The sequence below is a fragment of the Hibiscus syriacus genome, unplaced genomic scaffold (genome assembly GCF_006381635.1).
Source record: "Hibiscus syriacus cultivar Baekdansim isolate YM2019G1 unplaced genomic scaffold, ASM638163v2 tig00110865_pilon, whole genome shotgun sequence".
Taxonomy (NCBI): domain Eukaryota; kingdom Viridiplantae; phylum Streptophyta; class Magnoliopsida; order Malvales; family Malvaceae; genus Hibiscus; species Hibiscus syriacus.
In genome coordinates, this window is record NW_024062894.1 from 2,080,520 (window position 1) to 2,149,570 (window position 69,051).

Genomic DNA, 69,051 nt, shown 5'->3' on the forward strand with positions numbered 1-69,051 from the left:
ACCTTACAAACCCTCAAGAATTATACCCCAAATTCTTGAGAACACTCTCTCCCAAAGAGAACAATACAAATTTGCAAACTTACAAGGAAATCCTCACAAGGTAGATTGTTTGCACAATTCTAGAACAAAGAAAAGAACACTCAAGAATGAATACAATTGAGCACAATAAGTGTTCTTGAAAGCAAAATGAATATTGAATGAAAAATAGGCTTGAAATGCTCAAACTTGAGGTTTGATGCTTTCTCTTTGATTCTCTCTTGATTCTAGTTGCTTGATGTTTCTTATTCTTGATCAATGGCTTCTAAGCTTGCTTAAATACACCTTGAAGCACTTTTGAACTTTGGGGATCATTAATGAAGATAATATAGCCGTTTTAGTGTGAAATCAATTAATAAAACAGCTTGGAATATGGGGGAAATCGGTTCCCTCCGAGCATACTAGAATTCTCGGAGCCAAACCATTCAGGGGGGAATCTGTTCCCTTTGAGCAATCTGGAATTTTTGGCTTTGAAATGGTTCAAAATATTTTGTAAAATCGTTTTGAAATTATTTTAAGATTAAAACTTAATTTTACACTTAAGTAAGGATTAAAAATGACATTTGAAAGATTTGGAGTAATATTTTGATATTTGAATAATTATATCGAATATACTTAGAAAATCTTTTTGGAAAATCTTAAAATTCATTTAACTTAATTTGTTATATCGAAATATCAAAATGTTTTCAACACTATCTGAGATATTAGTGTGACCTCAACTCAACATAAAAGTTTGTAGATGACTGAATCAATAATGAAAAATATGCTTATATGTTATCTGCATGTTCTTCAACATCAACTGGTAGTTTTGTATTAATGAGCTTCCCAAAGCTCACTCTGTTACTCACTATTTCAGGTTAAAAGGATTGAACCAGTACAACTATCGATATCAGTAAAGGAGTTCCACCGGTGTTGCTTGCAGAGTACGGTGCATACGTTTAGGGGCATATAGGTGGTATTATGTTTTTACATCCGAGTCTGAAATGTGTATGATTTTAACTATGTCTTTAATATATGAATGGTTTTCTGAACTTGTATTTTAATTATAAATTGTTTTATGATTTTACATGTTTTAAAAGAAATTTTAAATTTTTCTGGGATTTTTATGGTGGGTCGCTCTGGTGGCCCTAATGTGACACCCCAGATTGGATCAGGCCACCCACATCAGTCTATGAGGGTTAAACATATAGCATCATTACAATGTTCAACTAGCGTTTTAAGTGCCCTTGCACTGTTTTGTATATATTCAGATATTCTAACAAACAAGACGATCGTCAAATTCACACAAACATACAAGAGTGCTCATAGGCCACCACCTCAATCAATGTCACACAACGGTATTTAAGGTAGCTTGATTACTCACTAACATAGTTCATCACAATCGGGTGAGGTCATCCCTTCACTAGCCACTATCTCACTCGCTATCTCATCTAGAATGTTATGTAATAGTTTTTTTTAGTATTTTAGTGTCTTTTAGTGTTCTACGCTTAAGGAAAATACTACTCATCGCTACACACTTGGTATATTATTGCTAATCCAACACCCGACTCGAGTTGGTTAATGGATATCGACTATCTAATCACACTCATCATATATTTCCTTAATTCATCTTCGAATTAAAGGGATGATTTGTACATTATCGTAATATACAAGTAACTCGGGTGTCCTTGTTGTTTCTCAAGTATCAAACAAAGGTATAAGTTTTATTGAATCTAAATTCATAAGGTTCTTATGACTATCACATAATTTATTCAATATTATCACTTGAAAACTTTATTGAAAGATTTTAGAGATCTAATACCTTTAGTATCGATAACTTAATAATGCTATCGATACCAACCCACCAATACTAAAACCAAGCATCTAATATCGATACTGAGCTTTTGATATCAATACTACAACCCTCGGTATCGGTACCAAGGGACCGGTGTCGAGACCAGTTCATCTAGTATCAATATCGAGTCCCAAACAACCCATTTTCACTCAGGATATGAATAATATTGATATTATTCATATAATATCTATACTACATTCTAGAAATACACTATTTAACTCGGGAAACACCCCTAAACTCATCGTAAACACTAGTTTTAAGGTCTAAGTTGATTATTAAAGCTTATGAAAGTTATTAGGGGCCATCATGCATCATTTTTACATCAATTTAACTCTAAAAACGTCCATAACAACAAATCAAAACCCCAATCCCACACAAGCTCTTCCACCCAATTCAAGCAAGCACACTCATGTAGATGACAAACAAGTTGTAAGGAAGAGTTATAGTATGTTACTAAGCTCTTATCCACCCAAAAAATCTATAGCTTACCCAAGGATAAGTCTTTTCTTAACCTAGCTCAATGTGGGCCCTTTACAACACTCTTTTATCAATCAAAAGCGAACCAATGATTCCAACATTAAAAAGAAGAAAAATAGTTGTTAAGCAACAACTAAATCACATGAAAAATGAATAAAAATCAAGTGAGGAAGCCTTTAGGGATTAAACCCTCTCAAAACTTAATGAGAGCTCAAGAACACCATTTATAAAGGCAATGAACTTTTCATGAAGCTCAAGAACTCTAGATCATGAATCTCACCTCTAGATTTCGAATAGGTGTTGATAAGAAGAAAGATAAAGCCTTTCATCCAAGATCTCTAAATTGGGAGAAGAAATAAGAATGGAATATGAAGAGAAGAAGAGAAAGTTTTAGGAATACGAGAGAAGAAAAGGTGGTCTTCCACCTTACCCTAAAAGGCCACACCAAGAAGCATAAAATTCTCTCTAAATCAGTCATATTTTTCCTAATGGGAAAATTACCCAATTAAACTAAATTTTGAACTAGTGGACCTTCATGCTATAATAAAACTATTAGATAAATTCTTGGGTCAACACGAAACAACTAGACTTGTACTTGGGGCGTTATACATAATCAATGGATCCAAACAACCTGATAATTAGATCTATAAATTCATCAATTGAACTTAATCCAAAATATATGATCATCAACATCAAATCTTTGTTTTTGCTCAATAACAAACAATTTTCTGATTCTAGATCCCTATGAATCACTGTTAACATTTGTAGCCTGCACAATCAATTGCACCACTGTGCCTGCCTCTGAGTACCTTATTTACGTGACAACTCGATCGAACAACTCACTATCGGCATAGTGCTCTAGTAATGAGTGAACGTTGGTTTGATCTTCGTAAAGATCATGGAGGTCGATCACGTTCGGATGCAACGAACGTTCTCAACGATCTTTGCATCACAGGGATTTCGTTGGTCAACAACGCATTGGAGATAGAAACCTGGTACTATGTCGTCAATAACATCACCATTGAAGAAGTTCTAGTTTTCTTGACTCGAGGCAGTGGTGTTACCGTGGTGGTGAATCTTTTTAGAGTTTTAATGTCAAATTCTGTGCATTTTTCACGATCTTCGTTACATCTTTTTATACCTTTTATTACAACTAAGAACCCAACTAATTTGACTTCAAATAATTACAACTAATAATTAGAAACAATAAGGATATTGTAATGGAACAGAGATGTTTGAAGAACAATCGGAGAGAATATGAGCAACATTGGGGGTTGGGGAGAAAAATATTAAAAAAATAGGTAAATTGAAATGTTGTCTTTAAACTAATTTTAATTTACAAAAGGACCCATAATCAGTATTTTATCTTAAGTTCAGGGGTTAAAATAAAAATGAATCATCTTACTAACGGGTCACATCATCAAACCAATGACATTCAATGTGCTAAGTGATCAAAACTTAATAAAACGATAATGTAAGTTACCAAAACTTAATAAAACAATAACGTAAGTGACCAAAACTTGTGTTTTTTGAATTTAGTGAGTAAAAGTGTACAAATATGAAAGGAAAATGACCAAAACTTAATTCACGTATTATTTACATGGAAATGATGTAATTTTAATTTTATATATTTATCGTGCCATGTCATCAAACCGTTAAAAGTTTAACAACAATTAACCTTTAGTGATCACATCTTAATTAAAACAAAACGAAAGTGACTAAATCTTAATTAAAACGAAGCGAAAAAGACTGAATCTTATATTTTTTGAATTTAGTGAGAAAAAATTTATAAAACTCAAACAAAAGTAATCATTTGTGTGGTTTACCCTTACAAAATAGCATTGCCAATATATTATATTAATTGTATATGGTATTTGAATTATTAAACATCATTACATATCTTACTTGCACATAGGAAAAAGAATATCAAGAATGATATATGATATATGATTAAATAGAATCATTTAAATTATAACAAAAAAATATCATAACATTATAAATAAGTTCTTTTAAAATGAATAGAAACTCAATCAAATATATTTGACTCAACTTCAAATTTCATATATTTGAATGAAATAATTTCAAGTAAAGTTTGAGCAATAAATTAATACTCGTAAATTCAATTAACTCAATTTTGATATTGGATGGACTTGGCTTGATATCTTTCTCTCATGTCAATATCATTTGGACTAGGGGTATTCATAATTCAGTTAAAACAAAATTAACCGATTGAACCAAAATTTTGGTTGGTTAATTTTGAGTTCGGTCGGTTAACGGTTAATGGTTTTTTTTCACATTTTGGTTTCAGTTTAATACAGTACGAAATCAGTTAATTAACCGAATTAACCAAAATTATTAAATATTTAATATATTAAACATATTATTTGTAATACCCAAAATTTTGGTTAGTGATCAAAATGTAAAATTTGAAAGTTTAGTGGCCAAAGTATAAAGTTTGAAAATTTTAAGGACCAAAATGGAAATTTTTAAAAGTTCATGGACCAAAAGTGTACTTTTCAAAAGTTATGTATTTTGGCCCCGTAAATAAATAGTTTAGCCCCAAGAAGTACATTTTAGTGGGAATCTGATTTTTTTATCCGAAACTTGTATTAAAAGCTATAAAATGTTAAAGTATGATAAAAATTTGGTAAATCGGATCGAATATAAATTTTGAAAAATTTTGAAGGATGATAAATTAAGCTTATAAATATTATTTCCACATTTTAAAATGATGGAAAATGATATGGAGCATTGGATTTGAGAATTAATTTTCATGTTCATTTTAGACCATTGGATGAAAATTGTAAGATTGAAATTTTATGAAAGTTTCTAGCTGGCATATATACGAATAAGAAATGTCTGCAAACTATTAATATAGTTAGTATCAAATATAATTTAGTATGTGCAAATATTATGATACTAAACTATGTTTTAATATTACTTTAAATGAGATTTTAAACTAGACAATTGTATTTATTATATGAAACATAGTAGAACCCCTATTTACTACATGAAACTAGATTTGAAACAGAAGCCGAAATATTATATTTTGAATTTTTCTCAGATTAATTATTTATAATAAATGTTATAAATTGAAAACTTGTGAATGAAACAAATTTTACCCATTTGGGTTAAGAAACGTTTTGAATATTTGATGTGACATCTTTGGCTCGTAATAATACACGTATACGGGTTAAGAGTGTTATATTATTTAGCTTTAGGGGTGTTTAAACATCGGTTTTAACCAAATTAACTGAATAAATAAAATATTAAATATTAAATCTATAATATAAATTATTTATAAATTTCAGTTAGTTCAGTTAATTAACTGATTTCGAAACAAATTTCAAACAATTTAAAATTTATGGAATAAATTAAATATTAAGGCCAAATTTAAATATCCAATTGGATAAGAAAATTTAATTACTTAATTTTACATTAAAGTCAGGTTTAAATACTATAAAAAAGTTATTTTTATTACCAAGTTTAAATGTAAATTAATTAAATTAAGGGTGAGTAAAACTTGATTCGACAAAAAAATCAATCTTTTTCCTAATTTTTAGTTATTTGAGTCAACTTGAATTATCAATTTTGATTTTCGAGTCCAAATCGAGCTGAATTTTGAAAATTTTGATTTACTTGAAAATTTGAAATTTGAGTAAGTGTTTTGACAGTTTTACGATTTAGTCTCTGATTTCATTATTTCCTCCTTCATTTTATAGTATATTTTTATCAAATTTGAACCACATGCTCCTAAACGATCATAGAATAAATATATACTTTCATATCCTCTTTTTGATAACAAGTTTTCAATTTTTTAATTTAATCCCTCAATTTTTTTATAATTTCATTATTTCTTCTTTTCATTATGTATTTTAACTTTATTTTTACCAAATTTGAACCACATTCTCATATTCCACTAAAATTCACCTATGTAACTTCAACTCTTAATTTTTTTAAATATACTCTATTTTTTATTTAGTCCCTTAATTTTACATTTTAATCAATTTGATATTTTAACTGTAATTGTTTTCAAAATCTTTCTTCTCATCAATTCCTTAACTCCTTTATACTCTCATCAATATTTTATCCTCAAAATACTTTCTTTAAAATATAATATTGTGAATATATTTCAAAATTTTAGATTGTATTTGATATATTAAATAATATGTTAAACATATATTTTGATATAACAAATAAGGGCAAAATGTTTTCGACTTAATTAAATTTTCTCAAATGATTCAAAAATAATTCAAAGTCCAAATTAATTTGAAAAATATGTTTTAAATGTTTTCTAATTTTTTCAAACTTTTAAATATTGATTTAAAGCTCAAAAAACTTGAAATTAGCCAAAATATTATTTCCAGTATCGAGACCGAAATTCCAAAAGGATTTTCTGGTATCGATACCATGGTGTGGTATCGATACTAGAAGGTAAATATCGATACTCATTCAAATAGTATCGATACTAAGGCATCAACGACTATTATGTTAAATGTTTTTCATGCTCGGTCTGGATACCAACTTCCTAGTATTGATACCAAAGTTGCAGGTAAGCATTTAATGCTCAAAATTAAGACTTCCAACGAATCCAAAACATCCCCAACAGCTAGTAACTCATTCCAACACATAAAATCAAGTTGGGGACACTTGAAGAATGTTACAACACATATCCAAGACATCTATATCAAGACAAATGTTCTTTCATTCTTATTTTTCCTTTTCTCTTGTACATATAGTGTTTTTGTGAGCTTAATTCAGTAAACACCTACTTTTGGATATTTTCTTATTTATATTTCTTTACTCTTTTGTAAAACGGGTTTTGGTTTTAACTTAGCTATTGTAAAAGATAGAGAATTTGTAAATGTTACTCTTGAGCCTAGAAAAAAGAAAAATAAATTGTAAATTTATTAGAAATCCTTAGTGGGGAGCTAAGATAGTTGATGTAAACTTCATTGAGGAAGTTGAACTACTATAAATCATTTTGCAATTTTTCTTATCCTTTCTCCTTAATTCCTAAATTTTTTAAAAAGTCAATTCACCCCCTATTGGCAACAATTTCGGTTGATTTCTTTGAGCCTCAAATCTCAACAATTGGTATCAAAGCTTGACTCATTAGAAGGTCTAACAATGTCTTGAGATGGTCCTTGAAGAAGCTATATCCATTTCTGACTCAAAGGAGAAGATGACTTCCACATCCAACTCATTCTTCATGGAGGACTCCCGGCTGATCGAAAAGCATCCATACTTCAATAGAGCTAACTATGGTCATTGGAAGAAATTAATGAAACTATTTATTCAACCCATTGATCTTGGAGCATGGGAGATGATCATGAATGGATATTCTTCTCCAACAAAGAAGAAAGAGTGGAGTGAGCAAGAACGGAAGAAATCTCAACAAAATGTCATGTCCATGCACATTTTATTTTACGCATTTGGTCTCGATGTATATGAAGGAGTTTCTTCATGTTCAAATGCCAAGGAGCTACATGATAAACTCAAAGAACTTCATTATGACAAGAAATAAGAACTATCAAGTTCTATTCTTCCAAATTCAAAGTTGGTGTGCTTAATGGGTTTCCTCGCCCAAATAGGACGTTGGAAAAAATTCCTGGTATAAAGCTCTCACCAAATTATTTCCTAAACTAGGGTTTTTTCTTCAGTCTAAAGGCAAAGACGCATGGTAATCCATGTGATTTCATTTTTTTTTTTCATGGTCCATGCATCTTCAACTTTGTAGAGCAAAAAAAAAAAAAGGAATTGGGTGAATACACGGGGTAGTCTTGGGGTTTTCTCCAAGTTACTATTGAAAACAACCTAGTCTAGGAAATAATTACTTAGGTGGACTATTTGAGGAATTTTTTTTTCAACACATTATCTCAGCCATTTGCTCGTGCTTAATGGCTCTTGAAAAGCCCAAGGTATCTTCTAACTCTTGTGATTTAAATTCTTATTCTTTTAAAAAGTTACAAGAAGCCTATGATGAATTGTATTTGGAATTTGAGACCATGAATTCCAAATATAAGAAATTAATTTCAAAATTTAAAGTTGAAAATGATTTTCTTTTGAAAGTAAAAATAGATTTTGAAAAACAAAATGAAATTTTGAAAAATGATTTTTAGGTTTCAAAATTAAAAATCAATGATTTAGAAAAAGAAAATCTTGATTTAAAAGTTAAACTCAAATGTTTAAAAATGAAATAATTTCTCAAAACAATTCATCATGTTTAAAAATGGCAAAATGCTCACATTGTCGTTTCCATGGTCACATGGAACATACTTGTCCTTTAAAACTTAGAAAACATTTTAAAATTAGACAAGTATGTGTTCCCAAGGAAACAAGAGACTTTTACACTAACATTCAAGGATCCAAAGCAATTTGGATACCAAAAGCTATATAAATGTCTTTTGTAGTTGTGTGAGAGCACTGATGACAAAAGTGAAGAAATTCAAATGTTTTAGTCACACAAAATGAGGAATGAGTGACCTCTTAACTTTATTCTTTTTATTTTGCATAATTGGTTGTCTATTTTGTTTTATAAATGCATGAATTTTGAGCATAAATGATTATATTTTGTTTTTCATCTCGTGTATGTTAAAATGTGTTAAGGTGAACATTTTAAAGTTTTAATGATTTTTATCAAATTTTAGTTCATTATAATGTTTTTGTCAAATTTGCTTTTAATGTTTTGTTTTTACAAAAAAAAAAAATTGACCTTAAAATTTAAATGTTTATGCATGTGGTTTTATTGCAAATGATGTCTCTCTAACAATTGATATCAATTTTCAAGTACATAACATTTTTATAGCTTTACGCATATGAACTTTAATGTCTAATGTTAATATTGCATAAAGTAGTATAGACTTAGATTCATTGAATTTCATGTGTTACTAACATGTTTGCTCATCTTTGTTGAAATTCAATAGTTTTTAAGTGTCAAGCTTTTAAATTTAATTTTTTTGCAATACATTTGTTGACGGGGAGCTTTTGATTTTTCAAATGGTTTTTATGTTAAAATTTCTACTTGCTCTTCATTGTTATTTTTGAACCTAAATGTTTGAATTATTTTTGATATAACAAACAAGGGGAGATGTATTGGTTTGAAAAATTCAATTTCAAAAATGAAATAGGAGGAACTTAAATATTTTTCATATTAATTCTCTTATTCAACCCTTGTCTTAATAATAGGGAGCTTTTGCCAAAAACTACTTTTCAAATGTTTTGTTATATCAAAAAAGGGAGGTTGTTGAACCTATATTTTGACATAACAAATAAGGTTAAAATGTTTTTGGACTTAATTGAATTTGCTCAAATGATTAAAAAATAATTCACACTCCAAATTAATTTGAAAAATATGTTTTAAATGTTTTCAAATTTTTTCAAACTTTTAAATATTGTTTTAAAGCTCAAAACACTTGAAATTAGCCAAAAACTGTTTCCATACTCGAGATCAAAATTCCATAAGTCTTTTTTGGTATTGATACCATGGTGTGGTATTGATACTAGAAGGTGAGTATCGATACTCCTTTAAATAGTATTGATATCGAGGCATCAACGGCTATACTTTTAAATTTCTTCATGCTTGGTCTTGATATCAACTTTATGTTATTGATACCAAAGTTGCAGATGAGCATTTAATGCTCAAAATTAAGACTTCCAACGTCTCTAAAACATCCCAATGGCTAGAAATGACTAACTCATTCCAACATATAAAATCAAGTTGAGGACACTTGAAGAACGTTACAACACATATCCAATCAATTTACATTAAGAGAAAAGCTCTTTCAATCTTATTTTTCCTTTTCTTTTGTACATAGAGTGTTTTTGTGAGCCTAATTTGTAAATACCTATCTTTTGGAGATTTTCTTGTTTACATTTTTTTACCTTTTTGTAAAAGGAGGTTTTGGTTCTATCTTAGCCATTGTAAGGAATAGAGAATTTGTAATGGTTACTCTCGAGAGAGAAAAATAAAGAACAAATTGTAAATTTGTTAGAAATCCTTAGTGAGAAGCTAAGATAGTATATGTAAATTTCATTGAGGAATTTGAACTACTATAAATCATTGTGCAATCTTTTTTATTCTTTCTCCTTAATTCCAAAATTTAAAAAAAAAAACCAATTCACCCCCTCTTGGCAACAATTTCGATTGATTTCTTTGAGCCTCAAATCTCAACATAATATTATAATGTAAAAATATGAAATATATATCTTATATGGTTAGAGAAAGTCAACTCAAATACCATAAATAATTATAATAAATTAGTATAGAAACTTGAATAACTCGATTCAAATTTCTTAAACTCGACTCAACTCAAAAAAATTTCAAGTTAAATTTAAGTTGTGAAATACAAATTGTCAACTTGAATTACCCAAAAAAAAATTAACAACTCAACTCGGCTCTATCGAATGCTCACCCTTAAATCAATATTAAAACGACATTAGTAGATATCTTTGACTAAAAAGTGATCTAAAAAAACTCTAATTGGCGCACTTTCCCAACCGAGTAACCAGATCAAAATATCTGATATACCCTTAACCTCCATTATAATTACTTGATAACCAGTCTGCTCCTCTGCCTATAAAATCAGACCTCCGTCCTGCTCCTCTGTCATTCATCATTTCATCTCTAGCGTTTTCTTGTGCTCTCCGTTATTTTGTTCGTCAAGTAGTCAAATATTTTTTTTTCTTTTTCGAATCTATTATGAAACGTTTCAAATGATTTTAGCTCATCAAAAAATTGTGTTATTTCTGTACATTGAGTCTATATCCTTCATTCTATTTTATATTATTCATTAATATCTTCGTCAATTTAATCTTTAATTGATAATTTTACTGAAATTAATTAGAATTAATTTACATAAGGAATTGATGAATAATGTAAAATCAATAAAATAAGATGATAAGAAGAATTCAGGATGTGGATTCAGTGCATAGGGTAACATAGCTTAGTGATAATTAAGATCATTAGAATAGTTCAAAAACAAAATTAAAAGAAAAATTAAGAATGCTTAGTTGCTTAAAGAAGAAGAAACGGAGAGCACAATAGAACAAGAACCATGTTGGTTCGTTCCACCTTCGATATCAAAATCTATTCCAGTGGAGGGGCAGATTGTCTGGCCAATAAATTGTTCCAAAAGTAGTTGTCCACCTGTCTAGCATCATCGGATGAGGAATGTAATAACTCACTGCTCCTCAAATTGAAAGCATTACTTTAATCCCTTTTACTTGACATGATTTGATGTCTTTGCTGATCTGCAAGTGTTTTTGAATTGTTTTTTACGCTTCAATTGTTCCTGGAAACATCCAAGGCTAATCAGAAACTAAATAAAATTTTTAACTTACATGAACGAGTACTCAAATATCCATGCAAGTAACTTTTTTTCCAAGGCATTGTTTGCTATTTTGGTAGCTTATGAATTTTTCCCCTTTTTTCCTTGAGATGCTCGTATATATCAGATATGTTTACCTCTAGCTTTTGCTGTTGGTTGGTATTGTAAGGTTTTTTTCCTTATATAGTGGCATTGGCATAGATATAAACTTAATGTTATGCTTTTTGTTTTGACTGATTTATGGTTAATTACAATCAATGAGCGCAATACATGTAAAATGCATATTGATTGTAAACTACGTTGCTATAAGTAACTCTTAATTGCTCTGTATCTGCAATATATGATGAGTCTTTTTTAACTCAGGGAGGAGACTATAGGAATTCGTTCCACCAGTCATCCAAATGCCAGCTTGCAGTCAAAATAGGGAGAAGATTTATGCTAAGAATTATTCATTCATCAGACAAGTATCATAGCATTCATTGAGACACGGACATACGACAGACGGACACGAAAACACACAAACTACAGCAAAAGACTCAAATTATTCAACCCAAATACATTATTTTTAGGTCCCAATTTTTCCATTGACTGAACATCGTTATTGTATATGTTCTCTTAATGACTACCACATATGCAGTTTGTGCAGCTGCAGCTAGTTCCGCACTTACTGTAACCCCCTAGGTCCGGCATATTTGTTATAACCAGATCTAGCGGATTACGATAAAAAAATTTCAAAACATTTTTTGATAACTTAAAACCATATTACGAATAAACATCTTCAAAAATATAGTTGATAGCATTAAAATTCAATTCCAGATAATTACAGTCGGAAAAACTGAATAAAAAAAATATTCCAACATTTTCAAAATAAATACACATGTCACCCAAAATAAAGACAAACCGAAAGATAAAAACATTACAACAAAAGTGTTGAGTTAATCGATTGATGGAATAGGCCAAGAGGGGGTGAATTGGCAATTAAAATTTTGGTGGAAGCTTTTGCAGAAAATTGAAAAGATTTGCACAGCGATTTAAAGTGGTTCGACTTTCTCAACCAAAGTCTACATCCACTACCTTAGTTATCCACACTAAGGATTTTCCAACAAATTCACTAATTTATTCTTTCTTTTGAGGCCAAAGAGATAACCTTACAACTCCCTCAAGAATATACCCCAATTCTTGAAAACACTCTTTCTCAAAGAGAATATTACAAATTTGCAAACTTACAAGGAAAACCTCACAAGGCAATATGTTTGCACAATTCTAGAACAAGATAAGAACACTCAAAGATAGTTACAATTGAGCACAAATTGTGTTCTTGAAATCAAAAAATGAATATTGAAAGGAAATTTGACTTGAATTGTAAAAACTTGATGTTTGATGCTTTCTCTCTTGTTTCTCAATGATTTCTTCTTTCTTATTGTTGATCAATGGCTTCTAAACTTGGTTAAATACTCCTTCAAATGATTCTGAACATTGGGGATGGTTAGTGGAGTCAATAGAGCCATTTAAGTGTGAAAATAATTAAATAAAGCAATTGGGAGCGTCAGTGCATCGATGCATACCCATGGTGCATCGGTGCATCAGTGTAAATTCAAATATTTTGACCGTTGGACCCTTAGTGCATCGGTACACTAAGAGTGCATCGATGTATCAAGTGCATTCGATGTTTCAAAATAGCCAGAGTGCATCGATGCATGGCTGGTGCATCGATGCATCAAATGCATTCGATGTTTTCATTAAAACCCTCAGTGCATCGATGCATGGTATGTGCATCGATGCATGAAATGCATTCGAAGTTCAATTTATTTCATGGTGCATCGGTGCATCACTTTGAGAAATTGATTTTAGGCTTGATTTTGGTTCAAAATACTTTGTGAAAATTGTTTTAAAAATAGTTTAAGTATAAAACACAATTTTACACATTTAGTAAGGTTTGAAATTGATCTTGAAAGACTTGGACTAATAATTTGATATTCGATTAATTAAATCGAATACACTTAGAAAATCATTTGTAAAATCTTAAAATTCATTTAAACTTAATTTGTTATATCAAAACATCAAAATGTTTTCAACAATCTCCCCCTTTTTGATATAACAAAACATATGTGTTATTTTACGATTTTCTAAAAATTTGAAATCAATTTTGAAAAATTACTCTCCCTTACTATAACACTTATCCCCTTACTATAACACTTCTCCCACTTCTCCCTTTTAACACTTAATATTTCTCCCCCTTTTTGTTAAATCAAAAAGACTCTAAAACGTTTTTTTAAAACAAAGTTTTGAAAAGCATAGTCAATTGATTATAAGTAAATATAGCGTAAGCTGCTAAGATCACAATCAAAAGAGAGATTAGCCATTAGTTTCATAAACAATATTCATAATAAAATGTGAAATGGCATAATTGGTCATATATGTCTAATGATACAAAAATAATAAAATTCAACCAAACTAAATATATATATATTAAGTTCAAAATCCAATCATCCAAACCATAACAAATTCAAACATTTAACAATCCAAAACAAACAATCCAGAAACATCAAAATCAAACCAAGTTTGAAAAACCAAGAAAGCATAATAAAGGAAAAAAATCTACTACATAGGAGGATCGGGAGGAAGAGGATAATGAGCTCGAACTTCAAGAGTGAGAGCGTCCATTCGTTCACGCATCTCCCATTGAAACTCAGTAATCTGAGACTACATGGAGGCAAACCTCAGATCAAACGACTCTAAGAAAGATCGAAAATATGGTGGCGTTTGATCTTCTTACCGTGCTGGTTCCGGTGCAGGCTCATCGTCTGGTACATGATCGTCGATATCTTGCATAAGTTGTTGAAGCTCAGGATCATCGTCAGCAGCCGGTGCCGGAGGAGAAGGAGGAGCACGAGAAGAGCTAGGAGCAGCCGTGAAGAGCTAGCTCCCTGAGTTTGCTTACCGGGTCGAAATACCCAAAGACCGGTTTCCTCGTCTTGTTTCCAATCCACTTTCTTCAAGGAGGTGAGATTGATTTGATTTTGGAGAGGGATAGGATTGTCGAGAGAGACGTTTAGACCGAGTTTGATAAAAAGATTACTAAGAAGACATCCATAAATCAATGTTTCGACATGCTTTGAAGGAACAATGTTTATGATGTCCACTAGTTGACTAAATATAATGTGGGGCAGATTTATTTTGATCTTATTTTTAATACAGTGCATCCACCATAAATCCCTAACACGAAGAGTGGAGTACCTACCTCCGGATGGTCTAAACCACCAAGAGATCATCAAATGAAGAAAATGATCGTGATGAGATCGTAGAGTACTAACACTAGAGTTTGGAACATAGGGATATTCCACATTTTCATTCTCATTATATAACCCATCATCATCTAACCCAAAATGGAAAGCTATAGTTTCGGGGTCAATATTAATATATTGGCCTAAAAGATAGGATCTAATGGATATAGTTCCACATTGAGTTTCGTTTTGAATACATACTGCATTGGAATAGAAAATGCGATCTAACTGGTGATAGACGATAGGTTTAAGATGAAATAATTTATCAAACTTCCAAGTTTTAAGAATCAGAAGGTATTCGAAGTAAATATCTATCATGGCTTGAAGAGAAGGAATACGCTCTTCCTGGATTCTATAGGATTGGAAAGAATTTATGTACCTAGAGTACAATTTGTCTCTACGATGCTCAGGCATATTAAAACAAGATCCTAATAGGCTATTAGGTGGAGGAGGAACGAGATTTGGAGGTCGGGATGAACGACTCGACGAAGTCCTTGGGCGTTTAGGATTTGACATGTTTTAAAGGTTCGGAATAAGGAATGAAACCTACAATTTGAAACACATGTATGCACAATAATCAATCCCAAAACTCAATTGAGTCCGCAATAATTCAAGGTTCTCTAAACCGAATCCTAATGGGCAAGGTTTTGAAAACTATTTGAAAATAATTTTTGTAAAATCATAATATGTATAGTTTTCATGAAAACAACATAATTAAATCAAAAACATCAAATTTAAAAAATTAAATTTTTGATTTTTTTTAATTTCAAAAATTCAAGAATTTCTTTGAAAATTTGTGAGTTTTTGATGAAATTGGTTATAAAATCTAGTTTGTAATCATCAAACAATCAATGCCTGATATAATGTTCATCCTAGAACTAATTAAAACTAGTCCTAAGATCAAAAATCAATAAAATAGAGGTTTTTAGAAAAATACCTTGAAAATTTTGGATTTGAGAGGAATGTGATGTTGTTCTGCACGATTTGATATAAAGGCTGGATATAGAGATGGAAAACTCGAAGATTTCGATAAATTTTCGTTGATTTTTGAGCAAATGGAGATTTAGAGAAGAAGAGAGGCGTACGGCAAGAGAGGGTGTAGTTTTAGGGTTTGAAATAAATGAGAAAATAAGCCTTTTAAACCCCAAAACCCGACTGATGCATCGATGCATGACCTTGTGCATCGATGCACATTCAAGGCGTGCATCGATGCACATTCAAGGCGTGCATCGGTGCACCTTCATGGTGTATCGATGCACATTCAAGGATGCATCGATGCACGGTTAGGTGTATCGATGCATTAAGCACAAAAATATCAAAAATCCATTTAAACACTCAAAATGCTAAATTAATTAGCTCTAATGGTATTGACAACTCATATATTGAAAATTAATCATGTTCAATCAATCAAATTAATCTTTAAGCTACATTTGAACATAAATTTAATTTTCACCAAAGAACATAAACTCCCCCTAACTAATAGCAAAGAATGCAATCAAAAATTATTATTATAAGCATTTTTCATTTATTCTTAAAAGTGCTAAAAATATTTTAAACACTAAGTGAAGATAAGTTAGTTAAACCTAATTCTCTTCTAAGTGTCCAAAATCTTTCCTTGTCTATAGGCTTTGTAAAGATATCTGCTAATTGGTGCAAAGTATCAACGAATTCTAGAACTACATCTTCCTTAGCAACATGGTCTCTAATTAAGTGATGTCTAATTTCAATATGCTTAGTTCTATAGTGTTGGATGGGATTTTTAGTGAGACAAATAGCACTAGTATTGTCACACTTGATAGGAATGGTACCTACTTCAATTCTATAGTCAAAAAGTTGTTGTTTCATCCATAAAACTTGTGCACAACAACTACCAGCTGAAATGTATTCCGCTTCAGAGGTAGATAATGTTACATAGTTTTGTTTCTTTGAAAACCAAGAAATCAGCATATTTCCAAGGAATTGGCAAGTACCGGAGGTGCTTTTCCTATCTAATTTGCATCCTCCATAATCTGCATCAGAGAAGGCATGAAAGCTAAAGCTAGAGTCTCTAGGATACCAAAGTCCTAAACTAGGAGTGTCCTTAAGGTATCTAAAGATCCTCTTAACATCTAGTAAATGTGATTCCTTAGGACATGATTGAAATCTAGCACATAATCAAACACTAAACATAATGTCCGGTCTACTTGCAGTTAGGTAAAGCAAAGAGCCAATCATTGACCTATATAATTTAACATCCACATATTTACCTCCTTCATCTATGTCAAGCTTTGTTGATGAGTGTCACGAGGTTTCCCATTATCCAGTCCAAACTTCTTGAGCATATCTTTGATGTACATATCTTGATTGATGAAGATGACATCTTTTCTTTGCTTGATTTGGAGTCCCAAGAAAAATGAGAGCTCCCCCATTATGCTCATCTCAAATTCACTTTGCATTAGCTTAGAAAATTCTTGGCAAAGAACATCATTAGTAGAACCAAATATTATATCATCAACATAAATTTGAACTACTAATAAATCTTTACCTTTATGCTTTAAAAACAATGTAGTGTCAACCTTCCCTTTGGAAAAACCTTTTTCAATTAAAAAATTTGACAATCTTTCATACCAAGCTCTAGGAGCTTATTTTAAACCATAAAGCGCTTTTGTCAATTTAAGAACATGATTTTGAAATTTTAAATCCTCAAAACCTGGAGGTTGTTCCACATACACTTCTTCCTTTATAAAACAATTTAAAAATGCACTTTTAACATCCATTTGGTATAATTTAAATTCATGAAAACATGCAAATGCTTATAACATTCTAATTGCTTTCATCTTAGCTACGGGAGCGTATGTTTCATCATAGTCTATGCCCTCTTCTTGTGTATACCCTTGAACAACAAGTCTAGCCTTGTTTCTCACTATATTACCACTTTCAACAAGCTTATTCCTAAATACCCATCTAGTACCTACAGTAGATTTATTACTAGGCCTTTCAACTAATGTTCATACTTTACTTCTCTCAAATTTATTTAACTCTTCTTGCATAGCCATAATCCAATGTTCATCTTTTAATGCTTCTTTAATATTCTTAGGCTCTATGCATGAGATAAATGAAACATAATTACAAATATTTCTAAGAGAAGATCGAGTTATTACCCCTTTGGATGGATCACCTATAATTTCACCATCCTTGACAGAGTTGTACTCTCTTGGGTAAGATACTTCCCTTTTTTCAATGGTTGGATTCTCAAGAGGATCATGAGTTTCCTCATCTTTCATTTCTTCCTTTGATGATGGTTCTCTAATGTCATGTCTAACTTCATTCATAATGCCTATATCATCATTCACACAAGAATCCTTCCTCGGAAGGAGATTATCATCGAAAACAACATGTATAGACTCTTCTACAACTAAAGTTCTTTTTATTAAATACTCGATAAGCTTTAGAATTTAAGGAATAACCCAGAAAAAAATCCTTCATCACTTTTAGCATCAAATTTTCCAAGATTGTCTTTACCGTTGTCTAAAACAAAACATTTACATCCAAAAGGATGAAAATAACTAATGTTAGGCTTTTTATTTTTAAAAAGTTCATATGGAGTTTTCTTCAAAATAGGCCGCCTAATCATTACTCGATTTATAACATAACAAGCGGTATTTGTGGCTTCTGCCCAAAAATATTTTGGCAAATTATTTTCACAAAGCATGGTTCTAGCCATTTCTTCTAAAGTTTGATTTTTCCTCTCAACAACTCCATTTTGTTGAGGGGTTTTAGGTGCTGAAAAATTATGGCTAATACTATTAGAATTACAAAAATCAGTAAATCCAAGATTTTCAAATTCAGTTCCATGATCACTCCTAACACTAGTTATAAAGTAACCTTTTTCATTTTGGATTACTTTTGAAAATGTGATGAATTTTTCTAATGCTTCATCTTTAGTACTTAAGAATAGAACCCAAGTATATCTAGAATAGTCATCTACCAAAACAAATGCATATTGTTTTCCACCCAAACTAGTAGTTCTAGATGGCCCAAAAAGATCTAAATGGATCAATTATAATACTCTACTAGTGGACACGTCATTAATGGATTTAAAAGAAATTCGCTTTTGTTTTCCTTTAGCACAAGCATCACAGATTTTATCATTGTCAAACTTTAGTTTAGGTAACCCTCAAACTAAATCACCTTGGATTAGTCGTTGCAAAACACTCATACTAGCATGTTCTAGTCTCCTATGCCATAACCAACTATCATGCTCATCCTTAGCAACTAGGCATAAATTAGCCATATCTATAGAATCTAAATGCACCATGTAAATGTTTCCTATTCTATGACCAACAAGCATAATCCGATTAGATGTAATGTCAATAACTTTACAACCATTAGTTTCAAACATGACATTGAATCCCTTATCACAAAATTGACTAATACTTAAAAGATTATGCTTTAATCCATTCATATATAAAACATTTTTAATTTGTATGGAAGAGGTATTACCTATTGTACCTATACCTTCAATGTGACATTTTGAATTATCACCAAAAGTCACCTCTCCTCCATTTTTTGGCATTGAGCTCTATGAACCGCCTTTTGTCCCCGGTCATGTGTCTTGAGTATCCACTATCAAGGTACCATGAGTTTGAATTTGTTTCCCATGCCTTGTAGCAATTCTTCTTTTCCTACAAACATAGATTAATTTCTAATTTTTGGTACCCAAATTCTTTTGGGTCCATATTCATTAGTTTCCAAAATTTTAGTCCCCTTAGGTACCCATTTGTGTAGGATATCCTTATCTTTAGTAGTAATGAGTCCTTTAGGAACCCATATACTTCTAATGATTTTTCCATTAGAGGTTTTTCGGGGACCTCTATGATTGTAGTTTTTAAAACTTTTTCTAACAAAGTTGGATTTTAAATTTTCTCCATTTTCAAAACGTTTTGTTCCAACTTTATCAAAAGAAGCTTTAAGATCATCAATTTTCTTTTGATGATCATCATTGACCTTTGAAAGTAGATTTTGCAAATCCGAATTTTTCTTTTCAAATTATTCTAGTTTGATTTGCAAATATTTGATTTTATTTTCAAGATCGTTGTTGGTTTCGGATATGAGTTTATTTTCATTTTTCAATTTTGAAATATCATTTTTATATTTTAAAAACAATTTCTCATAATCCTAAGCCAACCCATTATATTCCTCTAATAACTCATCATAAGATAAATCATCTAAATTAGATGAGTTAGAGGTTACCTTAGAATCTTCCCCGAATGCCATCAAGCACAAGTTTGCTACTTCTTGTTCCTCTTCATTGGAACCTTCTTCATCGCTCCATATAGCCACATGAGCCTTGTGTTTACTCTTTGATTGACCTTTCCTCTTTAATTGTGGGCAATCATATTTGACATACCCCAGTTTTTTACATTCATAGCAAATGATCGGGTCCTTCTCTTTTGGTTCATTTTTGAAGCCTTCATTTCGTTTGAATTTTATTCCTCGGTTAGGCCTCATCATTTTTCTAAATCGTTTGGCAAACAATGCCATTTCCTCGTCATCTTCATCTTCATATGAATCACTCTAATCTTTTGTTGATTTGATAGCAACTCCTATGTTCTTCTTCTTCTCCGTCTCCTTCTTTGGCTCGTTTCTTTTCTCAAGGTCTTCCTCTTCTTTAAGCATCATTTCATGCGTGAGGAGAGAGCCAATAAGTTCATCGAGGGTCAAGGACTTCAAGTTCTTAGCCTTGATGACCGCCGTCTTATTTGATTGCCAAGCTTTTGGAAGAGAGTAAACTAACTTCCTTACAAGCTTGTCATTTGGAATGATTTCTCCATATGATTTGAGGCTATTGACAATCGTGGAGAACACTAATTTTAGATTCTTTTACCTCGTTTGTGCCTTCATGAGTGACTTATAGTTTGTCCCATATCTCCTTGGCGGTTGTGCAAGATGAACCTCTCCCATATTCATCTGGTCCAAGAGCGCAAAAGATAATATGGATAGCTTTGGAGTTGAGCTGGAACATTCTTGTTTCTCCTTCACTCCATAACCTCGGGTGAGTGGAGGGTTTGATGTATCCATCTTCTATGATATTCCATGCTCCCATGTCACTTGCTTTAATGAAATACATCATCCTATTCTTCCAATAAGCATAATTAGCTCCATTAAAGAAAGGAGGCTTGTTAACGGGCAATGAATCGAGACCGAAATCAGAGTTTGAAGTGTCGACCATTGATGACTTTGAAAATCGATGTAACTCTTCCCGAATCGACTAAAGAGGTGATTAAACCTTCAAATGAGTGAGGCTATGATACCAATTGTTGAGTTAATTGATTGATCGAATAGGCCAAGAGGGGGGTGAATTGGCAATTAAAATTTTGGTGGAAGCTTTTGCAGAAAATTGAAAAGATTTGCACAGCGATTTAAAGTGGTTCGACTTTCTCAACCAAAGTCTACGTCCACTACCCTAGCTATCCACACTAAGGATTTTCCAACAAATTCACTAATTTTTTCTTTCTTTTGAGGCCAAATAGATAACCTTACAACTCCCTTAAGAATATACCCCAATTCTTGAGAACACTCTTTCTCAAAGAGAATATTACAAATTTCCAAACTTATAAGGAAAACCTCACAAGGCAATATGTTTGTACAATTCTAGAACAAGATAAGAACACTCAAAGATAGTTACAATTGAGAACAAATTGTGTTCTTGAAAGAAAAAATGAATATTGAAAGGAAATTTGGCTTGAATTGCACAAACTTGATGTTTGATGCTTTCTCTCTTGTTTCTCAATGATTTCTTCTTTCTTGTTGTTGATCAATGGCTTCTAAACTTGTTTAAATACTCCTTCAAATGATTCTGAATGTTGGGATGGTTAGTGGAGTCAATAGAGTCATTTAAGTGTGAAAACAATTAATTAAAGCAGTTGGGAGCGTCAGTGCATTGATGCATACCCATGGTGCATCGGTGCATCAGTGTAAAATTCAAATATTTTGACCGTTGGACCCTTAGTGTATCGGTGCACTAAGAGTGCATTGATGCATCAAGTGCATTCGATGTTTCAAAATAGCCAGAGTGCATCAATGCATCAAATGCATTCGATGTTTTCATTAAAACCCTCAATGCATCGATGCATGGTATGTGCATCGATGCATGGTATGTGCATCGATGCATGGTATGTGCATCAATGCATGGTATGTTCATCGATTCATGGTATGTGCATCGATGCATGGTATGTGTATCGATGCATGGTATGCATTCAATGTTTAATTTATTCCATGGTGCATCGATGCATGGATTGGTGCATCAGTGCATAACTTTGAGAAATTGGTTTTAGGCTTGATTTTGGCTCAAAATACTTTGTGAAAATTGTTTTAAAAATAGTTTAAGTATAAAACACAATTTTACACATTTAGTAAGGTTTGAAATTGATCTTGAAAGACTTGGAGTAATAATTTGATATTCGATTAATTAAATCGAATCCACTTAGAAAATCATTTGTAAAATCTTAAAATTCATTTAAACTTAATTTGTTATATCGAAACATCAAAATGTTTTCAACAAAAAGGTACAGTATGAGTGTGTCGCTCCTCCAAGTGTCAGGTACAGTCTATCCAAAATATCTGAAAGAAAAAAGTTTGGGGAGAGAGCTAGGGAGCTCAGTGTGTTCCAACAGTGCATAAATAAAACATACAGTTAAGTTATTAAAACATCAACATTGTTTTATTTTAAAATTTCAGTATAACCCTCTAACCGAACACCATTTGCAATTCCCCATAACTGCATCCATAAGGGCTTACCCTATGCCCGAAAAGGCGTAGGTGCCAACCTAAGGGAGCAGCTTGGGTCAATAAGGTCTTACCCTAGATGAAGCGTAGATGCCCACCTGAGGGGAGAGCCCTTAGGCCCATAAGGATAATAACAAGTGATAGCAAGAAATCGGAGTTCAAACAAATATCAATTCAATAAAATTAGAAACCAGAGAACATGAATCAGATAATCAGGATTAAATTTTAGTAAATCATAAATCAGACTTTAAATCAAATAAATCATACAGAAACAAGTCAAACAGATAGTCACATTGCAAATAAAATAAAATAGTCATGTGCACATGATATTTTAAACAAATATTTAAAACAGTTATATGGCACACAAGGAACACACCTCGCAAAAAATATCAGTCCGAGAGATCTATCGAACACCGGCTTCATTAGGCTCTTCGACTGCACTAGAACCTAAGTCATTATAGAACAGGGTTATAATCAGAGTAATAATCTAAACTGAATATTTAACAAGGCCACAGAACTATACGAGTATTCACGGGCTCTCGCAGACTAGCGGATTGAGAGGAACCGGGTCGAGCAGACAAATGATCAAGAGATTCACGAGTACCTTAAATATTCGATAACATTAATTAGTCCTTGACCTTTCAGTAAAAATTGATGCACTGAAATAAATACTTAATTTACATATGCACATTTGGGTTTAATGGTCAATTTGGAGATTTTTGGGTTCGAATTTGGCAAAACAGACTTTGAATTCGGACTCGGTACGTCGAAAAATATAAAATATGACTTTTCAAAAAATTTGACTTTTTGATCAAAGTCAACGGTCATTTCTGGTAAAAGTCAATGGGTCGGGTCAAAGTCGACATTTCGGGTTAAAGTGAATGGGTCGGGTTAGGTTGACTTGATTCAAGTCAAACAGACCCGGTTCAGATCGGGTCGGGCCGGTTTGGACCTCCTGGACTGGTTCTAGAAGAAACCAGAGCTGAGGGACAAGCCCCACACGCTCACGGCAGCGTGTGGTAGCAGGTGGCAATGACAATGGGTCGGGGGACGGCTGCCGATTACTTCTACAACTTCAATTAACCAATTACATTCAAGATAAAGCTAAATATCATCCAAAATCATGCAAAAATATCTAAAACATAACTGGAGCTTACCCAAGATGGCGGTCGATGACGGGACAATTTTCGACCGACAAAACTGGTCGGGTTTTAGTCGTACGGAGCTGGGAATTCCGGTGCTCGGGGCGGAGAGGTAGATGGATGAGTGAGGTGGTCGAAATCGTCAAGAAACCAAGCGATGGGTTGGGGTTGTCGACCAAACTTCTTCAACATCTCTATGACAAATGGTGACTCATTTCGAAAAATTGGCAAATGAATTTCAATAAGACGATGATGACGTCTTCACTGGGACGGGCGGTGACGTGCACCGCCTGCCGGATGAGGGAGAATCGAGGAGGAAGACGGCACGAATAGTTGATGAAGCTTGGTTTTGGGGTTTAGGATTCACCGAGGATTTGGTTGTAATTTTGGGTATATAACCCGAGTTAAAATAATTAAATAATATATATTAAAAATAAACACAAACAGTGCCCTAGCTTAATGGCTAGGGCATGGCTCCCTATGCATGTTGGTCACAGGTTTAAATCGTGCCAACCACTCCTTCAATTCTTCTTTATTTTTTCTTTGCAAGTTGAGAAAAGACAAATCTCAAGTTGGGTTCCTAAACTTTTAGGGAAATTCAAAAACTCACCCGAAACTTTGAAAACTCACAAACTAGTCCCTAAAATTAATTAAATAAATAAAATCAAAAAAAATAAAATTAAGATTATTATTACTAACCCAATATTTTTGAGGTGTGACAATTCTCCTCCCCTTAGAAGAATTTTGTCCTCAAAATTCACATGAGTCGAACAAATGCAGAAACTAGGCCTTTGATTGTTCCTTCATAGAACAACGGCTAATTACTCTATTGATGATAACAGAGAATCTTGCTAGCCTGGGAGCGAAAAAATGGGTCTCAGTGCCTTAAATCAAAAGTCTGAAGGGTCTTAAGATACGAAATTTGAATATAGAAAGGGAATTTTAGGAATGCGTGGCAAGAAACAAAAATAGTAATAAATATACCTGTAGAAGTCCTTGGCTCATCTCGATCACCAGAACGTTGAGTAGCGTAGACAAGGCTAGGTTGTCGAGCCTCAAAAATAGTTGCTCCTCTACTCTGTGATCGAGCTTTACTGTCAACCCTAAAAACAAATCTAGAAGTCTTACCCTGGCTATGACGGCTAACGAGGGTCTGAACAGAAGTATGAGAACTCGTATGAGTCTGAGAGAGGGTCTGATAGATAGAAGTTGGAAGTAGACAATTACTCAAAAATGCTCGCTGGATCCACAACGATAACAGGTACCCATCTTCTTACAATATTCTCCCCCCGTGTTGATTTCTACAGTGCTTATAACTCGGTATCGGAGTAAAACCTGAAGAATCGCCTTGACTAACTAATAGAGGTGGAGGTGGCGTAGGCCTCGAACCAGTATGACTTTTCTAATGATTAGCAGTACGAATCCTTTTATCAGGGCGTGCGGAACGTTCAGACTGATCGGAATATCTCCTAGAGCGATCTTGATCTACCATATCTCTATTAAGAGTAGAAGCCTCAACTTCTTCAGTGTCATTTTCTCTCCCTACTACGACATCAAACACCTCATCCTAGTGAGTAACCACCTGACGACGCAACTTGTACTAGAGCCCTTAAGCAAACTTTCAGTATCTCTCTCTCTCAGTAGGTACCAAATTGGAACCATACTTCATTAACTTCAAGAACTCGATCTCGTACTCAGAAACAATCATATCACCCTGAACCAAATCCTGGAACTGCTCTCACCTCTGCGTGAGATAAATCTATCCCAGAAAACAACTCCTAAAACGCTTTTTGAAGAAGTCCCATGTTAAACAATCAGCCAGAAAATTACTGACCACGGACTCCCACTAGGTGTGGGCATTACCATCTAACTTGGAGACGACTCCCAAATAAAGTCGATGCGGGTTCCTAGCTGGTCCATGCGTCACATAGTATCATAGAGCCAGTCCTCGACCTCAATCGGAGTTCCACCAGTAGGGCCTCCAAAGGTCCAAACTCTATTAGCAATCAGAGCCTGAGAAATAGGGACCTCAGGTGTAACGCCAGCAGCTCAAACCACTCCCTGAATCAATTGAATGAATTATCTACTAAGATTCTCATCTAATAAAAGACTCGCAGACTCAGAATCAATCGTTCCTCTAACTGGAGTAGTTAAACCTATACCAGGGGCAGGGGTAGATCCGTCGAGGTCGTAGGAATAAGAATATCTATCGAAGATAGGGGATCTACACTCATATCGTCTATGGGGTTTGCAAATCTAGTTGCTCACCCTCGGCCAGGTCGATGACCATGTCTAGCACTCATCTTGGTGGATCTCTAGGTTCACTACAGATAGATAAAGCCTAAGATTAGATTGGCACTTGGAGTCTGCATATAGTTAAACTCGTAAAAACTTGGTGACTTGGCCTTCGTGATTTATTTTGTAAAACATCTTAAAATCATATTTTTAGTTTGGACCCATTCACAGTCCAAGGTTTTAAAAACTGAAAGCTTTGATACCAAAATTTATAACCCCCTAGACCCGGCCTATGCGTTACTACAAGATCTAGTGGATTACGATAAAAAAAATTCAAAACAATTTTCGATAACTTAAAACCATATTACCAATAAATATCTTTAAAATATAGTTGATAACATTAAAATTCAATTCTAGATAGTTAAAGTCGTAAAAACTGAATAAAATAAAATATTCTAACATTTTTAAAATATAGGCACATGTCACCCAAAATAAAGGCAAATCGGGAGATAAAAACATTACAACAAAATGTACAGTACGAGCATGTCAATCCTCCAAGTGCTATGTACGGCCACCTATCCAAAATATCTAAAAGAGAAAAGTTTGGGGGAGTGAGCTAGGGAGCTCAGTGTGTTCCAACAGTGCAGAAATAAAACATATATTTAAGTTTTTAAAATCAGTTCAGGTCACAGTTATTAAAATATCAGTAGAGTTTTTAGTTTAAAATTTTAGTATCCCCCTCTAACCGAACACCATATGTAATTCCTCATAACTGCATCCATAAGGACTTACCCTAGGCCCGAAGGGTGTAGGTGCCAACCTAAGGGAGCACCTTGGGTTTATAAGGTCTTACCCTAGCCAAGGCGTAGGTGCCCACCTGAGGGGAGTGCCCTCAGGCCCATAAGGACTTACCCAATGCATACTGCAAAGGAACCACCCTAAGGGAGTACCTTAGGGTCCTACCACTAGGCACATTAGACCAGAAGCCCACCCAAGAGTCGCCTTAGGCCCATAAAGAATTATCAGTTGATTGGTATGAACCTATATAAGGAATTATCAGTTTGATCGAGCTGAACTTGTAGAGACTTCATACCAGAACCCAGAGTAACCCGAAGAAAATCATATTTCAGACAGTAACCAGTGATAGCAGGAAATTAGAGTTCAAACATATATCAATTCAGTACAATCATAAACCAGAGAACATAAATCAGATAACCAGGCTTAAATTTTAGTAAATCAGAAATCAGACTTTAAATCAGATAAATCATACGGAAATAAGTCAAGCTGATAGTCACATTGCAAATCAGATAAAACAGTCATATGCACATGATATTTCAAACAAATATTTAAAACAGATATATGACACACAAGGAACACACCTCGCAAAAAGTATAAGTTTAGGAGATATATCGAACACCAGCTTCACTAGTCTCTTCGACTGAACGAGAACCTAAGTGATTACAGAACAGGGTTATAATCGAAGTAATAATCTAAACTGAATATTTAACAACGCCACAGAACTATACGAGTATTCATGGGCTCTCACGGATGAGCATATCAGGAGGAACCGGGTCTAGCAGATGAACGATCAGGAGATGCACGAATACCTTAAATATTCGATAACATTAATTAGTCCTTGACCCTTCAGTAAAAATTGATGCACTGAAATAAATACTTAATTTACATATGCATATTCGGGTTTAAAGGTCAATTCATAGGTTTTCGAGTTTTAATTTATCAAAATGGACTTCGGATCCGGACTCAAGACGTCAAAAAATATAAAATATAACTTTTTAGAAAATTTAACTTTTTGGTCAACGGTCAACTCTGGTCGAAGTCAATAGGTCAGGTTAAAGTCAACATGTTCGGTCAAAGTCAATCAACTGGTCGGGTCAAAGTCAACGGATCAGGTCGGGTTGACTCGATTCGGGTAAAAAAGGCTCGGTTCAAACCGGGTCAGGCCGATTTATACCTCCTGGACCGATTCTAGAAGAAACCAGAGATGGGGGACGAGCCCCACGTGCAAATGACAGCGCGTGGTGGCACTTGGCAGTGGCGACGGGTCTGGGGACGGCTGCGGTTACTCCTACGACTTTAATTAACCAATTACAATTGAGATAAAAGCCAAATATCGCCCAAAACCATGCCAAAATATCCGAAACATAACCTGAGCTTACCCAAGACGACGATCAACAACGGGACGGTTTTTGGGCTACAAACCCGATTGGATTTTGGTCGCACGAAACTGGGGATTCTGGTGATCGGGACAGTGAGGCGGATCGATGAGCGAGGTGGTCGAAATTGTTGAAAAATCGAATGGCGGGATGGGGGTTTTCGATCGACGTCTTCACGGTAAACGACAGCTCCTTTCGACGATTTGGCAGAGGGGTTTCGGTCAAACGACGACGCTTCTTCAGTTGGACGGGTGGTGTCGTGCACCGTCTGCCAGAGGAGGGAGAATCGAGGAGGAAGACGACAGGAATGGTTGATGAAGCTTGGTTTTGGGGTTTGAAATTCACGGGGGTTTGGTTCCAATTTTGGGTATATAACCCATGTTAAAATAATTTAATAATATATTTATTAAAAATATATACAAACAGTGCCCTAGCCTACTTCTTTTTTTTTTCTTTGCAGGTAGAGAAGGGACAAATCTCAGATTAGGTCCTTGAACTTTTAGGGAAATCCAAAAATTGGCCTGAAACTTTTGAAACTCGCAAACTAGTCCCTAAAATTATTTAAATAAATAAAATAAAAAAATCCCATTATTTTCGGGGTGTGACACTTGCACTTGCACTTGCCATCGTTCTCTGCCAGAGCCTCAACCACTTCCACAGTGCTAATGTAGCTGCACACGGAATAGCATCATATAAGATGAATTTTGAGTGCTTGTTTGAAAATATTAGCTCATATTTGATAGCAGTATATAAGAATTTCGTGTAAGGATAATTGATTTCTTTTACAGATATCAGAGTCTTTGAAGATCAGAAAATATACCTCTTCTCAGTCTCAATGACAAAGGTGTTTCCTTTCTTCCTGTAAGCATAAAAAAAATGTTTCAATGATAATTGATTGCAAACTCATGCCCTTAGACTTAGTTACAACGAGCATAAACAATAACATAATCTGAAAACAGTAAGGTGGATCGATGATTATCGATTACTTACATGCACTGGCTCTTGTCAGCACAGTCGCAATTCCCACATTTGTCAGACATGGCGAATTTGAGAGTTGAGAACTGAAAGGGTTTATTTTTCTAAGGTAGTTAGCTAATTTGAATTACTTATAGCTTTAAAGCTTTGCAGCATGATCATCTATTTATAGATGAGTAAGTGAATAGAAATGGTGAAAAGGGCCGAAGCACGTGGCTCTTGTGCAAGTGTTTGAAGGAATCTTGATAATGGAGGTGGGGGAATGCTTGGCTTGCTATCCTCCTCTCATGTCTATTTATTTCGATTTCCTTTTTGGTTGTGTTTGAGAATTCAGATTCCAACACCAGAATAAATTGTGCAATTAAAGTAACAGAATAACTTTAAGATTTAATAGATTTAAATAAATTATTATTACTTTTACCTTATTTTTAAATTTATTTATGAATTATTATTTTGTATTATACATGAATTAGTATTTAGTTTAAATTTCAAGCACAAATTACGCGATTTTAATAGTAAAAAAATTGTTGTTCGTCCCAAGTTAGAGCACTAATGGTACAATGAAATAATTAACATTTGATGTCGTGATTTCCACACTAAAACGAGATTGTTTTACTTGAAAAAAATTTGATAAAATTATTATATTTGACAAGATTTAAACTCCAAACCTTCTTTCCAAAGATAGAGCTTAAACATTCAATCAATTCAAGTTGTTACTAAATTCTAATAAGATTTCATACTAAAATAAAATAAGTGTTCAAAGTATATCGTTTTTCACGAATATGTGCTTAAATGATTTTTTTGACTCATTCTAATGTCTAACGTTATCCCTTTAGGTGTCTCGGCCGTAACGATTATTATAAAACCCCGTTAAGACACATGTCACAATCTTAAAATTTTAAAATTCTTAAGAAAAATAAAAAGTAAAAATTAAATAATAAAAAGCAACCCGTGTGCATGCATCCCTCCCCTCACCCTCCCCTTCGTGATTTCAGTTTTCCATGGCCAAAAGGGTCAAAGTTTAGATGACCGACTAAACGATCGACCAAATAATCAAGTGGTCGGCTGTCACAACCAAATAATTAGTCAATTACCACGAATGATCAAAGGAATTTAATGGATTGGGTATTTTGATATTTAGGGATTATGATTGAAGTTTAGGGATTTAGAAATTTTGGGTTTTGAGATGATAGCAAGAGTTAAGATCTGTGAGTGGGTGGTCGGCGACGTAGGGTGACCGGTCGCCTGTGGATAGGTAGTCGGAAATGACCGGCGGTTGTACTAAAAGGGAGTAGAATAAGAGGTTTAGGAAGTTTGGGTTTTTTTTATATTTTAGAAAAAAATTGGTCATTTTCAAAAATAAAATATTTTAAAGTTTTTTTAAAACAAATTTCTAAAATTATCAGATTGTGACATATGTTATTTAATAAGTTTTTTAACGGCCGTTATCGAGGCACCTAAAGTGGTAACGTTTGTAACGTTAACCACTTGAATGAGTCAATAAATAGTTTAGACACCTATTCGCGAAAAACTATATAGTTTAGGCATTTATTTTGGTATTAAGTTTTCTAATAAACACAATATACATATCCTATAGTCTAAAATATTTATAATTTATTATTTAAAACTAAAATAATAATTATAATATAAATATTATATATATTGGTATATATTATTTCTATATAATAAATATTATTTATATATAATTTATGAAAAATATTTTTTTCAAAAAAATGCTTAAATTTTTAAATTTCCGTCAAAAGTCAAACCTCTAAATACTAAATTCCTATTTTCATCCATTGTCATTGGATTCTTACTATCAATTACCCTACTCTTTTATCACCGAAAATCAATATACAACATGGTAATCGATCATCAAATATCGAATGTGAAATGTTCTAATCAAACTACGAATGACGTGCACGATAAGAGGCGACTTCATTGTGACGACAATGACGTAACTATCGATGACGATGATGTGTGAATTTAGAGATTAATGTTTTAAGAAATTTAAAATGTTTTTTTGGAAGATTTTTTTAGTTTTAAGAATTTAAGGGATTTTATGACATTATTTTTTATAAGTCATATATAAACATATTTATTTTCATATATTAATATTATTTATAATATAAGTAATATTTTAGTTTTAAAAAATAAATTATAAATAATCTGAAACATATGATATGCATATTTGATTATGAAAATATAATAAAAGCTTAAGTTGGTTTAGTGATTATGCTACATATATGAATATGGTCTTGGGGAAATTATCGGGTGTGACCCTAGAATTTCTAAGATTCATGAATTTTCTCTGAACTTTGACAATTGTTCAATTTAGTTCTTAACCTTCTAATTTGAATACTATATTTTAAATTTATTCAATTTAATCCTTAATAGTTTATTTTTATTTTGATTGAGTCCTCAAATTTGGAATTTTGACAATTTAGTCCCTATAGTTTTAATAAGCAAAATTAATTCACGGAACCTTTAAGCCGTGTCGGGGAGTGACAAATACCAAATGTATTGCCATGGCGACGTAATGCATGTGAAACCAAAGCATGTAGATCTCAATTTACACTTTATGAGGGGGAAAAGGAAAAGTGTTCATTGAGAAGCTGCAAGTTAACTGTGTTGCAACTCATTGTCAAATCGTCCATGTATTAACAAATAACAAAACCTTTGGATGTATCAATGTTTATATTCACCAAAAAAAAAAAACTTTGCGAATTTGATGCAAGAGTACAAGAAGCCCGGGGGGGGGGGGAGGTTATTAAAATGGTTAATCACTTGATTCAATTGTAGTATTCCATTTTGACATTGCTTTTGAAAATATGTTTGAAAAGTGATGTTAGAAGGTATACTTTTAGAAGTGATTTTGAAAAATTAAGATTTTAGTGTTTAGTATTATTATTCAAAATTACTTTTAATAAGATAAATTGTCTTTTTTAACATTATATTGTAAATTAAAACATATTAATTTAAATTTGTTAATATTTTAATATATAAAATATATCAAATTAAATTATAAAAAAAAATATCAAATACAAATATAGTTATAATAAAAATATAGAATGAATTTATTTATTTTTTTGACAAAACGTAAGTAGTATATAATTAAGACATAATTTATAAAAATAATCAAAATTTTAATTCTTTTCTAACAAAGGAGTGAAGCTCATTATCACAATAAGGGTAGAAGCATAACTTTGCTTTTAAACTAAAATTTGAAAATGAAAAAACTAGAAAATTTAATTGTTACGGTTGGTTTAAAATTATCCTTCTAAATGCACTTTTTACATTTAAATTTTACATGTTTAGGAATAATTTTGCTTTCAAACCTGACTTTTAGACTAAAAGTGCGTTTAGACAACATTATCCAACAAGTTGTTAGTCAATTTAGGGCCTGTTTGGTAAGCTCTCTAAAAGCACTTTTATTTAAAAAGTCTGTTTTAACCGCAAAATCAATGTCAAACCGGTAAAAATGAAGAAAAAAATCGTGATGGAAATGATGATTTCAAACAAACCACAAAAGATGGGTATGCTTGGTTCTAAAAAGTATTTTCTATTTTTATTTACTATTTTTTAAAAAAAATAGTTTTCATTTTCAATTTTTTGAAAATTAGAAAACATGTTTGGTAATATAAATAAAAACTTGAATTCAAAACTAAAATACTAAAAATATATTTTGTATCTAATTTTTTAAAATATAAATAAAACAAATAGTTATTAAATAATTCAATTAGATTATAATTATTTAAAATCATTACATAAATTTGACATATGAGTTATACAAATATAAAGCAATAAAGTTGATAAGAAATTCCATAATACAAAATTTATTTTAGTTTGTAATAAGAATATAATGTTAATGCATATTAGACATCAATTAAATTTTAAATATACACAAAAAAAAACTTTTATAAGTAATAGCACACAAAAATGTCATTAACATAAAAATATGTTTAGTGGCAATTGAGACCCTTAAACTTTGAGAAAAATAATTAGTGTAATCCTTGAACTTTTTTTTACATCAAATGTTATCGTTAAACTTAGAAAAATATTAATTTAACCATTAGAACAACGAAATCATACGTTGATTGTCACGACATAACAGTTCACAAACTTACATGACAATTTATAATATTAATGTGACAGTTCACGATACTCTTTTGACAATACTAGATGGACGATGATGTGGTAGACATACCTAATTGCTTATTTTTTAAAGTTTGAGGACTTATAAATTTTTAAAAATTAAAAATTTATTCAAATTAGAATATAAAATATAAATAATTATTAAGATATTCAATAAATTAAATATAAAAATACTACAAAACTAAATTATTAAAAAAATAATGTATTACATTGAGGGTAAAAAAAGTTTATGGACCATATTGAGTTTTTTTATAAAAGTTTGAGAGTTTCAGATACCATTAAATAAAAAAATTGTTAAAATGATTTTTTTGAATTAATCACTGATATCCGATCAATTGACCGACTAATCCAGATCGGGTACTGCAGAGGAGAGGGCGACCCTTCCAACCAATTTGCTTCATTCGCAAACACCAAGATTCAAACCCCTGACCTTGCTTAAGGGACATAGTGCCTCATCCCACTACATCAACTAGTTGTTGGTATTGTTCAAATGATTTAAACATATGTGTAAGTTAAGTTAAAAATCTATATAATGTTTTCTTATTTTTTGAATTTTCAAAACAATTTTAATGAAAATACTGAAAACAATTTTTTTTTATGTTTTTATGTATTCACTTATTTTTGTTTTCATTTTTCAGAAATCACTTTTTAGTTTTATAACCAAACGTGTTTTCTTGAACGTTTTCTATTTTCTATAAAAATAAAAATAGCATATATTTTTTTAAACCAAACGGGACCTTAATATTTCTATTTTTTTTTTCATTTTCAACTTTGTGTTTGGAAATAAATTATAATTTACCTTTACTAATGCATGAGCTCCACTCAATTATGTATTTATATTTTATTTTAATAATTTTAATACTAACATCCTTAAAAATAATGTATTACTTTTTAATATTTAATTATTTAAAAATAAATAAAATTCATGATTTATATATTAAAATATTAATATAAAATATATTTTTATTATAATTATATTTTTTATTTGTATTTTTTATAATTGTATTATAGTTTAAATTGATATGATTCATATATATAATTATAAATATAATTTAAATGCTATAGCTTTAATTTATAACATCAATATCAAATAATTAAATTTTAAGCAACACTTTTATAAGTGACTTTTCAAAAGACATCAAATTGACCCTTAGTATTTTTATAATTGACCCTTGTTAAGCTGTTTGTGAGTCTGTTAAGAGCAATTTTCGACTTACAAGCTGCTTAGAAAATAAACGAGCGAAAGCAAGGTGGAAAGTTTGAGGTCTCAAAATCAACGATGGGCCATTTTTTTTTTTTTTTTTGCCGCAAATAGCAGGAAGTTTCATCATCTCTCTGCACTGGTTATGAAGTCAAGTCAAGTGTAGGCTGTAGGACATACCAATAAGGAAGTTTCATCCTCATCTCTCTGCACTAATTATCAAGTCAAGTCTACTTCAAAAAAAAAAAAACTATCAAGTCAAGTCAACTCAAGCGTAGCCTTTACGTAGGAGTACCAAAAAATTTAGTCTTCAAAACCCAATACGTCCCCATGATTCTCTTTGGACCACCAAAACTGGATAATCTATGGTACCAATTACCAAACCCAACCAATTTTCTCCAACCTCTTATTCTTGGAAATTTCCTCTGTCACTCAGAAATGTTTACCATTTCCATGTTTGCTATAAGTTCCTTCTCACAATCTCCTTCTCCGAAGCAAATCAAGTCCATAGTTATGGATTGTTCCACATTCTCTACACCAAAACTATGGTTTTTTTGTGCTTTCTTGTTGTTTATCATCATGTGCGTTAGTATAGTCTCTGGCACTGCAACTGAAATTAATTATGGTCCTCACTGTAACTCAGTTGTTCATGAATCTAAACCAGGTGATGAGGAGTTCAATGTCATGCCTTTTGCAGGACGTCAGAATGGTTACTTCAGAGGTGGGGATAATGTCCTAATCCTAAACAATCGTTCACATATGTACTATCCCTCGGAATCGAAAGCACTCGTTTTCGAAACTCGCCACGTATATGCAACTGATGTCGAGGATGTGTTCAAGGTGGAAGGAGACCTCATCTTCCAAACTTCGTATTACTACGAACAGAGTTTCAACCGTGACGGCTTATTTATTTCGAGTTCCAGAGATTCCGGTGATCGCGGAACTATGGACTTCGATTTTCAAGGCTTCTGGTCTCGAACCACCGGGGAGCTTTGCATGGTGGGATCGAGCGATACTTACTCCGATGAAGGTAAATTGCTTCAGCTTGCAGCTGTGCTTAAGATTAATAATCTTAAGAGTTCAAGTGATATCAGCACGTTAGTCACTGGGACTATTGCTAGCTTGAATTCTGCTAATGATCCGAATTACTTTGACAAAATATCACTGCTGATGTTTCCTCAAGTGAATTACGGTTACACCATGGCTTCAAAGCAATTTAATCAAGGGTGTCCCCTGGGAACCGATGTCCAACCGAAGTTGTCCCTCAGCTTATCGCTAACTCGAACTATTTGCGATATGTTGTCTGGTGGAGACAATGCTTTCAAACTGGAGTATTCAAGTGGCTGTGATTCTTCAAAGCGTTGCAGTCCATTCGGAGATGTCATCGGATATTTGCCTACCATGATGTCGTTGAGTATGATTCAGTGCTCAGCGGATAGGCTAAGCTTGAGGTTTCTGATAGAATTTCGGAACAATAGCTACAGGGGATATTATAGTTCTCCCAACATCAGCACTTCATTAATTGGAGAAGGAACTTGGGATGCCAAGAGCAATCGGCTTTGTATCATCGCTTGCCGAATCTACGATGCATTGAGCTCCTTGGAGACGTCTCGTGTTGGAGACTGCACAACACGTTTGAGCTTAAGATTCCCAGCAGTATTGTCTATCAGATACACAGGTACTGTTGTAGGTGAAATCTGGAGCCTGAAGAAGAGGAATGAAGCTGGTTTCTTCGATAGGATCGAGTTCCAAAATACTGGCAATCATAGGGGAAAGATTCAACTTCAAGGTTTGAAGTATGAATACACGGAGATGGACAGGGTGAAGAAATCTTGTCCAAAGAAGAATCCTAGGACTAGGAGCAGCAGGGTACAGTATCCAGATAGTATTTCTGGAGACATGGGTTTTAGTATGTCAATCCTCAATGGTTCCAAAGTAAATATCGGATGGGGTTCTTCGGATATTCTCGCGGTCAGCGATCAGTCGAATCAGAGATTTCCATATCTAATACCATCTTCAAGCTCAAAGCCTAAACATCCTGGTGTTAAATCTAATTCCAGCAGTGGTTCGCTTAATATCAGCTATAAAATGACAATTTCAGTACCTAGCTGGGAAGTTTATCCTGGACTTACTCCAGTTAACAAATCTTCAAATGAATATCTAGAAACTGAATTGATGATTTCTGCTGAAGGGATTTATGATACTGCAACAGGTAGCCTATGCATGGTTGGCTGCAGCCGTTTAATTTCGGGTGAGAAATCGTTTTCAAGTCATTCGATGGATTGTGAGATCCTTTTGAATGTCTATTTTCCTCCACAGGACTCAAACGGGCGAAGTAAGATCAAGGGAAGCATCGAGAGCATGCGTGAGAATACCGATCCTTTGTACTTCAAGCCTATGCAGTTTTCGGGATGGGCTCATTATCGCCGTTTGATATCCGAATCGATTTGGAGAATGAATTTTGAGATGATCATGTCGGTCATATCCAACACTCTTGCAATTATCTTTGTAGCATTTCAAATCTTTCATGTTCGGAAGCACCGTGGCGCTGGTCTTTTGGTTTCACTTCTCATGCTTGTTATTCTAGCCTTGGGACACTTGATTCCTTTGGTTCTAAATCTGGAAGCAATGTTTGAACAAGATAGTGAAAGATCGGTCTTGATTAGAGGTGGAACGTGGATCGAAATGAATGAGGTGATCATTAGGGTTGTCACAATGGTCGCTTTCCTACTGCAAACCCGTCTTTTGATGCTCTCATGGACCACTAGATGCTCCACTGGAAAGAAAAAGGCCTTGTGGACTGCAGAAAAGAGGGGGCTCTACGTGTGTTTTCCTGTGTACATAACTGGAGCTATGATCGCGTTTTACGTCAAGTCAAGGCAGACTGTACATCAAACCAGAAGGCATTCTTGGCACCACATGGATCAGATCATTTTGAGGAGCTCAAGACCTTATGCTGGTTTAATCCTGGATGCCTTTCTTTTCCCTCAAATCATCTTCAACATGTTTCAGAACTCAAGAGAACTCTCTCTTTCTCGATTCTATTACATCGGGATCACTGTTGTTCGCCTATTTCCCCATGTATATGATCTTTACAGGGCAAACACCTATGCTGATATAGAAGACACATACATTTATGCAGATCATGCTGCAGACTACTACTCAACTGCTTGGGACTTCATTATTATTGTGTTGGGTCTATTCTTTGCAGCAACTATACACTACCAACAGCGCCTCGGCGGTCGATGTTTGCTTCCAAATAGATTCCAGGAATCTGTGATAGATGAGGAGCTTCCAGTGGATTCAGAAGAACAGTTGCCACTGAAATATAGCACTTAGTGCCTGCTTTGTGTACTTTTCCGAAATAATTATGTATTCTGCTCTTTTGTTTTGTTAGCTGAATTAAACTATTGTAATATAAAGTTATATACAAAATTGAATGATAAATTCATAGCTCTGAATGAGTTTTAGGTTCAAGAGTGGGATCATAAGAGAGGGGAAGGTTCAAGGCTCAAACATGTAGAATACATATTTCCATTACATTAAAAACATGGTTAAACACAGATATTAATGCATATATAACAGATATAAATATAGATACTAATACAAAATATAACAGATACAAATTCTTTTAGACATAATTTTTAATGGCAGAACTGTATCCACTCTGATCATCATAGTCCCTAGACCATGGTTTAAGATAGAGCGGGACGAAAACGCATTAGCATCAGCTATTTGGCGGTAGTGTCACCATCCGAAATCGAAATCTGGAAAAATAACGGTGGGCAACGGATTTACGTCAAAATCGATCGATCGTATCTGTAATCTAACGGGTAACGGTGAATAGTACCGATATTGGGATACTATTATCATTATCTACCGTTAATGTGAAGAAAAAAACTAAATCAAGAGTATTTTTTTTAAAGATGAAAGTTTGGGGGTGGGGGGGTTGAGAGACTGGGGAGCTTAACAGAGAGTTTTACTGTGAGATTGGAGTGAGCTTTACCGTGAGAGGGGGAGTTGAGAGACCAGAAGAGTTTGCCGTGAGAGGGGGTAGGGGTATTAATGTACGTGGAAGTGGGTTTCAGTGAGGGGAAGGGGAGTTGAGAGATTGAAGAGTGGAAAATGAGTTTTTTTTTTAAATAATTTTTGAAATTATTCGAAGAGATGATTTTTTTTTATATTTTTAAATAATTTTTAAAATATAATTTTGAAGGGTATATCAATTTAACATTCTTTCCACCTTTTAGAATTTAGAATTTAATCTTTAGTTTAAAATGTAAACTTTTATTTTTATTTAATTTAGTCCTAATTTCAGTAATATAAATTTTTGACATTTAAATTTTATATTTTTATTTTAATTATATTTAATTTAGTTATTTTGTGTTCTTTAAATTTATTCAAATTTCATTCAACATGGTATATAATTTTTTATCTCATAGTTATATCAAAATTTATTTTTATCCATTTTAATTTCTTAGAGTTTTTCCTATGTTGATAGTATTATTTCTTGCCAATGAGTGTTGGCACAAGTGGTTGGGATTTAAGAATTTGAGCTTGTAAGATTAAATTCGAATCCTACCATCGAGTTTTCTTAGCGAAAGGGTTCAGAGAGAGGATCGCCATTCTTTAAAAAGAATATTTCCACTCAATGTATTTAATTGAATTTTTTTTAGCTAGCCTAAACCCTTCTACTTCTTTAAAATTAAATGATAATAATAAATTTATCAATAACATTTTTTTAAAAATAAATACACAATTTAAATCTAAATCACAATTAAATTTATATTTTTTTTGTTTATAAGATTATTTTATTATAATTATAATTTTGTTTTAAGTCGAGCGTGGGATGATTTTTGTTCAACATGATGTGGTGTATGTAGGGATGAGCATGGGTCGGGTTTAGACCAACCTGACTCGAAAATTTTACATCTTTCACCTAATTCGACCCGATTTTTTTAGATAAAATCTGAATTCGATCTGATCCAACCCGAATAATAAAAAATATTATTTATATTCAATAAAAATAGTGACTTAATTAAAAAATAATATATAGAGGAATATTATTATAATTATTTCTAAATATATAAGGTAAAATTATATTTTTTTCGGGTCGGGTGGGTTGGGTATTTTCATCCTAAACTCGAATCCGATCCGACCCGAACATCACCTTTAAAAAAACCTGACCCGACCCAAACTAATTTTTTTTAAGAACCGTCGGTTGAGTCGAAACCCGTCGAATTCGAGTACCATGTCCATCCCAGGTGTACGGAAGCATTCGTTCTATAAGATTTTGAGACGATAATTAGGTCGAACATTTTGGTCCTCTCAAATAGTTGTGCCGGAACCCCTTATTTATCGATGACTTTATTTTTTGGTAAGTGGTCTTATGGGTGGTGATGGTCCATGGAATTTGAAATGTTCTTGGTACATGGTTTGTTAATTATATCTCACTTCACATTTTTATATTAATACCCGTAATTAAAGTATAATATTTTTAAAATAAAATTGTAAATGAATACAAACGTTCATCAAATCGTTTGTAAAATATTTATTTATTAAACTAAATAAATGAATATAAATAAAAGAATTATGTTTGTTTAATAAACGAATAAATACAAATATATGTGTTCTGTTTGTTTATATTCGTGAACAAATTCATTTTTTGGCTCATCTATAAATTTGTTTATTGATTCATTTATTTATTAATAAAATTTTTCTTATAAAAATATTAAAATAATATTTTTCTTCTATTTTTATTTGAATTTTAATTCATTAATCTAGATATACATACATCAATATAAATATATGTTTATTTATATGTGTTGTGATAGTGGGAGAAGTATATATTTATACCGGTATAAGTATGTATTTATTTTTAGGTACTAAATTTACACCAATATCAATATATCTACCACTATCATGGTATCTCATACTTACACTTGTATAAAGATATACATCTCTCACTATCCTTTTTTGAAATTATTTTTATTAAAATATAAAGATTTCATCATATGATTATATTTTTAAAGTGATTTTACATTCTAACGACTGATACTTTTATAACCTTATTTTTCAATAAATATTTTTATAACACCGATAAATATAATAATAATAATAATAAAAAATCGAAGGATATTGATGTGATGATGATGATGACAACGACGATGATAGATTTTCATGTTGATGTTATTGAAATGAGATTTTAACTTTTTTTTATTAAATATTTTATAAAAAATATATATATTTTTAAAAATAATAGAATCATTTTCTTTTTAAGGGTTAATTTTTTTTAATAATAATAACATTTTTATTTTTATATAAAAAATCATTTCTATAAATTTTTAAGGTGTCCATTGACATTTGACACCCCTTGTATAATGACTGCGCTCATGGCTCTAATAAAAAAATTAGTAAAATAATATATGCTTAAACACTTATGTTGTTATTTTTTATCAATTTTATTTTTTTAAATAGTTTTAAGGTCTTTTAAGAATAGTTTTTACATCTTTTTATTATTTTAAAAAATTTAGATTTTTTAAATCCAGCCAATTATAGAAAAAACATGTCATATATTAATTAAAATCATTTTCAATTGCTTTTACTTACTCCCTTTTAAATAGCACATAGGTAATTGTTGGGGACTCCATTAATCTTGGTCCTATAGTACAAGGGGTTTATTGTATTTATACTTTTTACACTTGCCCTTCTCATTGAAGAAACATGACCCGCAATTCAGTAGGTGATATGGTTAACCCGATCCAATTGAAAAGGATCCACATATAAAGAGGGCATAATGCAAACAAACACCCCTAACGTTTGACCATATATGCAATTATGCCCAAATCGTTATTTTTTTGCCCAAATCGTTATTTTTTTGAGTATTTGTACCCACAACGTTTAAATCTGATTCAAAAGTCACCCCTGTTGGATGGAAACCGTTAGTCAACTGACGGTCAATGGCTCCAGCTGACTAAGCAAGCACATGTGGACAACAATGATGACGTGGCGTGTCCACTTCACTAATATATGTTGACGTGGAATTGACATGCCAGCGAAAAGAATTTGGTTTAAAAAAATTAATTTCAACTAAAATTTTGCACCAATAAGAGAGTGACACGTGTCACTCTCATATTAATGCGTATTGACAAGAATAAATAAAAGGTTGTTATTTGCATAAAAAGGGAATTAAACCTAGGGCAAGACCATGAAATGAGATTGCCCTTGCCACCAGGCCAAGCATGCTATTCAATTATGTAATAAAACAAAAGATTATTTAACTCATGTTAAATCACTTCATCCATCACAAAAAGCCAATATGCTAACAAAGACATACAAATGCTCGATAAAATATTTTAATCAAATGCATTTTCCAAACAGAACAACACATTTAGTGTCCCAAAAACTTATGAATGTGCAAACAGTGGCCAAAAAGAAGGAAGTCTTTACACCAAAACAACATTATTCAACATTTACGAGTCAAAAGAAGCTATAAATATTGCAAATAGAACTTGCATATTTCTTACCAAACGTTGCATATCCATAGGAATTTCAACTGCATGGAATGAAAAGATAAAGGGGAAAACTAAGGATTCACTAAGCCGTTTAAGAGTGTAATTATTAAAAATTAAAGTTGAGAAAGGTCATACCTAATTTATTGTGAGTTAAATCAAGAGTTGACACTGAACTATATAGATCAAGAACTTCATCGGGAAATGTCTGTTCAAGTCGAAGCATTCCCCAGCAGACACACAATGGGAAAAAAATGACAAACATAATACATATTTTGAACTGCTTGACTAAATGCAAAATCGGGTCTTCAATTCTCCAAAACTATTAAGCAAACAAGCTCGAACGAGAATCTGTATATTTAAATACCAAAAAACACTAGTATCTAAAACTAATTGTATAAAGGAACTGATCTATCATGTTGAGTTAATCGATTGACGGAATCGGCCAAGAGGGGGGTGAATTGGCAATAAAAATTTTGGTGGAAGCTTTTGCAGAAAATTGAAAGAAATTGCACAGCGATTTAGAGTGGTTCGACTTTCTTAACCAAAGTCTACGTCCACTACCTTAGCTATCCACACTAAGGGTTTTCCACAAATTCACTAATTTGTCTTTCTTTTGAGGACAAAGAGTAACCTTACAAACCCTCAAGAATTATACCCCAAATTCTTGAGAACACTCTCTCCCAAAGAGAACAATACATATTTGCAAACTTACAAGGAAATCCTCACAAGGTAGATTGTTTGCATAATTCTAGAACAAAGAAAAGAACACTCAAGAATGAATACAATTGAGCACAATAAGTGTTCTTGAAAGCAAAATGAATATTGAATGAAAAATAGGCTTGAAATGCTCAAACTTGAGGTTTGATGCTTTCTCTTTGATTCTCTCTTGATTCTAGTTGCTTGATGTTTCTTGTTATTGATCAATGGCTTCTAAGCTTACTTAAATACACCTTGAATCACTTCTGAATGTTGGGGATCATTAATGAAGATAATATAGCCGTTTTAATGTGAAATCAATTAATAAAATAGTTTGGAGCGTGGGGGGAATCGGTACCCCTTAAGGGGAATCGATTCCCTAAGTGTAAAATTCAAATATTTTGACCGTTAAATAGGGGGAATCGGTACCCCCTAGGGGGAATCGGTTCCCTCTGAGCATACTGGAATTCTTGGAGCCAAACCATTCAGGGGGAATCGGTACCCCCTTGGGGGGAATCGGTTCCCTCTGAGCAATCTGGAATTTTTGGCTTTGAGATGGTTCGAAATATTTTGTAAAATCGTTTTGAAATTATTTTAAGATTAAAACTTAATTTTACACTTGAGTAAGGATTAAAAATGACATTTGAAAGATTTGGAGTATTATTTTGATATTCGAATAATTATATCGAATATACTTAGGAAATCTTTTTGTAAAATCTTAAAATTCATTTAACTTAATTTGTTATATCGAAATATCAAAATGTTTTCAACAATCTCCCCCTTTTTGATATAACAAAATATTTTAGTAATTTTAAGATTTTGAAATCAAGTTTTGAAATTACTCCCCTTTACTTTAACACTTCTCCCATTTAAAACACTTAACACTTCTCCCCCTTTTTGTTAAATCAAAAAGACTTTTAAAACAAGGTTTTGAAATCATTTAGCCAATTTATGATAAATATATATAGCTTAAGCTGCTAAGATCACAATCAAGAGAAACGTTAGCCATTAGTTTCATAATCAATATTCATAATTAATGTGACATGGCAAAATTGGTCATATATCTAACATGATGTAAATGATGCAATAATGAATAAATTTAACCACACAATATATAAGTTCAAACATCCAAACAAATCCAAAGTCTAACAATCCACAAAATCAAACATTCCAAAATATTCAAAATGTTGAAACAATAATCTAAAGCTAAACACAGAATCAAACATCCGGATCAGGAGGAGGAAAACGAGCTCGTATAGAAGCCATCTCATGTGAGAGTGCATCAATACATTCATTCATCGAAGAGTTGTTTGTGCGTATCTCTCGGAGAATTTCTAATTGTTGAGCTCCCATTGTGGATAAATGGGACTCTATAGAAGTACAGCGCGAATCCATGGTAGCATATCGGAAATCGAATGTCTCCATAAAAGATTGAAAATATGGAGGCATTTGATGCGTTTGTTGTGCTTGCTCCTTGGGCTGCTCCTCGGGCTGTTCAGGCTCATCTTCGGCTTCATCGATGTCTCGCATTAATTGTTGATGCTCGGGATCATCGTCACCTTCTGGTGGAGCTCATGAAGAACTAGCTCCCGGAGTATTTTCAGACGATCGAACCCATTCACCGGTTTCCTTATCCTTTATCCATCCCGCTCTCGTTAAGGAAAGAAGATTAATTTGTTTCTTTAGAGGAAATGAGGCATCTAGACCAACTCTAAGCCCGACTTTAGTAAAAAGATTACTCAAAATGCAACCGTAAACTAGAGATGAACAAAGTTTCTTGTTAGGAACAAGATTTACGGTTTCAACAATTTTAGCAAAAATGATCTGAGGTAGGTTTATTTTAATACTGTTTTCGAAACAATGTAACCACCAAAAATCCAAGGCTATAAGAGTAGAATAACGACCTCCGGATGGTCGAAACCACCAAGAAATCATTAGGTGAAGAAAACGTTCATGAAGGTCTAAGACACTCGCACTATCCCTTCTTTTATAACGAGAACCTAAAATTTGTTTTTCATTTGAAATACCATCGTTATCTAATCCTAATGCCTTGGCTATGTAAGCCGAGTTAATATGTAAGAATTATCCTAGGAGGTAGGAACGAACTTCTATGGTCTCAGTTTGAGCTCGGTTTTTGACACAAACGGCATTAGAATAAAAGATTCGAACAAGTTGATGGTAAACAATAGGTTCAAGGTCATAAAGTTTATTGAATTTCCACTCTTGTAAAAGAGGAAGATATTTAAAATTAATATCTAACATAGCTTGACGAGAAGGGATCCGTTCTTCTCTAATTTTGTAAGAGTCGAAATATTGATAATACCAAAAACGATGATTTATGGGACCAGGATGATTGAAGCATGAATTTTGGATAGTTAAATTGGGATCAACTGGATTAGGATTAGGAATTGGAATTTCAGGAATAGGAGGTGGATTTGGTTGACAGTATGAGCGACTAGATGATGACCTAGCACGTTTAGGATTGGACATGGTTTAGGAAATCAGAATAAAATGGATAACCTGCAATTTAGAAAACACATGTATGCAATTCAATCAATCCCAAAACTCAATTGAGCCCTTAATATTTCAAGGTTCTCTAAATCAATCCTAATGGGCAAAGTTTTTGAAAACTATTGAAAAATAAGATTTTGAAAAACAATATATGTATAGTTTTCATAACAACAACATAATTCAATTAAAACACAATAATTTGAAAAACACATTTTTTTTATTTCAAAATTTTTGGAAAATTCTTGTGTTTTTTTATGAAATTAGCTGTAATATCTAGTTTCTAATCACTAAACAATCAATGCTCGATCACTATTTCTATCTAGAACTAATTAAAACTAGTCCTATGTTCAAAATCAATAAAATAGAGAGTTTAGAAAAATTTACCTTGAAAGATGAGATTGAGTGGATTTTGATGTTGTTTGCACAATTTTAATGATGCTAGTAAGTTTAGAAGATGATATTTGAAGAGAATTCCGATTAAAAAAATGTTGTTTTGAGGTAAATTGGAGATAGGGAAAGAAAAGATAGGGGAACGGCGTGAATGAGAGAAGAAGAGAGTTTGAGGTTTTAAGGGTTCTGCCCGTGTTAAAACCAGTACCACAGGGGGTATCGATTCCCCTGTGGGGGGAATCGGTTCCCCTTCAAAGGGGGAATCGGTTCCCTCATGGGGGTATCGATTCCCTCGTCACCAAAATGCTAAAATCCAATTTTAAACTCACAAAATGCTAAATTAATTTTCTCTAGTGGTATTGGCAACTCATATATTGAAAATTAATCATGTTCAAACAATTAAATTAATCTTTAAATGATATTTGAACATAAAATTAATTTTTCATCAAGAATCATAAACTCCCCCTAACTAATAGCAATGAATGCAATCAAAAATTACTATTCTAAGCATTTTTCATTTGGTCTTTAAAAGTGCTAAAATTATTTTAAACACTAAGTGAAGATATGTTGGTTAAACCTAATTCTCTCCTAAGTGTCCAAAATCTTTCCTTGTCTAAAGGTTTTGTAAAGATATCCGCTAATTGGTGCAAAGTATCAACAAATTCTAGAACTGCATCTTCCTTAGTGACATGGTCTCTAATGAAGTGATGTCTTATTTCAATGTGCTTAGTTCTAGAGTGTTGGATGGGATTTTTAGTGAGACAAATAGCATTAGTATTGTCACACTTGATAGGAATGATACCTACTTCAATTCCATAATAAAAAAAGTTGTTGTTTCATCCATAAAACTTGTGCACAACAACTACCAGCTGAAATGTATTCGGCTTCAGTGGTAGATAATGCAACACAATTTTGTTTCTTTGAAAACCAAGAAATTAGCATATTTCCAAGGAATTGGCAAGTACCGGAGGTGTTTTTCCTATCTAATTTGCATCCTCCATAATCCGCATCAGAAAAGGCATGCAAGCTAAAGCTAGAGTCTCTAGGATACCAAAGTCCTAAACTAGGAGTGTCCTTAAGGTATCTAAAGATTCTCTTAACATCTAGTAAATGTGATTCCTTAGGACATGATTGAAATCTAGCACATAAGCAAACACTAAACATAATGTCTGGTCTACTTGCAGTTAGATAAAGCAAAGAGCCAATCATTGACCTATATAATTTAACATCTACACATTTACCTCCTTCATCTAAGTCAAGATTTGTTGAAGAGCTCATTGGAGTGTCGTGAGGTTTGCCATTTTCCAGTCCAAACTTTTTGAGCATATCTTTGACGTACTTAGCTTGATTGATGAATATGCCATCTTTTCTTTGCTTGATTTGGAGTCCCAAGAAAAATGAGAGCTCCCCCATCATGCTCATTTCGAATTCACTTTGCATTAGCTTAGAAAATTCTTGGCAAAGAACATCATTAGTAGAACCAAATATTATATCATCAACATAAATTTGAACTACTAATAAATCTTTACCTTTGTGCTTTAAAAACAATGTAGTGTCAACCTTCCCTTTTGAAAAACCTTTTTCAATTAAAAAATTTGGCAATCTTTCATACCAAGCTTTAGGAGCTTGTTTTAAACCTTAAAGTGCTTTTGTCAATTTAAGAACATGATCCAAAATTTTTGAATCTTCAAAACCTGGAGGTTGTTCCACATACACTTTTTCCTTTATAAAACCATTTAAAAATGCACTTTTAACATCCATTTGATATAATTTAAATTCATGAAAACATGCAAATGCTAATAACATTCTAATTGCTTCCATCCTAGCTACGGGAGCGTATGTTTCATCATAGTCTATGCCCTCTTCTTTAGTATACCCTTGAGAAACAAGTTTATCCTTGTTTCTCACTATATTACCACTCTCATCAAGCTTATTCCTAAACACCCATTTAGTACCTACAATAGATTTATTACTAGGCCTTTCAACTAATGTCCATACTTTACTTCTCTCAAATTGATTTAATTCTTCTTGCATAGCCATAATCCAATGTTCATCTTTTAATGCTTCTTTAATATTCTTAGGCTCTATGCATGAAATAAATGCAACATAATTACAAATATTTCTAAGAGAAGATCGAGTTGTTACCCCTTTGGATGGATCACCTATAATCTCACCATCCTTGACATAGTTGTACTCTCTTGGATAAGATACTTCCCTTTCTTCAATGGTTAGATTCTCGAGGGGATCATGAGTTTCCTCTTCTTTCGTTTCTTCCTTTGATGATGATTCTCCAACGTCATGTCTAACGTCATTTATATTTATAATCCCTATATCATCGTTAACACAAGAATCCTTCCTTGGAAGGGGATTATCATCGAAAACAACATGTATAGACTCTTCTACAACTAAAGTTCTTTTATTAAATACTCGATAAGCTTTAGAATTTAAGGAATAACCCAGAAAAATTCCTTCATCACTTTTAGCATCAAATTTGCCAAGGTTTTCTTTACCGTTGTTCAAAACAAAACATTTACATCCAAAAGGATGAAAATAACTAATGTTAGGCTTTTTATTTTTAAAAATTTCATATGGAGTTTTCTTTAAAATTGGCCTAATCATTACTCGATTTACAACATAACAAGCGGTATTTGTGGCTTCCGCCCAAAAATATTTTGGCAAATTATTTTCACAAAGCATGGTTCTAGCCATTTCTTCTAAAGTTCGATTTTTCCTCTCAACAACTCCATTTTGTTGAGGGGTTCTAGGTGCTGAAAAATTGTGACTAATACCATTAGAATTACAAAACTCAGTAAATCCAAGATTTTCAAATTCAGTGCCATGATCACTCCTAACACTAGTTATAGAGTAACCTTTATCGTTTTGGATTACTTTTGAAAATGTGATGAATTTTTCTAATGCTTCATCTTTAGTACTTAAGAATAGAACCCAAGTATATCTAGAATAGTCATCTACCAAGACAAATGCATATTGTTTTCCACCCAAGCTAGTAGTCCTAGTTGGCCCAAAAAGATCTATATGGATCAATTGTAATACTCTACTAGTTGATACGTCATTAATGGATTTAAAAGAAACTCGCTTTTGTTTTCCTTTAGCACAAGAATCACAGATTTTATCATTATCAAATTTAAGCTTAGGCAACCCTTGAACTAAATCACCTTGAATTAGCCGTTGCAAAACACTCATACTAGCATGTCCTAGTCTCCTATGCCATAACCAACTATCATGTTCATCCTTAGCAACTAGGCACAAATTAGTCATATCAATAGAATCTAAGTGCACCATGTATATGTTTCCTATTATATGACCAACAAGCATAATCCGATTAGATGCAATGTCAATGACTTTACAACCATTAATATCAAACATGACATTGAATCCCTTATCACAAAATTGACTAATACTCAATAGATTATTCTTTAATCCATTCACATATAAAACATTCTTAATTTGTATGGAAGAGGTATTACCAATAGTACCAATACCTTCAATGTGACCTTTTGAATCATCACCAAAAGTTACTTCTCCTCCATTTTTGGCGTTAAGCTCAATGAACCGATTTTTGTCTCCGGTCCTTGAGCATCCACTATCAAGGTACCATGAATTTGGATTTGTTTCCCGTGCCTTGTAGCAATGCTCCTTTTCCTATAAACATAGATTAATTTCTAATTTTTGGTACCCAAATTCTTTTGGGTCCATATTCATTAGTTTCCAAAATCCTAGTCCCCTTAGGAACCCATTTGTGTAGGATATCCTTATCTTTAGTAGTAATGAGCTCTTTAGGAACCCATATACTTCTAACAATTTTCCATTAGAGGTTCTTTGGGGACCTCTATGATTGTAGTTTTTAAAATTTTTTCTAACAAAGTTGGATTTTGAATTTTCTCCATTTTCAAAACGTTTTGTTCCAACTTAATCAAAAGAAGTTTTAAGATCATCAATTTTCTTTTGATGATCATCATTGACCTTTGAAAGTAAATTTTGCAAATCCAAAATTTTCTTTTCAAACTCTTCTAGTTTGATTTGCAAATCTTTGATTTTACTTTCAAGATCGTTGTTGGTTTTGGATATGAGTTTATTTTCATTTTTCAATTTTGAAACATCATTTTTATATTTTAAAAAATAATTTCTCATAATCCGTAGCCAACCCATTATATTCCTCTAATAACTCATCATAGGATAAATCATCAAAATGAGATGAGTTAGAGGTTACCTTAGAATCTTCCCCGAATGCCATCAAGCATAAGTTTGCTACTTCTTGTTCCTCTTCATCGGAACCTTCTTCATCGCTCCATGTAGCCACATGAGCCTTGTGCTTATTCTTTGATTGACCCTTTCTCTTTAGTTGTGGGAAATCATATTTGACATGCCCCGACTTTTTGCATTCATAACAAATGATCGAGTCCTTCTCTTTTGGTTCATTTTTTAGGCCTTCATTTCGTTTAAATTTTCTTCCTCGGTAAGGTCTCATCATTTTTCTGAAACGTTTGGCAAACAATGCCATTTCCTCGTCATCGTCATCTTCATCCAAATCACTCTCATTTTTTTTGTGGATTTGAGAGCAACTCCAATGTTTTTCTTCTTCTCCTTCTCCTTTGGTGTCTCTTCAATCTTATCAAGGTCCACCTCATCTTCAAGCATCATTTCATGAGTGAGGAGTGAACCGATTAGCTCTTCAAGAGTTAAGGATGTTAAATCCTTAGACTCGATGATTGCTGTCTTCTTTGATTGCCATGATTTTGGGAGGGAGTAGACTAACTTCCTCACAAGCTTTTCATTTGAAATGATCTGTCCATATGATTTGAGACCATTGACAATCGTTGAGAATCTATCCGTCATAGCTTTGATATCTTCATTTGGTTTCATCCTGAAATTTTCATAACTATGCGTTAGAATACTAATTTTATATTTCTTTACCTCATCGGTACCTTCATGAGTGACTTGAAGTTTGTACCATATTTCTTTGGCGGTTGTACAAGATGAAACTTTTCCGTATTCATCTAGTCCAAGAGCACAAAATATGATATGGATGGCTTTGGAGTTGAGCTGGAACATTTTTGTCTTTCCTTCACTCCATAATCTTGGATGAGTGAAAGGCTTGAAGTATCCTTCTTCTACGACATTCCATGCTCCCATGTCACTTGCTTGAATGAAGTACATCATCCTATTTTTCCAATAGGCATAATTAGCCCCATTGAAGAAAGGAGGCTTATTGACGGGCATCGAATCGAGACTTGAGTCGAAGTTTGAAGTAGAGGCCATTGATGACTTTGATTATCGGTATAACTCTTTCCGAATCGACTCAAGAGGCGATTAAACCTTCAAATGAGTTAGGCTCTGATGCCAATTGTTGAGTTAATCGATTGACTAAATCGGCAAAGAGGGGGGTGAATTGGCAATAAAAATTTTGGTGGAAGCTTTTGCAGAAAATTGGAAGAAATAACACAGCGATTTAGAGTGGTTCGACTTTCTTAACCAAAGTCTACGTCCACTACATTAGCTATCCACACTAAGGATTTTCCACAAATTCACTAATTTGTCTTTCTTTTGAGGACAAAGAGTAACCTTACAAACCCTCAAGAATTATACCCCAAATTCTTGAGAACACTCTCTCCCAAAGAGAACAATACAAATTTGCAAATTTACAAGGAAATCCTCACAAGGTAGATTGTTTGCATAATTCTAGAACAAAGAAAAGAACACTCAAGAATGAATACAATTGAGCACAATAAGTGTTCTTGAAAGCAAAATGAATATTGAATGAAAAATAGGCTTGAAATGCTCAAACTTGAGGTTTGATGCTTTCTCTTTGATTCTCTCTTGATTCTAGTTGCTTGATGTTTCTTGTTATTGATAAATGGCTTCTAAGCTTGCTTAAATACACCTTGAATCACTTTTGAACGTTGGGGATCATTAATAAAGATAATATAGCCGTTTTAATGTGAAATCAATTAATAAAATAGTTTGGAGCGTGTGGAGAATCGGTACCCCTTAAGGGGAATCGGTTCCCTTAGTGTAAAATTCAAATATTTCGACCGTTAAACAGGGGGAATCGGTACCCCCTGGGGGGTATCGGTTCCCTCCGAGCATACTGGAATTCTCAGAGCCAAACCATTCAGGGGGAATCGGTTCCCCCTTGGGGGGAATCGGTTCCCTCTGAGCAATCTGGAATTTTTGGCTTTGAGATGGTTCGAAATATTTTGTAAAATAATTTTGAAATTATTTTAAGATTAAAACTTAATTTTACACTTGAGTAAGGATTAAAAATGACATTTAAAATATTTGGAGTATTATTTTGATATTCGAATAATTATATCGAATATACTTAGAAAATCTTTTTGGAAAATCTTAAAATTCATTTAACTTAATTTGTTATATTGAAATATCAAAATGTTTTCAACGTATCATAAAACTATGAAACAACACTGAATCAAACAAAAACCCAGAAATCATCATCATCTGAAAAAACCGAACCCAAGAAAGATAGTTGGCTTGCCTTCCATTTCGCAATAAAAAAACAAACAATGGAGGCATGAACATGGAGGACCACTTTCCCAATAAAAAACTAAACATGCAGTCCCCGCCACTCATATACCCTACAAAATGCAATCCCCACCGATGATATATGCATCAAAATTGTGATTTTCACCTTCGATTAATTACTGGAAACTCAAATAATAGATGCACAAACCCAAATATATACCCTTTCGTGCAAAACCCAATTCGAAAAAAATAACCATAGAAGATTTTCACATCAATTTGTACGGTTATTAACAACCCACAAGTTAGAAAACCCAAATATTTAACAAATGATTAGATACAAAGACATAAACCAAAACATTTAACCAAACCCATTAATCCTAAACAAACCCAAATATTCAAGGTTTTTCTTTAAAAACTAAACTTACATTCTATTGCATTTGAGATGGAGAGATTGAAAGGGGAAAAGATTCAGAATTTGTTCTTTTCGAATTTGATAGAGATGAAATTGAAAGGGGATATGAAATTAGGGTTTTAGATCGATTTGAATTTGGAGATATTTGGGTTTAGGGAGAAAATCAGTTTAAAGATCTTCTGAGATATTTGAAATGTGTTTCATTTTATTTAATTAAACTGAAGATTTAATATGGGTTAAATAAGCTTTTGTTTCATTATATAATTGAATAGTATGCTTGGCCTGGTGGCAAGGGCAATCCTATATCATGCCTTTGCCCCAGGTTTGAATCATCTTTTACGCAAGTAGCAGCCTTTAATTTATTCTTGCCAATACGCACTAATAGGAGAGTGACACATGTCACTCTCTTATTGGTGCAAAATTCTAATTAAAATTAATTTTTTAAATAAAAAAATTGTTGACGTGTCAATTCCACGTCAAGATATATTAGTGACGTAGATCATCGTTATCCACCTATGCTTACTTAGTCAGCTAGAGTCGTTGATCATCAGTTGACTAACGATTTTTATCTAATGAGAATACTTTTTGACCCAAAATAAAATGTGAAAATGTCAAATGCTAAAAATAAAAATGATTTGAGCACAATTGCATATATAACGCTAAAGGTATTTGTTTGTATTATATATAATTCCTTTTACCCTAAAATCCTTCTTTCCGCCTGCTTTCACCCATTTTCTGGGCAGCCAAACACACTAAACCCCAGAGAAATCTTGTAGAATGACGAAGAACAAGGAGAGGAAAGTGAACGTCTTGGGTAAACCTAAGCACTCGCTAGACGTGAACCGAAGCGATGGCAAGAACAATTCGAGAACCGCCGCCACGGTTCGCCGTCTCAAGATGTACAACACACGGCCCAGACGTGACACTAAAGGGAAAATCTTGAGCAATGAGTTTCAGTCTAAAGAACTGCCAAATACACGTATCCAGCCCGATCGTCGCTGGTTCGGTAAGCTAAAAAATTCACCCTTTTTTGGTTCTGATTAGATCCAATTTAGCTGTTAATTTCTGGGTTATTTGTTTCTAGAAGTTGGAAATATTCACAGATTATGTTTTTGAATAATTTAAAATTGTGTAAATTGTTTGTGTATTTTTTATCAAATAAAACTAATAAGAATAATAAAACATATAACGAAAGAGCTATAACTGAATTTTTAATTTCTTTCAGTAAGCTTGAATTTTGTCTGCTGTTTGAAGCTACAATTTTGTCATTGTACCTTCGTTTTTGCAGGGAATACCCGAGTTGTGAATAAAAAAGAGCTAGAAATTTTTCGAGAAGAGCTCCAAAGCCGGATGTCAAGCAATTACAATGTAATTTTGAAGGAGAAGAAACTGCCGTTATCTCTCTTAAAGGACCATGCAAAGGTATGAATTCTTGGGAAGTGAATCCTTTTGGCATTTGGATTTGATTTTGTAATTTGCTTTGACATTAGAATTTAAAACCAAACCTCTGATTCTGTTGTATTTTTATTGCAATGTATGTGTATGAAGCAAGCTAGAGCTCATCTTCTCGACACAGAGACTTTTGAGGATGCATTTGGACCTAAGAGAAAGAGGAAGCGCCCAAAGCTCCTAGCTGTGGATTATGAATCTATAGTGAAGAAAGCAGATGGCTCTCAAGGTAAACTATTGGTATTACTATTTTTCTCCCAACTTCTATAGGAATTTAATATTGAAGCTTCTATATGTATTTCACATTTTGTTTTATCAAACTGCAGACGCATTGGAGCAGAAGTATGGTGCCTGTACTTCTACAGAAGCAGGTGAGGTAGATGGATTCCGTGACCTTGTTCAGCATACTATGTTTGAGAAGGGTCAAAGCAAGCGGATATGGGGGGAACTCTACAAAGTCATTGACTCATCAGACGTTGTTGTCCAGGTCAGTCTATGTCGATGCTCTATTTATTAGACTTTGATCTCTGTAGAACAGAATAACTTGCATTGTCTAATTATTCTATAAATCTTTGTATGACAGTAATGTTTCCTGTTCTTGCTTGCTACTTCTAGTTAATTGACTGGAGCATGTCAAACACTTTACAAGTAGACCTGAAAATAAAGATATTATCCTTTAAAAATTTCCAATGTATCTTTGCTAGACAATGCTTAACTTCTGTCCCGAATTTTTAAGAGGAAACAATAGTAAACTAGTAATCAATGGTTTTACTTTCATTTCTTTTTTAATTTTTTGCATTACAGGTGTTGGATGCTAGGGATCCACAAGGTACAAGATGTCGTCATTTGGAAAGGCATTTGAAAGAGCATTGCACGCATAAACACATGATTCTTCTGTTAAACAAGGTTAGTTTCATTTTCATGTGGAAGTTTTTCTAAGATTGTTGTTATCGTTGCTATTATTATTATTTTACTCCATGACATTTTCTGTAAAACTGCTTGTAAACTCTGCTAATGCCTATTTTCAGTGTGATCTGGTTCCTGCTTGGGCTACAAAAGGGTGGCTTAGAGTTCTATCCAAAGAATATCCAACCCTAGCATTCCATGCAAGTGTTAACAAGTCTTTTGGAAAGGTACCTCTCATTCATTTTATGACGTAGTTGGGTCTAAAATGTCTATGGTTAAAGTGTTCACACCTTCATCGCCTTTGGTTCCTTAGAGGATATAGTATATTGTGCCACTAATTTGCAACATAATCCTCCCCTCCACCACGTCTGGCATCGAATGCCCTAACCTCTAATCAGGACATAAAATTCTGGTACCTTCTGTTATTTCACAATCAATTGCATCTGTAACATCTTTAATTCTGTTGTTTTACTGTTTTTGGTATATTTGGTTCGACATTTATTCATTTTTAGATTTTTGTTTTGGAATTTTAATCAAATTTTGTTTCCCAAATGTAGGATTCTCTTTTATCAGTACTAAGACAATTTGCCCGTTTAAAAAGTGACAAGCAAGCAATATCTGTTGGATTTGTTGGTTACCCCTACGTTGGCAAGTCTTCAGTTATCAACACACTCCGCACTAAAAATGTGAAGTTTTTGTTCTCCTTTTTCATTATTTTATTTCATGCACTTTTACTTTATGCTCTTCTAATCCAGTATTATGGTAATATATTAAAGTGGGATGCACTTGTGTGTTCCTATACTTCTGATAGTTCCTGACTTCTTACTGTGACCTGCCCCTTTCCTAACCTATAACGTTTATCATGTTTTCTATTTTGGTACATTGAGAACCTTATACTTGCAGGTATTAATGTTTAAGTTTTTTTTTCTTTTTGGTACTCATAGAAGGATGGCTTGTAATGTGGCACTGGGGTGTAAATAATGTTATCCTATATTTGGTTTATTTGTCTTGGTATATATGATGCTTTAGTTCTGGTCTTTTTTTTTCTTCAATTTTATGAAGGTTTGCAAGGTTGCTCTGATCCCAGGGGAGACTAAGGTGTGGCAGTACATAACACTCACTAAAAGGATTTACTTAATCGACTGCCCTGGGGTTGTTTACCAGAACAGTGACTCAGAAACAGATATCATGCTGAAGGGTGTGGTATGGTCTTTATGTCTAAATGCTGTCAACGCTTTGTTTTTTCATTTATGTTCAATGTTTTCTGGTGTATTATGCATAATATTTAAAGATCAGACCGAACTCTTGGTTTTTCTAGGTACGTGTCACGAACCTAGAGTATACTGCTGAGCACATTGGAGAAGTTTTAAGGCGTGTCAAAAAGGAGCACTTGGAAAGAGCATACAAGATAAAAGATTGGTAAGCTACTTTGTGGTCCATCATCTCCAAAGATCCTTAAGATAGCTCCTATTTTTGTTTGTTTGTTTGTTTGGTCCATTTGTTACTCTTAAATTATATAATCATATAGCAATGAAAGAGTTCATTTATTAAATTTATCATTTTGCTGCTGTCAGGGAAGATGAAAATGACTTCCTGGTCCAGCTGTGCCAGTCAACTGGTAAACTTTTGAGGGTAAGTTTTAGCCTTAAGGTTAAGCCTCATTTAGTATTAACAATAGTATATGAAGCGAGATTAAATTACATGCTGAGAAGTGTTGATATTCAAGTTTGTTATCATAAATGGCTTATGTATAGGGTGGAGAACCTGATTTGACGACTGGAGCAAAGATGATACTTCATGACTGGCAGAGAGGTAGAATATCTTTCTTTGTTCCTCCTCCGAAACAAGAAGCTGCTGATTCTTCAGAGGAGCCCACCGTGCCTGGTATAGATAAGGATGCTGTGGCTGATAATAATCAGGCCGATGCTGCACTTAAAGCCATTGCAAATGTAATGCTGTTCCTGCAGCAGAAAAACGTACCTGTTAAGACGGATCTCTTCAGCGACAATGAACTCACCGGTGAGGCAACAAACGAGGTTCCTGTTGATATGGCTGGTGAAGTTGAAGCCTCTGATGATGAGACTGGAGCCAGTAGCTCAGATGAAGAGTAGACTTTGTTTCTGGAAAGAGTTCAAATGCTCGGTTTTTGGTAGTCGGTTGTATTTTATGTTGAATATGTTTCTTAATTTGAAAGATATTTTGACTGAATTCAATTTTGTTTTGTTTTTTGTAATTCAAGAAAAAAAATATCTGAATATTGATTATGATTTATGATAATTTGTTTTATCTCGATAAAGAATATGCATTTGAAGATCAATAATGATTCTAGAGTTGTGATACTCTGGTGGTCTGATATCCTCATCAGTGTAGTTTTACGTATCTTTAAAATGTCATTAAAACTGTCATATTTAATTTGGTTGATTTATTTTATTACTACATTTGTGGTACTTTTGAATAAAATCATAATCATATATTAGTTGGTATAAAAAAACTTTCGGATATATATATATATATATATCTGTACAAGGGAATTAGATAAATTTATCCGTAAGTGGCACTAAATCAGGACTTGGGCTTGTTTGATTTTGTGTTTTCAAGCTCGAGTGTATCTTGATTTTGTGTTATTTTATATTGAATGTAATACCTTTTTATCATAATGAAATCATAGAATAAAAATGTTATATTTTAATATCAATTATTAGTTTTATTGAGTTACTTCATTGGTAAAAGATAGTATTGTACTTTGTAGAGGTTTTGGGTTTGAATTGTACTTTCTAGAGGTTGGAATAGTTGTCTCTAAGGTGAGTGTGCGCTCATTGTCCTTATTTTTTTTTTTACAAAGTGTGATTGTTGTGTTAATAGGGCTAGTTCTACTTCTCCAAGCATCCATATCCAGCTGGAGGAGTCTTTGAATTTCGGTCGTCGGGTCGGGTGAGCAAGCATGAAGAGGTCCGTCGATGCCATTTGACTGAGATGGGCCAACACATCACCCTCGCCATTGGCTTCTCGGTGAGTGTGTGTGATCGTGACGCTCCATTGACATTGGAGGGCTTCAGGAATTCTGTTTACTAGCGCTACTTCGTACGTCGGGTTAAGGGAGGAGAGAAGCCTAACGGCTTCGGTCATATTCGTCTCAACTTCGATTTGCCTGAAGCTTCAGTTCCAGGCGATGTTCAAGCCATCCAGAATGACCTATAATTATGCATGCGGATTGAGCAGAGACCAAAGCTACGAAGGTAACTAAACAACCAAACACTATTCGAGTTTTAGAAAATGCCACTTCCCACCACCTCCATCATGGAGTGGTTCACGCCTTTGTCTGTGTTCAATTTGGCCGCTCTGGGGTTGGGGGCTTCCACACTTGATTCCTTGTCGGACGATTGACAATAGAGAGAGTGGAATCAGTTCTCGCTCGGATGGATTGAGCCCATGAGCGCATAGAGTGAATGATGGATAATGTGGATTAGATTTCTTCGTTAAACACAAAACTGTAGCGTTGCTTCCATAGCCTCCACAACAAGAGTCCAAAGAGGTGCCTCTAATAATGAGCTTCGCCTGCCACCCTTGCAAAGGTTTTAAGATTAGTTTTGCGCTAATCATTAAGTGCAATGGAAAAAAAAACTCGTTGTTAAGTATTGTGCAATGATCAGCGTCCACACTATAACAGTCTCTTCGCTATTCCAGCACACCAGACAACCAGGATCCGTCGTGAGCTCACGTCTAGCCCTTTTTCAAGTTACTCGTTAAGCGATTACGGAGAATTAACCAAATAAAGTTCCTAACATGTTGAGGGCCATTAAAACTCCAAGCCATGTTCTAGAGTTGGTCTATCTCATTCCATTGGTCATGCTGCATCGCATAATAAGCTGACTTGATCGTACAAATTCCAGATTTCTCTCATCGCTAAGTAGGTTGGTCGGTAGCTGATGCGATGTAAGGGGGAGGAATGGCTATGATCTCGCGAACCACATTGTTGTCTACGAGATGCTTTAACTTAGTCATGTCCCAACTGCCGATATTGGTAGTAAGTTCGCTGAGGGGAAAATCAGGTATTTAGGTCTGGTTATAGGCCGTCCGATTAGCTAATGGATTCATCCTGGGAATCCAAGCATCGATTTAGAAGTTTTTACTCTTTCTGTCACTAACTGACGACAAATATTTATTCTAATGAAACCCTAAACTTTAGTTAAAAACCTCCAAACAAAAGAGCAAATCTTAGCGCCTAGTTGATCAAGAAGTGATTTCTTGATTTTGTACTTAGAACGATAAAGTTTGACTCAAAGGACATCAAGTTGTATCAAAAAATTATAACCCTATTTGATCAAAACATCGTTCTGGTCCCAGAGAGGACGAAGCCCTAAACGCTCAGACTAATGGGTTGACAACATGAGTCTCATTTGAAAAGGGTCAGTTTGAGAGAATCACTAAACCTACCTCATATGAAACGATGAGCAATGGCCTCGATTTTCTCACAAACTCTATAATATCCTAATATAATCCGACTCGAAGATCATGATCATGATGTCACACGAGACCACCGAAGTGGCTAACTAAAAAAATTTCTTTAAAAAAACTGTACAACACTATAAGAAATCCATCCCAAGCAAAATAGAATAAAACGGTGATAAATATATGTTTACAAAATATGGGGACCTTCCGAATCATCCAAAAATAAACATAATGAATTTAAAATCAAAATAGAGCGTTTATACTACTAAACCTACCATAATAAAAAAAAATAAAGTGTTTAGTGCTTACTAACCTCACTTCCACTTCCAACGCCCGCCTTTACGTGGGACCCGATTTTGTCTCCTTTGTTTCATTCTTTAAAAAAGGCCCGGCTCAGGCCTACTATGAGCCAATATAAAAACCTTTGATAGACTATAGGCCAGGCTCAGGCCTACAAAATTCATCGTAGGCCAGGCTCAGGCCTACTAAAGCCTGGCCTGGCCTGGCCTATTCCCACCCCTACCTTGTCTCCTATGAACCTAGCACGGAAACATATTCCGAACGCTGAGTTTACGAGCTCAATGCCTCACTAATTACTGTACTATACTACATGCATTCACTAAATGCACATGCTAGCGGCACAAGTATAAAGACATGAAAAATACAATTCTAATATGATGATGTAGGCATCATGGTGCGGCTGTGGGTTCTACATCTCGGAGCTCACACACCCCTCTAGCCTATCTAAAATACCCTTGGGTATTTTCAGTGAGATCTGGAGCTACATTGAAAATGTACACCCGTCTAACTTACTCCATCGAGTCTTGGGGCATTTGTGCCCAATTAGCGGCTAAAGTTCCTTGGCATTGACTAGGATATCTAACTGACTGTCATACTCTGCTAAAGAGACTCGGGTGTCTTACTTGTTTCTTGGGCATCAAACAAGGCTAGTTTTATGTTGTCCTAACTGTTACTATTTCTAGTTATTATGAGTTTATTATTGTTCTCACTTATAGTTTTATTTGCTGATATTATGATTTATTGAGTCCCTAAAGTTTAATCCCTTAATAATTGGATTACTTAACCAGAACTGTCCGCTGGTACCGATACTGGCCTTTTAATATTGGTACTAAACCCTAAGTATCGATACCCACCTTTGGTTATCGATACACATTGACTATTATATACTGATTTGGAAGGGAAGTATCGATACTTGTGATTGAGTATCGATACTGTTATGAGTATCGATGCCGAAATTAGGTTTGATGTTTGAGAAAATATCTCAATATCGATACCCCTATGTAGGGTATCGATACTCTCATGAGTAAAGGTACTAAAATTATCTACTGGAATCTACTAAGTGAACTCGGTATCGATACCACTCTATGAGTATCGATACCCTATCTACATTATCGATACACATTGAAGGAGTATCGATACTTTTGTCCCCAAAATCCCTTTTGTTTTTAACATCTGAAGAACAATATCGGTATTGTTCCTCCAGTACTAATACTCGTGCCTAGAAATGCCCTATTTTGGGCATAAAAATTGCTAATTTTCTACCCTAAACATCCTAATGAGATTCCCAGCTATTATTAAAGTCTTATGTATGAATATATGGGTCGTAAAGAGTCCATAAACATGTTGGAAAACACTGATTTCTGAATTCTACCATGAACATGCTTCATAACTCATGCAACCTACCAAAACTCACCTATTGATCTGCATGTGGTAGAGTTGAGTTAGAAGTGAGTTACCTGATGTCCTAAGCTGTTGAGAACTCCCAAAGACTCAACCAAGGGTTAACTTCTAATTTCCTTTAACCTTGGAGCTTTCTCTCACTTCTCTCATAAAGTAAAACCAACTTATAGATTACTAACATTGTTTAAAAGCTTAGAAAGGAATTTAGAACATCTCTTAAAGCTTAAATCTTTCAAAAACTAGTTGGTTTGCTATGGTTTTCGAACCTCCCCCCACTAAACTGTTGTTTTGGGAACCATGATGGAAATAAGAGATTGAAGGCTTGAATTGAAGCCTTAGAGTTAGAGGTTATGATTCTTACCTTGGTTTGAATAGATTGTGATTGTTAGAGATAAAGTTCGCACCTTTGAGAAAGTTACAAAGGAATATGAGAGGGTTTTCAAGGAAGAATAAGACAAAGAGAATTGTGAAAAAGAGAAATGAGAGTGCATACGTGAGATCACACTTTCTTAATGGGTTTTCAACTTTTTCTTTGAAATTTGGTAAAATTATTTCCTTGGCCCTCCTAAATATGGTTGAAACTAAAAAATACACCTCTTTACAACATTTGGGCCTACCATAAGCCCAAATCTCTTCAAACTTAGGTCAAGGTTTCTTGCAAGCTAAAGTGTTTATTTAAATTATCTCTCAAGTTAACTTGAAACTACTAACCCATAATTTAGGGTATTACAAACTCCTTTAAGAATCCCCACAGTTTGCATGAAGTAATTGGAAATAGATAAGAGGATCGATTTGGCCAGAGTCACTTGACCAACCAAGGATAACTTTGATGTCATCCAATTATTTAGCTTACCTTAGACTTTTTCTATAATGAATTGGAATGTACTCTTAGTAACTATGTTATGAAAGAAGGGCATGCTCAAATTCTTCCCTAAGTTAGTGGAATGTTGAAAACCTAAAGAGAAGCATATGGAATTCACAGTTTCATCATTGACGTTCGAGGAGAAAAAGACTTTAGTCTTATTTGAGTTGACTTGGCGCCCTGAGAATATGCTGAACTACTCCAGGGTAGCTTGGACAATGTTGGCTTGACTAGTAGTCACCTTGCACAACAATAAGAGGTCATCGGTAAAGAATAAATAGAATAAGGGAGGACTATCATGAGTGAGAACCATGGATTTAGTTGATATTGTGACCCAACCGTTACATGCAAAGCAAAAACAAATACAAGGAGAACGGGCAACCTTGACGAGTGCCTCTGGTAGGTTTAAACTCTTCAGAGAGAATCATTACAGAGAATTTGCATGCTGAAGGAATCTACTGAATCTATGATGGTATGATGTAACTGCACCTGACATCCCATATCCATAAGGGAACCAGAGAGAAAGTCTTAGGCCGCACGATCATAGGTCTTCTCAAGTCTTAGGCCGCACGATCATAGGTCTTCTCAAGGTCAACTTTCACAACATCCAATGAATTTTCCATTTCTTCCTTTGTATAGAGTGGATAATTTCCTAGGCAATGAGGATATTATCTGTTATGCTATGACTGACAATAAATTTAGCTTAATAGTAGCAATGATTTTTAGGAAAATGGTCTTAAAATAATTTGCGATAATCTTCATGACCAATTTGTAGAGGATGATTTAGAGGTTGATGGGTCGAAAGTTAGCTAAAGACTCAAGATTAAAAGTTTTAAGAATGAGGACGAGAAGAGCTTTGTTAAGTTCTGGGTCAATGTCACTGTTGAAGACACCTTTAACCCACTCGCAAATGGAGGAGTTGATAGTGCTCCATTAACTTTGAAAGAAAAACGTGTTCATTTCGTCATTCCCTATGGATTTAAAGGGGTTCATCTCCAAGAGCACATGCTAAATTTCCTCATTCAAAATTATGGCATCAAGATGCTAAATGTTTTGATAAACTGGGAAAGGCCTTTATGATCATAAACTTGTTCGCCCCTTATCACTGTAAAGGTTGACGAAGTAGTTAATAGCTTTAGTGCGGAAAACGTATTTATCGTAGCAACAACTTCCATCACGATCATAGAGAGCTTGAATCTGATTAGCTTTTCGAAAAATGAGACAATGATTATGGAAATGCTTAGTGTTGCGATCCCTTTCTGAGATTCAACTGTCACAAGATTTTTGTTTCCACAAGAGCTCTTCTTGATCAAGTACATTTTCTAACTTAGCTTAGATTTGTAGTTCTTCTCGCGGAGGCAGTCAAACCAATGATTATCCATAGTCGCTTGGACAATAGTGAGTCGTCTCTTGAGTTTTTTTCTCTTGCAAGATGTGACCAAATCAACAAAATTTGAGAGCGTTAGAAAGCTTACTAACTGAGAGGTAGATATTTCCATCAAAAGTCCAATTATCCCGAATAAAGGAATTAAAATTTGAGTGCTTGGTCTAACCAACTAGGAAGCGGAAGGATCGATTTTGGGTCGGGTGGATCGACTCTGAAGTATAGAGTAATAGAGGAAGATGGTTAGACTTAATATGAGGGAGGTGATGAATTATGGAAGGGGAGCCAAGGAAATCCACTTGTGTTATCAAGTGTGATAGTACTAGTGCTATTTATCTCGTCAAAAATCTCATCCAACATTCTAGAACTAAGCATATCGAGATTAAACATTATTTCATTAGAGATTGTGTCTCAAAAAAATATATAATTCTAGAGTATGTAGACACTTTACATCAAACAAAAAATATTTTTACAAAACCTTTAGATAAAGAAAGATTTTGGACACTTAGGAGAGAATTAGGTCTAATCACCTACCTTGACTTTGTGTTTAATGATTTTATGTACTTTTATGAAAATGCATACTTCATAAAATGTATACTTAAATAACTTCTATGATTCATGTTATGCAAATAGTTATAAGGAATTTATGATTTTCATTAAAAATGATAAAATGTTCAAAGCATACTTAAATGTGTATATTATTGTTTGAACATGTTTCTTTTATATCTTTTTTATGTTACTTATACCATTATTTATGCCCTAAAGTATGCATTATGACTTTGAGCTTTGATGCTCTCTAACTAGAATTCCATGCAACTATAGCATTCATAGATAATTTTGTTGTTTAATATTGTATTGATGAATGAATGTTTTTATTTTGGTCATAATATTTATGTATCAAATAATCATGTGTTGTATGTGCTTAATTGGTGATAAAAATGACATCTTTGGATTTTATTGCTTCATTTTTTTACCATTTCGTGCATATAGTATCGATATTATTCATACAATATCGATATTGTTCATCCTACAACATTGATATTGTTCATCCTACAACATCGATATTTTTCTTCTAGTATTGATATTGTTCTTGCAGCATCGATAAGGTACTGATATTGTTATATCGATATCGTTCTTTTTAGTTTTATAGTATTGATACTCAACTAAGGAGTACCGATACTTGGAGTCGAGGTCTCAAAAATCCCATTTTCTTTCTAACCCTAAAACCCATGCGCTACAAACACTCTCACCCTTATCTTAAATCTTTCAATTTTCACTATTTTTGGGCCGATGCTTCGGCGATTTTCACCTCTACTTCCCGCATTAATCATCAAATTCGTGTCAAAGTCTTCATTCCATGTCATTTCCGTGATTTAAGGTAAACTTTTTTAAAACTCGTTTTAATTTTTTTAATTTTCAATCATATACGTATTAAATTTGAATTCAATAATTGTTTGGTTTTAGATTTTAAGTATTTTGATATACAAATTCGTTCATATATATTTATTAATAATTTCACTCAAAATTCTTGAATTTGAGGCTTTTGTTTTTTTTTTGTATATAGATATACATTTGTAATTTTATATATATACATATAAGTATACCTAAATGTATGTAGTATTGTTTTGTACACATATGACATATACTTATATTTTGAACATTTTGATATATATATATATATATATATATATTATTTTTCATAGTTACATACACTTATATCAATATAAGCCCATTGTTTTCAGAATATTTCATGCTTAAAATACCTTAAATTATTGATGTTCCTTGAGATTGAGATTAATTGGTTGCATACATATATATCGTTTTATTTTACATATTCTTTTTATCCCGTTTTAAAAATGACCACCAAATGACTCCATACTTCATTTTATCGTGGCAATCCACCTCCAAATCTTCCTCCCAATTTTAATCCTAAGCCAAATCTAAACCAAAATGATTTTACAATCTAAAACTCTTGTTTCAATGAATCAGGTAGCCAAAACCTTTACAAACACTAAATAGAAAATTTTGAGATCTTTCTCATTCGGAGTGAGCGTATACCCTACATTCTTGCCATGAACGAACTAAAATTCAAATATCTTCCCCTTCTTAAGGCTTGAAAGCTAGACAACACCTTTAAGACTATGTAGACTTCCACCCAGAGATCGAAAAAAGTGCCAGTATCTTAGATATATATGAGCAGTTCTTGCACCTTATCATCTCTTGGTGGTTTTGACCATCCAAAGGTAAATATTTTACCCTCCGTACCGCTAACATTTGGTGGCTCCATTATTTTGAACACAACAAAAGAATTAACTTTGCCCAGATTATTTTCGATGAGTTAGTTGACACCATTAATAATCTCTCCTCTAAGAAAATCGAGTCCCTTGTCTATGGTTGTCTTTTGAGTCATTTCTTTTTCAAAGTCAATATTAATGTTAATCATGATATTGCTAACTCTTTTACTTATGTTAAAATTATGATGGGAAAAAGTTGGCACCAAAGAAAGGAAAAAGGGAAGCAAGGAGCTAGTTAATCCAAAACGGCTCTAGCTCTAGCAACATCGCTCTTGGCCTCAAGATGATGACTTGATGATCCGGTGAATCGCGTTCCTGATAAGTCTCATCGGGTCGGTGGTGAGGATGTTGGTGCGATGACTCCACACTTTCATATATTGATGAAGACTATGGACATGAGGTTTGCAATTATAGAATCTCAATTTACTGCTCTAAAGACTAAGGTTTTAAAGATGGATTCATAGTAGTTACCACTGTAAGTGATGCATGTGGACAATCGACGTAATTTTTTTGTACGATTTGACTCAGTGATGAATAGGATCAACACTCTTGCTCGTGACTTTACTTTCTTCCGCACTTCATCTTCGGATCTTCATCCTTCTCCTCTATTGGATGTCTGATCACCTTTTGCTTAGTTGGTTGCTTTTAGGACTTGCCTTTTGAATGTTTATGTTTTGTTTTTTATTGTTTCTCATACTTTGATCTTTTATGGATTTAGTTTTATATTTTATTTAGATGTTTATGAGATTAAGATGATTTTTTGGGATCTTTGTCATTATCTGTTTTTTATGGATATTATGATTGTAATCACCATTTTTTAGTCATGTCCTTCCACCACACCATGCACTACCATCTTTCATGCTAACAACTGCACCAAATTCCATGTTGCAAAATAGTGGCGATTTAACATAACTGACACCGTTTGTTCATAATATTTCTTATCTAACACTGTTTGACCAATATTTCCCGAAGTAACACCCTTTCGACTGAGGTGGCACAAAGGCGCATCTCTGGGGACGCGCTTTACACTGAGTCGGATTCCACACAAGTAAGGTGCATCCCTGAGGATGCGCTTTTACGACAAATTGATGAGTCGGATGCCACGGCAGAAAGGTGCATCTCCGAGGACGCGCCTTTCATTAAATGCTATTAATACCCATCCGTTTTTTCCTCAACTACCCTCCTCCTCCTCCCCTATATAAATACCTATAAAAAATTTGAAAGATAAGGTGGAACAAAAATCAATATTTCTTTCATATTTTAACTGTAAAAAAATTGAAAAAACACGAAAAGGTATTTTTTTTTCTTTGCCTAACACAAACTTAGTTTTTTTTGGGTTATATTGTATTCTTTTTACATGACTTTATCCATCCATTACAAATGACTCAATTAGTCACTCCACTTATAAAAATGATTCATTTTCGATTGATATTAATAAGAGAAAATAATCTCAGTGACCGAAAATGCCTTATAATATACGATTTTAACCAACTTTTTTTGGATTTGCGAAAATGACCAACAAATTCGCAACGCGAACTCCAAATTCGCAACAAGAACTCCAATTTCGCAACCCAGTTTCCAAATTCGCAACGCGAATATGTAAATCGTGTTGCGATTTTCTAAATTCACGTTGCGATGTTCCAAATTCGCAACACGAATCTGTAAATCGCAACACAGAAGTCAAATTCGCAACGCGATAGTCAAATTCGCAACACTGAAGTCAAATTCGCAACACAAAAGTCAAATTCGCAACGCGAATCTGTAAATCGCAACGCAAATTTGTAAATCGCTACACAGAAGTCAAATTTGTAACACAGAAGTCAAATTCGCAACGCGATAGTCAAATTCGCAACATTGAATTTCAAATTCGCAACACAAAAGTCAAATTCGCAACGCGAAAGTCAAATTCGCAAAGCGCGTTTATTTTCGCAATGCGAATTTCATTTTATTTTTGAATTCGAAACACAATATTAATTTCGTAACACAAATGTAAACAATATTATCGCAAATCATAACCTAAAACCCTAAATCACAACTCAGTCCCATCTCCATCTCTCACTCTCTACGACGATATCCGTCCCCATCTCCGACAAAATCCATCCCCATCTCCGGCGAAATCCGTCTATCTCCATCTCTCAGAGCAACCCTCACAACCATTCACGGTCAAAAATGGAAAATTAACCTCCGATGGTTAGTTTTTTTAATCTCTTATTTTTATTTTTGAAATTTTTGTATTATTATTAGATTTTTCTTATATTGATGATAAATTTACTGGTAATTTCAATAGAGAAAATAACCTCAGTGACCGAAAATGCCTTATAATATATGATTTTAACTAACTTTTTTTGGATTTGCGAAAATGACCAACAAATTCGCAACGCGAACTCCAATTTCGCAACCCAGTTTCCAAATTCGCAACGTGAATATGTAAATCGCAACGCAAATTTTTAAATTGTAACAAAGAAGTCAAATTCGCAACGCGATAGTCCAATTTACAACACTGAAGTCAAATTCGCAACACAAAAGTCAAATTCGCAACGCGAATCTGTAAATCGCAACGCGAATCTGTAAATCGCAATGTGAATCTGTAAATCGCAACACAGAAGTTAAATTCGCAACACATAAGTCAAATTCGCAACGCGATAGTCAAATTGGCAACACAAAAGTCAAATTCGCAACGCGAATTTGTAAATTGCAATGCGAATTTGTAAATTGCAACGCGAATTTGTAAATCGCAACACATAAGTCAAATTCGCAATACATAAGTCAAATTCGTAACGCAATAGTCAAATTCGCAACGCGATAGTCAAATTTGCAACACTGAATTTCAAATTCGTAACACAAAAGTCAAATTCGGAACGCGATAGTAAAATTCACAACGCAAAAGTCAAATTCGCAAAGCGCATTTATTTTCGCAACGCGAATTTTATTTTATTTTCGAATTCGAAACACAATATTAATTTCGCAACACAAATGTAAACAATATTATCGCAAATCATAACCTAAAACCCTAAATCACAACTCAATCTCATCTCCATCTCTCACTCTCTACGGCGACATCCGTCCCCATCTCCAACAAAATCTATCCCCATCTCCGACGAAATCCGTCTTTCTCCATCTGTCAGAGCAATCCTCACAACCATTCACAGTCAGAAATGGAAAATCAATCATCGAGAGTTAGTTTTTTTAATCTCTTTTTTTTTATTTTGAAATTTTTGTCTTATTATTAGATTTTTCTTATATTGATGATAAATTTACTGGTAATTTCAATAGAGAAAATAAACTTAGTGACCGAAAATTCCTTATAATATACGATTTTAACCAACTTTTTTTGGATTTACGAAAATGACCAACAAATTCGAAACGCGAACTC

General features: G+C 33.5%; 2 protein-coding genes across 2 annotated transcripts; both read left to right on the forward strand.

Moving 5' to 3' along the window:
- Nucleotides 1–35,047: 35,047 nt before the first annotated feature.
- On the forward strand, nucleotides 35,048–37,948 carry LOC120143939. Its single transcript, XM_039158129.1, has one exon. The coding sequence runs from the start codon at nucleotides 35,048–35,050 to the stop codon at nucleotides 37,946–37,948; it is 2,901 nt and encodes a 966-aa protein (XP_039014060.1).
- A 15,403-nt stretch (nucleotides 37,949–53,351) lies between these two features.
- On the forward strand, nucleotides 53,352–57,126 carry LOC120144012 (nuclear/nucleolar GTPase 2-like). The gene is made up of 11 exons (XM_039158187.1): nucleotides 53,352–53,639; nucleotides 53,922–54,055; nucleotides 54,182–54,311; nucleotides 54,409–54,569; nucleotides 54,887–54,988; nucleotides 55,111–55,215; nucleotides 55,546–55,674; nucleotides 56,051–56,191; nucleotides 56,307–56,407; nucleotides 56,563–56,620; nucleotides 56,743–57,126. Exons 1-11 carry the CDS (start codon nucleotides 53,411–53,413, stop codon nucleotides 57,097–57,099), a joined length of 1,647 nt encoding a protein of 548 aa, XP_039014118.1. The 5' UTR covers nucleotides 53,352–53,410; the 3' UTR covers nucleotides 57,100–57,126.
- The last annotated feature ends 11,925 nt before the right edge of the window (nucleotides 57,127–69,051 follow it).

Bases quoted from the DNA above. Each gene is read 5' to 3' on its own strand.
- LOC120143939 (XM_039158129.1), top strand. From the start codon at position 35,048: ATGTTTACCATTTCCATGTTTGCTATAAGTTCCTTCTCACAATCTCCT.
- LOC120144012 (XM_039158187.1), top strand. From the start codon at position 53,411: ATGACGAAGAACAAGGAGAGGAAAGTGAACGTCTTGGGTAAACCTAAG. The intron at 54,312-54,408 runs GTAAACTATTGG...ATCAAACTGCAG, and splicing joins GAAAGCAGATGGCTCTCAAG to ACGCATTGGAGCAGAAGTAT. The intron at 54,570-54,886 runs GTCAGTCTATGT...TTTGCATTACAG, and splicing joins CATCAGACGTTGTTGTCCAG to GTGTTGGATGCTAGGGATCC.